We start from the raw sequence: 72,089 nt of genomic DNA on the forward strand, positions 1-72,089 counted from the left end.
ATATTACCAAAATGTTCTCTGTTTGAAATCTTCAACTGTTCCTTAAGAAATTGTAATTTTTTGAAGAGAATGAAAGCTTTGTTACCTTTCTTTGTTGGAGCATTATTCCACCATTTTGCAATCAAGTCTACAAAGCCTTCTCTTTTCAACCACATAGCCTCAAATTTGAAAGGGCACCTATTCAGAGTTTTTTCATCTTGAATTCTCAAGAAAATAGGGAAGTGATCTGAACCTTGAAAAGGAAGAATTTTAGCAGAGCATGACCAATTTGCCTCTACCCAATTGCTTGCCACAAGAAATCTATCTAGCTTTTTAGCTATATGCACAAAATCGTCTCTTCTATTAGTCCATGTGAAATCCCCTTTTTTGAAATGGATTTCCACTAATCCACTACCATTAACAAAATTAGTAAAATCTTTTTGACTTTCTGAACTCTAGCCTTTCCCACCCTTTTTGTCTTCCAGGTCCAGAATTGCATTAAATCCCCACCTAAAATTGCCACTTCATTATCTAAATCTTGCACTTTTGCAGATATGGTTTGCCATAAGATCCTTTTTTGAGCATTACTATTTGGATCATATACATTTATCACTGAGAAAGAGTAGTGTAATTGTTTTACATATACTTTGTTCCACTGCTAGTTTATGTCTAGATGGGTTTCAGTTATTTCTAAAGTATCTGATCTCCATAAAATAGCCATACCTCTTGAGGCACCCTGAGCCCTATCAAAAAACATTCCCATCTTCTGAATTTACTTTTGAAATTGGTAAAATCCTCCTCCTTAATCTTTGTTTCCTGTAGAAGCACCAAGTCAGGATTCGATTGATCAAGACATCTTTTGATCAATAGTATCTTGTCAGGGGCATTGTAGCCCCTGACATTCCATGATAGTGTTTTCATGGCTCCCAAGAAAAGGCTAAACCTTTTCCTGATCTCAAAATTTTTGATTGGCTTGCTGCATTGCTTGCCAATTCTAGTTTTATTTTGATAGATTTGAGGCCCCTTTTCTTCTTGCTCCCTACATTTGGTTTCTACTTTTTTGAGCTTGTTTGCTCTATAGATCTTTCATCCTGAATTCCTGGACATTTTAATAAACCTAAGTCATTTAGGTTATCTTCCCTTTATGGAGCCTCCTGAAATGATTCTCCTCCTTCCTTCATGCTGCTACTATCCATTGTTTCCTCAAAGGATTCACACAGGTTCTGGCTTGGGGATACTTCTATATCCTTAAAGACTTGGTTTTCCTCTCCTGACATAGTCATCACTCTTTGATCTTGCGTTTCCAAGGGTGTTTCCAAAATACTTACTGAAAATCCTTTGGGATCTAGATTTTCAGGCATGATATTATCTTTTTGATTATCAGAAATCAAGATTTGAGAGGGAGTATCATTTACCTTTTCATGCATCATTGATATCTTCTCTAGATCGTTCTTTTGCATATCCTCTCCCCTATTTACTTGCCATTGTTCCATAGGGGTTTTTGTCACCATTTGGGTTGAGATCACTTTATCTTCTCGCTCCCTTAAATCTTTTTCCAAAAAAACTTTCTCCACCATTGTTGACTTTATAGAAGTTGAAATTGCAATCACCTAAAAATGGTCATCTAGACTATTAGTCCCCTTTTCAACATTTTGGCTAAATTAATTTAATCATTTACCTAGACCAAATTGCTAATAATCAATTTATTTGATTATAACCTATAATTTGACTATGTTATCCTAAGTTCATTATTTTATTAAAAGAACATGTCCCCTTTTAATTAAATAAAAGACCCCATTCTTCTAACCCACTTAAAGTGCACACATAAAGTCCTTTTTCTATTTTGCGATTAAAAGAAAAGGCTTGTGACTTTTGTCTTATATGACAAGTCAACTTATATTCTATTGGTTGACTTGTGTGTGCACATGGATCACTCCTCTTTTTGAATTCCACCGTTGATCATCCACCATCTTCATCTTGATCTCTACCATCCATACATCTTTAAAAGGGAGAGAGCTTTCCCCCTCAATCCATCTTTTGAATATTGTTATGCTGCAAGTTTTCTAACAGGTTTCTTGGGAGCTTTGTGGAGAACTTCTCACTCCTTGTCTAAATTTTCTCATTCCATCATATTAACATAAGATCATATGGCATTCTTAGCATAGTTGCATGTTAGTTTAGTTTTCATTCTTGCAATAATCTCACATAGCTTAATATTTGGTTTTGTAATACTCTCATTCATGCTTAGCATAGCTACATTTTGCATTATCATCTTAGTTTAATTTCCATACTTGCATTGCATTCTTAAGGGATTCCTTGAAGATATTGGCATTCTTGCTCTTGTCTCAAAGAACCTCCCGTTGCATGGTTTACTAGCAAGAAGTACATTTCTAAGGCTTGGCTGAGAGCCTTCATGCTTGAATACTAACTTCTTGCACTCTATGGATAGGGAGCTCTAAGCCGACATCCAAGCATTCCAAACTCATGGAATCATTTGGATAGAATGGTTTAGAGTGTGACACATTTCTAGTGTACAGAAATCTCCTAAATCTCATAGAGATATTTTAAGTGGATATGATCATTTAAACTTTTTTCTTTCTCAAACTAGCATTCCCTCAATTCCAATTCCTCTAAAAGTTTGTCAACATCTAGTCCTTTCCCTTTCAAAAATTTGCTACTCTACAAGGCCTCTTCCAAGATTGGATTTTCTTCCCCTTCCCATATCTCAATAGGTTGTTTCCATACTCCATTTTCTATGCTTAGAGTGATGAAGTCTAGGCAATGATACCTTCCTTCATATTTATTGGAATCCTTGGGTGAGAGGAAGAATCTTTAATGTTTAGAACTTCCTCTACTTTGACAAAGGTTCCAATCGTGTCCCCAATCTATGCTAAAATCTCCTCCCCTCAATATTCTGCTGGTAAGTTGTAGAGATTAATCCATATAGGAAATGTCTGCAACTTTTCTTTGCCTGGGTCAAAATTTGGCTCCCAATCCTTCATAAATATTCCTTGACCTTCTAAAAGGTAAGGGCCATTGTTTAGGATGTCCCATTTGTTTGTTTTGCTAGGTGCAATCCCCATGTAAAAGCCATTTGTTAAGGTTTTCAACCTACATTCCTTTCCCCATAATGCTTTACAACCCAACCTTATTGTTCTTACAGAAGGCCATGGACCTAGCCATTTGAAAAAGAAAGCTTTTTCCCTTAACTCACCTATAGTTTCTTGCCATTTTGCATTATCTATGTGAACAATAGACATTACCTCATAGGTGATATGCTCATCTAGTTTTTGGGGAGGATCTTTGACTACCTCTTTCTCCTTTACCATAGCTTGTTGCTGCTGTTTTGGTCTATAGAACTTGTGTGCAATTTTTGTAAAGTCGAATCTATTGAACTTCCTATAGATCGACTCTTGTCCATGGATCTGGTTTCCCCATTTCCTCTCATTCCCCCTATTTTGTCACCTTTGTGGTGGATTGAAATGATCATGATTCTGGGGGTAGGGTATTGGTCTTTGATATCTTTTTTTATTATATCTATTTAGAGGCCATCTATTGCTGATATGCTGCCCATAAGACCAACCCACATGTTGTCGGAAGCTAGATCGAGCATCTGCTTTCCATCTCGATTTTCCCCTGCCATTTGCAAGTAGCCGTTGCTTCCTTCGCTCAAAACGCTCCTACTCCTACTCCATCTTCTTATTTTGTCTTTGGGTCTACCATTCGTTATAAGGTTTGAAATATTTCCATATTTATTAAAGTAGAAAAAGGTCATTTATCTAAGACCTTATTGGCTCCTCTAATAGAAAAGAAGAAATTTAATTTTGAAATGCAAAATTCTAAAAATTAAGACAATAAATTTCATTTTATTCTAATAAAGATGACATTCAATAAATATGTTGAGTATGTATTCAAACAAATATTAAAAAATAAATTTGTCTTTTCTATAAATATTTGAATGTCTTTAATATTTGAAAAAACTATAAGCTAACTTTTAATAGACAACTCAAAATTATATAAGTGAAATTATATTTGAGAACATAAAAAAATCAAAATAAAATATCAATTTTCAAACTAATTTTTAAAATATTTTTTGGATTGTACTTGCCAAAAAATTAATTAAAAAACTCTAACATAAATCTTTATCTTAATGCTCAAGGCTAATAACACTACTATTCCACAAATCTATTGATTAAAAAATAAATGAAATTTAAATGTGTATATCTTTTCTTATTTTTCATGATTTTTTCAATTAATGATTATTGATTCAATTTCAAAGTTATAAACAATTATAGAAATATGTTTCATTAGAATTTTATTTGAAAAATACAAAATAAATTTCTCTATTCATAATAGTTTTTTAAAATTTCTATAATGAAATTAATTTAATAAGTATGATGGTTTTTATAACATTTATTTTGATAATATTTTTTCATTTTCAATTGTTAAATATATTTTATATTACAATAATAGATAAGACGTCTATTATTAGTTAATGGTTATCTATTGTAAATGGTTATCTTCCATGAACGAACCAAGCATGTGGATGTTCGTTGTCATTACATACGACAACTGGTTGAAGACGAGACTATAGATCTATAGTATGTTCCTACACAGATCAGACTGCAGACATTCTCACCAAGCCTCTTGGTCCTGATAAGTTTGTCAAATTCAAAGGACAGCTTGGTGTGTTAGATAGATTAACCATTAAGGGAGGGTATTACAATAATAGATAATACGTCTATTATTAGTTAATGGTTATCTATTGTAAATATTTAGTTAGCTTTCATTTTTTAGTTTTATTTGTTAGAATAGAATATTTCTATTCTTTCCGCTTTATTCTTTTGTATAAATTAACCTCTCGGTCTCTTTAATAACAAGCAAGTATTTACCAATTAAAAAAATGAAAGCTAACTAAACTAACTAAATATTTACAATAGATAACCATTAACTAATAATACACGTCTTATCTATTATTGTAATATTTTAATGATAAAATTGAATAATTTAGTTATTTAATTTATGTACTTTAGTTTTATTTAAATATTTGTTAAATGAAATAAATATTAATAATTTTAAAATTCTCTATAATAACATATCACTCTATCTTTGTTACCTCTATTTTAATACATCATCTCCTTCATTTTCTATTTCCTTTCCTTTCCAATTATTGAGAGGAACTTTGACGCATGGGTCTTGTTTATTTTAAAATTCCTTTATTTTTTCAAGGATGAGCTAAGAATTATACAAATTTGATGAAATGCTAGGGGAGAGGCACCAATAGTTGAGCGGGGTCCAATAGTTGTTATAGAAATTGTTAATATTAATACTATAAATAGAATCAATTAATATTAAATATTGATTACATAGATTTCATCTATTAACAGAAATATTACCCGACATGTGATACATGGAACCAATAATTGTACACATGAGTCCGTGAATTGACATGAATCTTCTCGTCTCTAAATCAACATTGTTTTGCCCTGGAAGTGGTGGAAGCCATAAGTCAAGAAATTAGAGGCGGCTGACTCTCCTCCAATGCCTCGACGAACTCAAAAAGCCCTCACTTATCTCCACATCACCGAGCCTCGATTCACCCATGACAACCTCAAAGAAGAAGAAGATGCAGACGATGAGAGCGAGAAGATGAGGAAGATCTCCAATGATGCCCAACAATGATCTGTCTGCGTTTTGATTTCCAACCATGGCTACCATAGGTTTGCAAACTATAATCTCCAAAGTTTCATCATGTCAAACGCATAAGAGATTATGTGTCTCAACCATACAAATGCAAAGAGATTATGTGTCTCAACTATACAAATGCAAACCCTACCGTGAATGTCGCAGAGCTTAAGGAAAGTTCTGGAAAGAGAATGGAGAGAGTTCTCGTGTGAGTATGTTTAATCAACACGTTTTTTGGAAAGAGAATGGAGAGAGTTCTCGTGTAAGTATGTTTAATCAACATGTGTCCATTATCATAATTAATCTTATATTGTTCATTTTTGGGTGATACTTGGGTAGAATTGAGAGAAAAAATTATCATCGTAAATCATAAAGCGTACAACTATAGGGTTGTTGATTATTCTTTTAGGTTAGATGGTGGGTAAATTTTAGAGGGTAACATGTATAAAATTTGACTTTGTGTGATTACTTAGGGAAACATAGTTAGTTAGATGTAAGTGGAAGTGAAATAAATAGATTAGAATTTAAATAGGTTTAAAAAGAATAGTGTATTTATAAAGTTAATTTTAAACTATAATATATTTCCATGTGAACATAAGTTGTGTTAAATATGATCAATTATTGGTTTCTTGTTGTTTTATATAAGATATTAAAATAACTTAAAAAAATGATATCAAATTTTTTTATGATTCTTTAAGTATTTAATAGGTTACATTCATAAGAAGTATTTGAATATATTTTCATAAAAAATGATGTTTAAACAATCATTTGTTGATATTTATATTAGTAAGTTTCGGTCAAGACCTCCAAAATTGCATTTTTCAGACACTTTCAATTAAATTGATTATTTCGACAATTTGCTGAGTGAGTGGTAGCCTCAAACCTTAGTTGAAGTTAGTTAAGTGGTCATTTCACATTTCTAAAAAAAACGAAAGTCCTGGACATTCGGTTCTAAAAGCGACATTCGGTTCTGCGACATTCGATTCTACAATTATGTGTTGACAAAGTTAGCCATCATGACTACTGGTGCCTCTCCCCTAGTGATGGGTAATAGGATGAATAAATTTCCTGAGTTTGAATTAGGCAATGTAAAACGAAACTACAACCCCACCTCGCCAGACCGGAGGATCGAGTCTCTACATGACACAGTCCTTACATATTTTTTAAGGTTTTAAAATGGAAACTGAAATCCCACCTTGTTTAATGCCAAAAAAACCTGAAGAAACGGAAGAATTCTAGGGCCCACCTCAGAAGTGAAAACAAGCTGCAAACAGTATTCTTTGGCTCTTCTTGTTATTGTCAACAGTACGCTTCGGTTCATCGGATGCATTCGAACTATTTCGTTGGTTAACAGTTGTGCTCTCTGGGCGTATCTCCAATAGGGTCGGCAGCTTTCACTTAAAGCGGCAACGCGAAGCAGGACACTTTACTCGCGTTAACTCACACACGCTGCGAGTCAAGCAAGCTCTGTAATTGAGCACCTGAAAATCAAAGGCGGAGATGTTTAGGATTGGACAGGTTGTGCGCATTGCAGCGGTAAACTGACATATAGGCCATGATTATTAGATTTCACTAGAAAATGTTCAATAGCCCATTTTCATGGATTTGCAATTTTGAAGACCATTTTCACTGGATTTGCAGTTGGCCATGGGTGTCAGGAGGGTCAGTCCGGCGTCGCCCTATTTTTCAGTGGCCTTGAATTATGTATGGAACGCTCAAACCATTCTTTTAAGCTTTTTATTTGTAAATTAAAAATTTGAGTGGTTTCAATTCATTGTTTGGAATGATTATAATCATTCGTATGATGCGAACGCCATTAGAGCATTTGGATTCTCAGCTTAAAAACCCCAACGTTCCATGGGATTTTACCGATCTTATTAACAAGCAGCAGGCAACCTTTTATTTGGTGCCCCAATGCATTAGACCAGCAGCACTTTTATATGGATGTATATTCAATGTAGATCTTATTTCTTTGGCATTTCAATTTTAAAATCTCTTTATCCGTTTTAAGTTGGCCTGCTGGGGAAAATATTTGTATTCCATATAGAGGTCATATAATCGAATCCATTAGAGGTTCGTTTTATAGGTGGAACAAAATAATCGCCGTCGAAAAGTGGGCCTCACTGGTTTCGCGGTTACTAGTGATCACTTGAATTACCTTTGCCTTTCACCCATTTACAAACAGTTGGTGGGAGTTCAAAGACTATGTTGTATTCTGATGAGCATCCAAATGATAGCCCCAAAATGTTGTGATACAATTACATGGCATGATGACGCTGTAGTTGAGAAGAATGAATGAATGGTTTTTAATGATGTTCACGAGGCCATAAGCCTAAGGGACTCACAAAAACTCCTAGTCAGTCTGATGTGATTTCTCCAGCCTATCTCTTTTGTTGTGAATCTGCATAAGTAAAATGGCCCCTTTGAGGAGTCTTGGTCCTTCGAAAAGGTCTTTTATGTTGTTCAATTTTAACGTTTCTTTGTGTTGGCTGCAAATGTCTTCGTATGTTGTACAGTCCTTTAGATAGTGCCACTCTGTTTCCACCATACCCTCGTTGCAAAATCTACAAATTCTGTCCTCCTACTCTTCCTTAGGGACCTTCCATCTATCAGTTTCACATCTCAAACAGTAGGAACCAGATCTCAATTGAGCGATTAGGATTTTTGCCTCTCCTTTGATCTCGGCTCCTAAATATTCTTTGTGGTCATGTTTGCATGTGGGATTAAATTCTTTGACATAATAGGCTTTTTTTCTACCTAACTGGTTTGCCCACATGACAGATCTGATTTTTCCTGCCACCCATTTTATTATTTTAGAATTGTTTTCTGGGCACTCTTGGTAGACAATGTTTCACTTGTTGAACTATTTATCATTTTGTTTCTTCCATGTCTTCTTCCGACGAGCTAGTTCTCCGTCAACCACCCTACTAGGCCAGCATTGTGCATCCATTTTACTCACTTTTTTTTAGATAGCTCAACAATCTAACAATTGCTGAGGCTTCCACTGGGAACATGCCCGCCTCTGCTAAACTAATCTCGTATGGAACTATGGATTTGATTTTGAGATTAGTTGTGATGAAGTGTTTCTGAATTCTTTCAATTTGTCGCCATTTATGGTTTGATACGTTGCTCCCCCATACCTTGCTGCCGTATAAAATAACTGGTATCACCAGCAACCCAAAGAGGGTTTTCTTAGTCTTCCAATCCCATAACTCTGTTGTCCTGCACCTGTTTTGAAGAAGATAAGAAGCCTTCCATCCCCCTTGTATCCTTTTTGATCTGCATGTTTCCCAACTGAGCCGATAATGGAAATCTATCCCCAGATACTTGTATTCTTCTACAATTTCTAACGCTTTGTCATTAAATATGAAAGTGCATTGTTGTTTTCTCTTCCTCAATGAAAAGACCATAACCTTGGTCTTAGAAGTGTTGACCTCCATCCTTACTTCCATGCAAAAGGTTTCTAAGTTCTTCAAATGTTCCCTCAGCCCTTGTGCTGTTTTAGCAATGAGAATGAGGTCATTAATATACAAAAGCAATCTGATCACATATTCAGCCAGCTGAATTCCCTCTCCATTGGCTTTGTTTATCCTTTCCTTTAACTTGTCAATATACAGGCCAAACAAGGTAGGAGATAGCGGGCACCCTTGTTTGACCCCTATGTCATTGCCAAAACATTCCGACATGCCCACTTTGGTTCTAATTTTCGCTTTAACCTGTTCGTAAAGTTTATAAACAACAACTCTATATTCTGTTGGGACCTCCAATTCTTCCATCCTATTCCATAACTTATCCCTAAGGACGTTGTCGAAAGCTTTCTTAAAGTCAACAAAGCAGCAAAAAGCCTCTTCCCCCTATTTATCCCACTCTTTTTCAATGAGGAACCTTAGGGTAATGCAGCGATCAATGGTGGAATGTTTTGATTTGAAACCCGCTTATCCCATAGCTCTTCTCCCGTCTTTTTCTGCCCATCCGCCGATTCTCTGCTCTACCATACTACCGAAGAGTTTGCTTAATTGGGGGTTCACCATGATGGTGCGGTAGTCGGAAGGGTTGTTGACATTCCCACTCTTATGGAGAGGAATGACAACGCTGGTGGTCCATTCCATGGGAAAGCAGCCTTGCGTGACCATATTAAAAATGTTCCTAATGTGTGGAGTCAACAAATCTGTCCCCCACTTCAGAAATTCAGTCTGCAGCCTATCTATATCCTGAGCTTTTCCACTTGCTAATCTCCTTATCCCTAGAGTAATGTCTTCATCAGAGAATAGTTCATCTGCATTGTTGGTTGTGGGGAGTGAAGCTTCATCCTCCGGTCTCTCATAAAGAGATTTTGCATACTCTAACCGTTGAGAATCCGTGATTTTATTTTCACTAAAAAAAATGTGGACACATCAAAAATATAACCTGTAATGTATTAAGTATATTATTCAGAGTTGTGTGAGGTTGCAAAAGAGTCCTTGGAGTACCAAGAACATGTCACGGAGGAGTAGAGGCAAGGATTGATTCAACAAAGATTATCCCACCCACAAATAGCCAAAGCCTTCTGATGTGATTGAATAAAAACTATTGGAGGTACTGTATGTTATTTGTGGAAGTTCATGATGTCATTATCTTCATTTATATGCCATTACTCCAGGGGTATGTCATTATACAGAAGCCTCCTGTCCAACAATTTATCAAAGAATCTTAACTCCCTCGGCAATATGACTGTCATGGGGCAAGCCCATGCGATAAATTTGAACTTAGGTGACTGTTGATGATAGAATAAATTTCATTCAATGGGCAGCCACTACAAGGAAGATAACTGATGATGGAAAGCTGCTTCTAACAACTGATATAAAGTAGAGAGCCTGACAAAGAGAATGCCAGTCACAGGGCTGTGCCTTGGGGAGCTGCCACAAAGGTCTGCAGCCACACATGAGAAAAAGACAGACATGAGTTTTTTGAATAGGAGTATTCAAGTATATGGAACAGAATAAAATCTACATCTGTGTTACTCTCTCTGTGCTGTGTTAATCATACAAAAAACACTCGTCAGTTCCACAACCTGATTATATGTCAACAGTAACCAATGGTGAATCTCCTTTTACATAAAAACTACAACTTTACATAATAGCCATTATCACATAATTGAGTAACACTTGGTAAATTATACTTTTGCTTCTAGCATACCGTTGGTACTCAAGGAACCTTTACCTCTTATCGGTATTGAAGATTTATCCCCAAATTTCACTGGACTAGCATTCCATTCTGTAAAATGTAGAAAACTTGCTTTTATCACTTGTTATGTGGTTTGAACAACCACTTTCGATAATCTAAAGATTCTCTTTCATAGCATGCAGTGTTGTAACAACAAGAGATTTGTTCTCTTTCTTTCTCCAATTTTTGGTGTATTTCTTCTTTGATAACTTGTTTCTTTAATCAACAAAACTCAACTAACAATTTCTTGTAGTTTTTTGAACATTTTGACATTTAAAAAAAATCAAGTTGAAATTCTCTCAACTAACAATTTCTTGTAGTATGTTGAACATTTTGACATTTAAAACAAATCAAGTTGAAATTCTGTAAGGCATTAAAGTTTTAAACAAATTTGGACTCCCAAAATTAAACCTGTTTTTTGGTATAACCCTACAATTTATTGCTTTATGACCAAAATAGTTGTAAAAGTTGCAATAACCATAGAATGAGTAAAATCTTTTAAGAAACCACTTCTTAGCATCAACAAAATTCGTTTTACCTTTTGCACTATTTGAACTTTCTACCTTTTCAAACCCTAATCCTGTTTTGATGCTAGTGTCTTGCTGTTGAGCCAAAACATCACTTAAATTTCTGAACTTTTTGTGAATTTCATTTGCTTATCAAGGATCATAGTTAGTTTCTTAATTTTATTTCTTAAACTGACTATTTCACTTTCCAACTTAGAGCAATTTTCAGTTTTAAGAACAAGTTCATAATTTTTGACTTCTAACTTTCTTTTAGTTTCTTCAAACATAACTTTGAGATTTGTAATACTTTCATCTTTAGTTTCAGCATCTTTTGAGAGATCTATATTACCTTTTCAGACTGATGCCAACTCGTTCAATCAACTTATTTCTCCCAATGCACATACCAACACTGCTTCAAATTCAACTTCATCCTATGAATCACTATTTGATTCATCATTGCTCTGATCTGTAGAACAAGGTCCTAAAGCCATAAACAAAGTTTCATAATCATCAAAATGGGAATTATCAGTACTATCATCCTTGACACAAACTTTACTTCTTTGCAAACTTTTTTTTTTACTTGTCAGCAAATTGTTCATCACTGTTAGTGTAGGGACACTTTGCCACAAAATGACCACTCTTTCCACAATTAAAACATTTCACAGGTGATTTTGCTTTATGTTTACCAAACTTCTTAAACCTTTTTACTAGGTTTGCTAATTGTTCTACTAGATCTTATGATTCCGAACTTTTGTTCTTTTCCTTCTTAGTTGTTGTGAAAGCAATTTCCTTTTTTGTTTCTGCATCACTTGACATTCTCATCTGATAAGCTGTTAGAATACAATGTAAATCATCTATTGTTAATTAATAATTTAGTAAGATCCCTGACTTCTTCTATAGCAGAAATTTTAGCATTATATCTGGAAGGTAAAGAAAGTAAAATCTTTTGTACAACAGTTGGTTCTTTAACTTTTTCACCCAAGCCTTTGATTGCATTAACAAAGTCAACTCTTAAAAGATAATCAACAATGCATTCTTCCTCTTTTGTTTTTAATTCCTCAAATTTGGCATTAAATGTTTGTAGTTTAGCCTGTTTAACCTTATAATCTCCTTGACAGACACACTTTTACTTATCCCAGATTTCGTTATCTGTTTTACAATGCATAACCTTAGTAAATTCATTATTAGTTAAACCGCACAATAATGCATTTTTAGGTTCAGCATAATTCTCATGATCTTTCTTATCTGCAAGATATGTTAGAGGAGCTTTGGGTAAAATGTAGCCATTTTCAACAGACATCCAAGCCTCATAACTTATTGAAGCAATATAACTTTTCCATTCTAATACTCCATAATGCATAATTCGTTCCATCAAACAAAGGTGCCTTATTTGAAAATGCCCCTTCTAGATTGGCCATGTGTTCTAATCACAAAATCTGCTTAGACTGATTAGGACTTTTGACATGCACTTGGTTCTGATACTGGTGAATAAATATTAGAACCAAACTTCAATCTAATCCAAACCTCTTCAAATCAATCAGTTTGCACTTAGAGCATCAAATCAGAATATTAGAAAGCACCATGAAATCAATAAACAAGACACAAAACACTACACAAAAATATATGACGTGGAAACCCAGTGCTGACGAAAACCATGGTGAGAATCACTGCTAGGATCAACTGTCCTAATCCAGACTCATAAATAAATCCAATTACAAATTTTAGGGCTTTAACACAGGAATCTCCAAATCCCTTTAAGAACAACAACTTTTTCAAAATATGAGCACCCACTCTACAATATTCCGGGCTCCAACCCACTCAACTTCACAATTTGTTAACATTTTGATTCAGGGAAATGATTGTCGAAATCAACACAAGCTTTTCTGTATATCAGGTAATGACAAGAATTGAACTGCCTGAACAGATCTATGGGCACCTTTATATAATGGAAAACAGATCTGTAGAACCATGTACTGATACACAAATTAAAAAACACTCTGAATGTCTGCAGAGATATGTACTAAAGCAAAACTGACTCTCCTTAAGAATCTGTAAACAGATGTTGAAATTGCTAATTAGAAATAATATCTCTATGCATCTCAGAACATATATGGACTATGACAGTCTGGATTTACTTTTCACTGGTTGCTTATACACTGTGTTCCCCTTCAGTCAAACAATAAGAGTCATAATACTTCTGTAGTTTCAGAAGGCTAAAAGCATTGCTGTAGATATGAATTTAAAACTAAAGTACCAAATTAAATTTAGATACCTGAAATAATAGCAGATCAATGATCTTGTCTCAGTATAACCTGCAGAAGGTGATCAAACCAGATTCTCATCACTTTATTCAACATGGCAATTTTCAGTCAACTGCCTCAGTTTCTTCCCACGTCTTCTTTTAATTTTCTTGTTGGCACTGACTTTTTCTTTGTTTAATTCACATAATTCCCAGACTGTCATTATTCTTATTGCAAGGTATATCTGTCTCACACTCGTACACATTCTGACTTCTCAAATCTTCAATGTAATGGATGATTTGTAAGTATACGTTTCGGATTAACTAAATCGCAGTTGCAGCTACCCTTAGAAGTTCGAATTCTGTTTGTTATTAGAATTAAATAGGAAATAACTGATGTTGCTCATTAAAATTGTCTCTTGTAGCATCTCGACATTCCAGTTTTAAAACCAAACTGCTTATGACATGGCTGTCCTTCCAAAGTGTTTCTGGATAAGACAATAAAAAATTGTCTTTGTTGGGCTGAAAAATATCTGTTTGGAATACGACTTGTGTAAAAACCTTGTAAACCACAGCAACTTAACATTTCATTCGGTGATTAAAATAAGGAATTCATTGACACCTGTTTCAGTTGTTTAAGCCCAACAGATCCGATTTTCAATATTCTATTCTTTATAGGTAACTTGTTCAAATAGAGGATTATTTAATTTCAGACGATCACTAACGAGATCAATTTCCTAATAATATTGGCGCCTGAGGACTCTGTCTTATCTGTGTTCATACGTTGATTGCAAACAGTTCAGTCTATTGACTTTTAGACTTGTGTAGACCTCCATGGTGCAGAAACAATCACTTCACAGTTCACAGTATTCTTCCGCTGAGCAACAGACACTGTTTGATATGTGATCCAAACAGAGACAAATATTCCTCCGGAGGCTCTGAAATCCATGAAGTAATACAGAGATAAAATGGCATTGCTGTTTGTCTTTATTATCTCCCAAAATGTCATTACTATGGGTACAGTGTTAAAGGAATGTTACCATGATAAATAAATCTACTGTATTTCTGTATATGTGAATCTCAATATATAATGTTAATCAATATTGAAAAACTGTAAGTTTGACATTTGCAGAATGAAACATGAACATTTTGTAGGCTCTGTTTATCAACAATGTCAAGTGTTTTCATTTGTTGCATTGTATTTTGACATCAATGACACTTTGATCCAACACACCATTCTTCCAAGTTGACACGAACATGAAGATGATCAATATCTCAGCTCAAAATAATTCATTTTTACTTCAAGATTCAGAGGGGGTAAAAATTATCAGAGTTATTACACTTATTTTCTAAACCTATTATTAGTATTTATTTTTTTAATTTAGGGTGTTTTATCTTAAAATTTAAAAGCGATTATAAATAAATATTAAATACCCTATATATGTATTCATTAATTAAGATGTAATCACAAATGCTTGTGTTTAAACTTTATAACGTGTGTTCTAATTATAATTCTATCAATGACTTTGTTGCAGAGGGTGGGGATAAATTATCATTATTTGAGTCACAGGGCATTCAGTCTGTCATCTGGAAAAGTTATTAGCAAGGAGGAGAAAGGAGGCCAGGATGCCTTCATGAGGTCACTCAATGAGGTTTGTCCTTCCCATTTCTGAATAATTGTTGATGTTTATGGTCATTCCGTTTATAACTTTATATGGAAAATTCTTTTTATTTCTGAATGTTGACATGTCCATTTTTATTCTGGTTACACCAAGGAAGAATTAAAGAACTTAAAAAAAAAAAATTCATTTTCCCTGTAAACTTTTTCGGCTCAAATTTTTGAATCCAACAGTACACATTCAAGAGTTCCAGGCAAGTAGATTCAGAATTTGAACTATGATTTTTTGTATGTCAATGCCCTTTATCAACCTCTAGACCACAGGCAAATGCTTTAGACTTGTATATTGGATTACCATCTTTTGTAAAAGTTTGTTATTTTTCCTAGCCTAAAAACTTAAAAGCTGGATTGAAACAAAAAACTACAAACTTATTTGAATAATCTGTAAGTTGTAACAATGCACTCAGTTTTGGGAAAAGAAACAAGTGAAACAGTGGAGATGTATAGTGGATTGTGGAGGAGACCCAAAAGTATGCATCTCATTGCCTCAATTTTCAATACCGTGCATTGGAATATTTCTTAAAAATTTCTAATCACAATTTGTTTGACCTTCCCATTACTCATCCCTCTTTTGAGGGTACATGCTTCTACAATTGTGTTCCCCTTCACACAAAGAATTGTGTTCGTGTGTTGCAGAAAAGATGTCCAATGCAGCTCACTGATATACTCTTGTCCTTGCATATACTGTCATTTGAGTGCATTATCTTCCTTACAGTAAATACTATAGATTTGGGACTTGAATTCTTTCTCAAAATCATGCCACTTAACTGTACATTTTGATTTCTTCAAAGCTAAAGAATGTGCATAAGTTGTCCACTAAGGACATGATTAGAAAGATTTAAATGTGGAAAATAATCTGTTCTTCATTAACATTATTGTCGAACTATATCCATTGTCGAGCTATTCTGAATAAAATTCTCCTTTGTAGGCTGGATGTTCTTGTTCATCTTAGCTTCCACTTTATTAGGGGGCAGGCTAGAACTGCTTGAGGGCTGCTTCATTTATTGGCTGTCAAGGTCTTTAGTTTTGACCATTTGCACTTTGGGTGTGTCCATCCACACTGGCAGCCCAAGCTGGCTGATGATTGCCTACATGATCTGATTTTGTCCATTTCATTGAGCTCTCTATTCATTGGCTGGTTGGCTCAATTCCTTGGCTTATGTTGGCTTATATCATAAATTATCCTACACTATAATATTCATTGCCTCAAGAATATAATGTTAATATTGTATCAGGGTCGGTAAGGAAAAAACTTGCTTAGGTGTTTGTGACAGACACTACTGTGAAGAGGAAGCATTGCATGCCATTGAGTGTGGCACACCTTTGTGGGGATCTGTCAGAAAATTTGGCACTTAGAAGTATGGCAGATTCTTTCATAAGCTTTCTCAGCAGTATGACTTTGATGCTGCATTTCATTTGGAATTGATAATAATTGGTGGGATGAGAACATTGTGAATCGCAGAGAGGCAGTAGCTTTTATGCAGGAGGGGCTGTGACAATTGTATTCCAGTTTTTAACATACCATTTGTTAAATCTGTCTCAAGGTTGTACAGCAAGGTGTTGTAATACCAGACAAAAGCAAGACAAGGAAGTTGAAGTGTTGTGGAGGCAATGGCAACTAGCAAAGGCATCAGACTGGTTGAAATGCACTGTACAAATATGGGGACAGCAAAATAGAGGCACAGCCATAGCCTCAAACAGAGCTGAATCAAAGGTTCTGTATATGTTTCCCATACAGGACATCTTCTTAGATGTGAAACCAGAAGGTGGATGATACCTAAAGAAGAGTGGGCAGATAGAAGATGTTTTTGCACTCAAGAAGTGGTGGAGACATAATGACATTACGTGATAGAGTGCTCAGCCTACAAGAATATTCAGATCAACTGCATTTATACGCGAAACGTGAACAACTTGAGTAAGTTGTTTGAAGAAGAATAGATTAAAAGAGTTGTAGCTTTCCTAACCAAGATACAGAGCAGAAGATCAAAGTTGCAAAAGGAAAAAGAAATTGAGATGGCTGGTGCTCTCTATTTTGGGTTTCGTTTGCTAGCTATCCCTGGGAACCATAGGCTGTTTGGTCTCGTGGATGTTATTATAAGATTTGATTCATTCATATAGTTTTTAAGTTTAAAAAATCCAGGCATGAGTATAATTTGTGATAATATTTAGTTTATTTGATATTTCCGAGTTTGCAAACTATTAACTTTGTGGAGAAATAAATAGTTACCTTAAAAGGAGTGCCTGAAAAAGTGTTTATTCTGCAGGCTATCTTTGCTTGAAATTTGGCCACAATAGTAATCCTGTTAAGAACCCGGCCAATTTGTTTTGCTCCAATATTAGTGCATCTCTAGCTTTGATTGATAAGGTAATTTACTTGAAAAGATAATGTTAATTTGATATCTTTTAAAGTATGAATTTTTAATTCTAACACTTTACTACGTAGTGTCTAATGCATTCCAAAACATCTTCATAAAATGATTTTGTTTGAGCTCTAACAGGTCTGTTGGAAATGTTGTCATTGATGTCAAAGATTGATGACTGTTAACATATTGATGTCAAAGGGTGCTGGGTGTTGTTGTCATTTATGAAGTTGGTGGGAATATGGTTATTTGTCAAAGATTGGTTTTTTTGGCAAAAGTTAAGATCATCTGGAAGAGTGAATCAGGCTTCAATCTTCAATAGTTCAGTGTTCAAATTTTTTTTGGCAGAAGGTATTGTTGGGCAAAGGTTTTCATTAATGTTAAAGGTGCAGGTCAGCTTTATTATTGATGTCATGGTATTCAATAGGGTGCAGTTACTATCATTTCTATGTCTGAGCATATGGGTTTTGAAAGGGTTGTGACAAGCTATGGTTGATAGCTGTCTTAATGTTATCGTCATGTTCTGGTATTAGTAGTTCCTGTATTTCTATCACGTGTTGCTGTATGGAAGCATCTGCAGTATGTTTTTGAGGTTTGTTGATCAGATACAGTATGTGCACATAGTTACACTATCATGATATTTGTTTTTGCATTTGCTGCATTGGAGAGCTATGGCTAGCAGTTTGGAAGTAGAGTAAAGATACATTTGATGTATCATATTCTCGAGTTTCAAAGGCTATTCTTCAACAACAGGAAAGTTAGGAGTGATAGAGCGTCTATTGTGCCAATTGATTGATTGTGTTAATGTTCGTTAGGGCCAGTAGATAAGATAAGATAAATTTATTAATGTCCAGCAGATGTCCACAAAGAAGGTCAAATGGATTGTAGAACACAGAACAAGTGGCCAACCAACAGCAGGGACACCCAAAAATGGTACTAGAAAAAGCAAACACACACAACAAAAACATCAGCAATACCAAGAGGAGGGGAGTACCCATCAAGGGAACTCCAAAACCCTCACTAAACATTCTGATCAGCAGCGACGACCTCTGGAACGGAAGGGTAAGCCATAGGAAGATCGGGGGTCTTGGACCATTTCTGAATATTCCAAGGGGAAGATAACTGCGGTATAAGGGCCTATGGGGCCTCCCAGACTTGGAATGACTAGAGGGATCAAGCTGGCACTTGGTAATATGCATGGATGAAAGCACAAAGGAGGTAATAAGTTGATAGGACTACGGAGTCATGTGACGTAGAAGATAGTGGCCTTAGAGTCTTAACGGCTTCTTGCAAATAGAGAACAAGGCACCTCTAATCGAAGAACTTGAAAAAGGTGGAGAGAGACTGGGCCTCCTTAGATTAGCAGTAGAATTTCCCTCTACTCTTGTTGTAGATAGGGCAATGGAAATTAAAATTCTCAATCTCAGCCTCCCTAAGGCTGCATAATTGGTAAATCCTGTTCACTTTGTTTGACTAATGATTGTCTCAACTTGGAGTTGGTGGGAGCCTACTATAAAAGAACCAAGGGAGAACATGAGGGAATGTGACTAGCGGCAAGGTAACTTAGAAGGGTAGACAGTGAGCCTGCCCTTCACAACTCGATAAAGTGCTCCGCATAGAAACCCATCTTAAGGGGAAGACCATTGTAGGGATTAAATTAAGTGGTATGAATGAATTGGCTTGTAGATATCCATTCTAATACGCTTGTTCAGCTCATGTTTGGAAGGAGATGGTGAGGGGCACCAAGAGGGTAGTAAAGAGTGGGGAGATGATCCAACTTGATCTTGATCAATCCAAGAAGTGCCAAGGTCTCAACGAATCAGTCAAGTGTGCAACCAAAGGAAATGGAAACAACAATAGGCAGAAAGGAGTAGAAAGCAAGGTAAGATTATTTGTAGCGGTTATTTGTAGCGCCCTCTCTTGAATCAATGAGACCCTGAAGATAGACAATAAGTAGATAAGAATGAAGATTGCCTCAAGTTTGAAGAGGCGAGCCCCAAGCACCACATGAATAATAGTGTAAAATAGATGATTGCTTGCACCCGATGATACACCGAAGGAGAAGGATTTGAACATGCTCAGTAGAAGCCCAATAAAACTCTAATAAAGGCCCCTAGACCATAGAACCATAGAGTACTATAGTTTTGATAAGGGTGTCCATGAGGGTCATCTTGATCGTGGTGTTGTAAGGCAAAAATCCCATGCTCCTTGTTTGTGAGGTTGAAGGGTAGGTCTCAAGTTAAAATAGGGATCAGAGAACTTGACCACCCAAATATATGTGGTAAGTGTTAATCTTAACCTCTTCACTCCCAAAGAGAAAGTGAAGGTGAGGTAAGACTGTTGAAGAGCATCACTTTTATTTTATCTAAATTAAGTTAACTATCACAAAAGGAAGCAAGGAAATCAAGTTGTCTTTGCAAGTTCTCTGGGGAAGAAGCCAAAAGAATAACATCATTGACGAAGAGCAAGATAGAAATCAGAATCCGGTGGAGAAGGTGCCCATCTCCCTCCCAAGAAAGCTCATGGAGAAATACTTCTAACTTATTAAAATGTAGATCCCAAACAAAGTATGGGACAAAGGGCATCTCTATTTAACACTAATGTTACTTTTGATGAAGTTAGAGAATCCACACGTACTTTTGAGACGACGATGAACTCTCTCATAAAGTTGTATAATAGTAGTCAAGGGAATCTCATAAATACCAATCTTGCAACGTCTTTGAAAGAGTGCCACTCTTAGGATAGAATCAAAGGCTTTGCGAAAATCGATAAAAGAGCAATAAACCTTTGAGGAACAATCACAAATTTTCTAAATATTGGCTTGAAGAGTCAGAATATGGTCCAGGGTCTGATTTTCCAGCTCAAAACCAGCCTACCATCTAGCATGAATGCAATGCTAGGCCAACTCTCTGGACAGGAATATGTGGAGAGCGGTGACATAGAGCTTGGAGAAAATGTGTCTAACAATGATTTGTAGTTGTTGGGATTTGAGGCGGCACCTAACTTATGAATTAGATGTATGATGGGGTATATGACCAAGAGGAGGGGAACCTTGTGCATGTAACATGATTGAAGAGGTTAGAGAAATAAGCACCCATAACGTTAATGCCTTGTTTGAATAACTCAGCTTGGAACCTCTCTTTCAAGATTCTAACTACTTCTCTGATGTTTGTGTAGGTAAAAAGATGACAAGGAGGTGGGATGACCAGCGATAGGAGGGGAACCTTGTGCATGCAACATGATTGAAGAGGTTAGAGAAATAAGCACCCATGATGTTAAAGCCTTGTTTGAATAACTCAGCTTGGAACCTCTCTTTCAAGATTCTAACTACTTCTCTGATGTTTGTGTAGGTGAAAAGATGACAAGAAGGAGGTGGGATGACCAGCGATATCATAAAACACAGAAGTGTGGGACCCAATGAGCTGAAATCCAACTCAAGAGGAAGGGGGAAAATAGTGCACTATAAAGCCTCAAGGGAACAAATGAGGGAGGCATGGAGGACTCTTCTATCCTAGGAAATGAAGAGACGTTGCTTGCAATGGAGGAGGTGGTGGTAGGAAGTTTTTAGTTAGATGTACGGAGGGTGGTGATTGGTGAAAGCAAAGTGCAAGAGGTGACGGTGGGCCTCATAGGCCCCATCAAATGTAACGTTCTCGTCCTCCTATACACCAAACAATGTTAAAATAATGGTGCGCGTATTCTGCTGAAGAGAGTGTACAGATCTGTACGGTCTCAGAATCAAGGAATGTTGGTGCAGGAAGTCCGTACGGGAGGCCTGGTTAGGCCGTATGGTTGAAACTGAATGTGCTGTATGGTGGAATTTGCTTGGCCGTATGGTTGAAAAGGTGTAGGCCATACAGTTGAAGGGGAACAGCCGTACGGTGAAAGGGAATGCCGTATGGTGGGAAATGAAGGAGGAAGGTGGAGGATGGAGGAGGGTTATGGGAATAGAGGGAGGATGCTTGGCCATACGGTATAACAGGAGGGCCATACAGATTCCAGACCGTACAAACTAAGACAGGACGATGAGTGGTATGTGTCCTGTGTGTTATGAGTCACAGATGGGGTATGAGTAGATTTGATTGAGATCTATGCTGGACAAGTAAACACAAGTAATCACGAATATACCAAATAAAGCCAACAAACGATGGTGCCTGACAATGACCGTATGGAAGATATTGTCTTATGATTGTATTTGCCAAGATACCTAGCAACACCAGTACAAGTATGGAAGAACATTCACAAATGGATAAGTATTTGCAAATAATGATGGCACTCCAATTTTGCCAAATGCAGACCAAGTGAACACCGACAGAATAGGATGAGGGTTGAATCCCACCAAAACTGCACGAGCCAAATAGGGATGATCTTTCACTTCCGAAATGGCGAGTTACAGGGAACTCCAACAGGTATTCGTAGTACAGAGAAAAATAATCCAAAGCATGCCTAAAGACTTCCTACGAGCTATGCTTAAATACTCGTCAGGAAACTATTCCGAGGGTGTACAAAGATAGCTGATGGCGACACAAACTTCGAACACAAAAATAAAAAATGGGTCCGAGATACATTAAATCAATCGACCCGTTGCAAAGTTTAATTTATTATCTATTTTATTATGGGAATATTACAGTTCTCTCGTCCCAAAGTTTGCTTGTCCTCAAGCAAATGCAAAACTGGGTGTTGGAGAATGTGCTCGCCTTCCCATGTTGCATCATCCAATGGTAGGTGTCGCCAGCGTACCAAGTATTCCTTCACAGTGCAGTTTCGTAGGGTCTTTTCACGTACTTTGAGGATCTTGACAGGTTCCAAAATGAGCTTTCCTTCTTCGTTGAGTGGTGGAAGGTCAGTAGCAACTGTGACGTTTTGCCCAATGGCTTTCTTCAGACAGGAAACATGGAAGACATTATGAATGCGGCTTCCCTCCGGGAGTACCAGTTCATACGCTACCTCACCAATGCTACGAACCACGCGATAGGGGCCATAAAATTTTGGCTTCAATTTTTCCTTTCTTGTTCCCTTTAATGAAGATTGTCGATATGGCTGGAGCCGAAGATAGATCAGATCCCCCACTTCGAAACTCCTCTCTATTCGGTGCTCGTCGACGTACATCTTTAGTTGATTTTGTGCGCGCTGTAGGTTTTCTTTCAAGCTCCTCGGTATGTCCTATCCTTCTTGAAGGTAGTCCCTTGCTCGTGGTGCGTGTCACCTAGAACTGTGTCGATGAAGGAGAGGGGTTCATACCCGTACAGAGCTTTGAATGGTGTTATCCCGATAGACATGTGATACGTGGTATTGTAGCAATATTCCCTCAGATGGATCCATTTTACCCACGCTCTTTGTTGTGCCGAGACGTAGTTTCAAAGGTAGCCTTCGAGTCATTTGTTTACAATCTTGGTTTGACCGTCCGTTTGCGGGTGGTAACTCGTGCTTGGCAATAATTTTGTCCCTGCCAACCAAAACAATTCTGTCCAGAATATACTGACAAATTGTCCATCCCGATCACTAACCATGTTTTGGGGTAATCCATGCAGACAAAAGACTTCTCTAAAAAACAGATCGGCAACTTGTGCAGCTTGAAGGTCTAAGGGGATGGCGAAGAAATGTGCATATTTTGTAAATCTGTCAACCACCACGAAGATACAATCCTTTCCGTTCACCTTGGGAAGACCTGTTATGAAGTCCATTGATATACTTTCCCGCTTATGTTCGGGAATTGGCAAAGGTTGTAGCAGCTCGGCAGGAAGAGTGTGTTCGGACTTGTTTTGTTGGTAGATTGTACATTCTCTTACATATTGCAACATGTCCCCTTTAAGTCCTTTCCATGAAAACCTCTCCTGCAGACTTCTGTAAGTTTTGAGGAAACTTGGGTGTCCAGCTAGAGGTGAGTCGTGTATTTCCTTCAAGATCTTCTGCTTCAATTCGAATTTTGGTACCAAGTATATCCGATCTTTATAGTAGATGATGTCATCCATCACTCTGTATCGATCTTCGTGGTTGTGGCCATCCATTATTTCACAGGCAAATGTATTTTTGGAATATTCCACTAACAGATGTGCCTTCCAGTCAGCGGAAATCTGGTCTAGTGAGCAGATGGTGGGTTTCCAGGACAAGGCATCTGCAACCACATTGTTTTTCCCTTTCACATATTCAATGTCAAAATCAAAAGCTTGAACTTTGCTTACCCTTTTTTGTTGCCGTTCGTTCAGGTCCCGTTGCTCTAGAAAATATCTCAGACTGTTGTAATCCGTACAGACGACAAACTTGGCACCTACCAGATACTGCTGGAACTTAGTTAGTGCATGTACGATGGCCAACATTTCTTTGTGATAGATGGAATATAGGCATTCTGTTGGTGTAAGCTTCCTGCTCTCATAAGCTATGGGATGTCTATCTTGCATCAGTACCGCTCCAATGCCTTTCCCGAATGTGTCGCACTCCAAAATGAACGGTCGAGTGAAGTCAGGTAGTGCCAGCACAGGACAAGTGCTCATGGCCTCTTTCAGCTTATCAAAGGTGAGTTGTGCCTTTTCGTTCCACTGGAATGACCCCTTCTTCGTCAGATCTGTTAAAGGTGCGGCGAGTTGAGAGAATCCTTCAACGAACCTCTTGTAGTAACTGCACACTCTGAAGAGTCCTCGCAAATCCGTGAGTGATTTTGGGGGAGGCCAATCGAGGATAGCTTGAATCTTCTCCTAATGCACTTGAACTCCGTATTTACTGACGACATGCCCCAAGTAACAATATTTCTGTCATACCAAATTCACATTTGGACTGCTTGGCGAACAAAGACTATTCCTCCATGATACTTAGAACTTCGTTTAGATGCTTCAAGTGCTCCTCCCATGACCTGCTATAAATAAGATCATCAAAAAATACCAATAAATACTTACTCAATTGCTTGTTGAAGATGCGGTTCATGCATGATTGAAATGTAGTAGGGGCATTGGTCAATCCAAATGGCATGACCAGAAACTCATAATGTTCGTAGTGACATTGGAAAGCCGTTTTTTCCACATCTTCCCTCACGCGAATCTAATGGTATCCGGAATGGAGATCTATTTTTGAAAAATAGACCACGCCATGCAGTTCATCTAGCAGCTCATCTATCCTTAGAATTGGATATCTGTTCTTTATTGTTTTTTTGTTCAACGCGCGGTAGTCCACAAACATGCGCATTGTCCTGTCCTTCTTTTTGACCAAGACCACAGATGACGCAAATGGGCTAGAACTAGGACGGATCCATCCTTTCTCTAGCAATTCCTGAATCGTCCTTTCAATCTCATCTTTGAATTTCTTGGGATGGTGGTACGGTGTGGTTATGACCGACTTTGTCCTTGATTCCAACTCGATAGTGTGTTCAAACCCTCGGTGAGATAGTATGCCAGGAGGAATATCTATGAAAACCTTTTCATGTCTACTTAAAATATCTTGGAGCTCATCATCCTATGGAGGTGTTCTTTGCCCTTTTATAGGTTCCGCCGAGATAAAACAATGCGCAGCCCACACAATGTCATTGTTTCGAAAGATTGCCTCCATCCGATGCACATAAACTTCCTTCGGACCTTCATTTACCATTCCTTGGAGGACAATCTTCTTTCCGTCAACCACAAAAGTGAAGTCCATCTGTTTGAAACTCTGGGTGTATTCATCAAGGTTCTCCATCCACTATATGCCAAGAATAACTTCCATGTTAGCTAGGTCCACTATGAAGAAGTCCTCAGTCACCGTGTGATTCGCCATTGTGATGCTCAGTTGAGGAACAAGGTGCGTGCAGGGCAGGAAAGTCCCTCTGGCTACCTTGACCTGAAAGCCTACGTGCGCCTCCGTAGGGAGACTTCTTTGTCTTACCAAGGATGAGTTGATGAAATTTAGAGTAGCGCTGCTATCCAAGATCATCGTAACCCTTTGTCCTTGAAGGGTACCCCGTACACGAAAAACTGTGCACCTCGGGCTGCCAGCCAATGCAGTGGCTCCTCTACGCTGTACCAAAGCAACAATTCTCTCTGTACGGTTCAGACTGATGTTGGTGTCATGGTGGGGTTGGTTATCTTCGGCCGACATTTCTTCCTGTTCGTCCTCATCATCGGACACGACCTCAATATAATGGATCTTCCCCTTTTCGAGGCATCAGTGGCCAGGCTCCCAGGGTCCCTTGCAATTGAAACACAATTTCTTCCTTTGGAGTTCCTGTCTGGTAGCTTCATCCAATGATGGCTTCTAAGGGCAGAGGTTTGTCCCTCTGAAATGTCGGCAGTTTAGGATGTGAGTAACTTTGAGAGGATGATGCTGATGACGATGCCATACTCTGTGCTTTATTAATTGCTTCCGACAGGGTGGCAGGATTGAACCCCTTTACCCAACCCTTTAGAGGTTTTGCCCCTCTGAAATGTCGGCAGTTTAGGATGTGAGTAACTTTGAGAGGATGATGCTGATGACGATGCCATACTCTGTGCTTTATTGATTGCTTCCGACAGGGTGGCAAGATTGAACCCCTTTACCCAACCCTTTAGAGGTTTTGTCAGTCCGTCCATGAAGAGCACTACCTGTCTTCTTTTGGAAATGTCTGTGACCAAAACAGTGTCTCTGAAATTCTGCAATGAACTGATCAACCGATCCAGTTTGTCTCAGTTGCGCCAAATCTTTGAAATTGAGCTCCGGATCTTTACCATCAAATCGTCCTATCAATCTCTCCGTGAATTCTACACAAGTATTTATTTGATCATGCCCTAATGTGATGGTGCCGTGGTGTTACCATTCACGCGCAACTCCCTCCAAGTGCAGCGCGACAAATTTGATTGCTTCTTCTTCTGGCATGGGATTCAACTAGAAGTAGGTATCGGCTTTCATTACCCACGCTTGTGCAGATATGGACCTAGATCCATCAAATGGAGACAGATATACCTTACTCAACTTCCTTCTAAGGTCATCATTAAAGTATCCTTTGTTTCTGCCTCCTGAATATCTCATTTTTAGATTTGCGTAGTCTTTGTAGGATATATCTTCTTCAAGGTTTGCATTCTTCCAGTCTTCTCTCATCTCTTCGAGGTTGGTTGTCTCCCTTCGCATTGTGCCTCTGTCCGTGGTGGAAAAGTTGACATGGAAGGTTGAGAGCGTGTTGGCTGAGGATTTGATTTACCCAACACTGAGTCTGCGCTGTGACCATTTTGTTCTCCGGATATCTTGTTCTCCGCCAACTTCTTGAGAGTTTCTTCCATAAGTCGCTACATATTAGTGATCTGTGCCTGATTACTGGCAAGTTCCCTCAGAAGAGCCACAAGTTCGGCAGCTGTCGGTTCTCGTTTGTCAGCCATTCGATCAATGAAATGTGTCCTCTTTCGGCTATAAACTCTCATTCACTGTCCACAGGCTGGTAGGATCAAAGCGCTTTGATACCACTGTAATGTTCCTGTCCTCCTATACACCAAACAATGTTAAAATAGTGGCGTGCATATTCTGCTGAAGAGGGTGTAGAGATCCGTACGGTCTCAAGATCAAGGAATGTTGGTGCAGGAAGTCTGTATGGGAGGCCTAGTTAGGCCGTACGGCTGAAATTGAATGTGTCGTACGGTGGAATTTGCTTGGTCGCATGGTTGAAAGGGTGTAGGCCGTACGGTTGAAAGGGAACAGCCGTACGGTGAAACAAAATGCTGTACGGTGAGGAAATGAAGGAGGAGGAAGGTGGAGGATGGAGGAGGGGTATGGGTTTAGAGGGAGGATGCTTGGCCGTACGGTATAACAGGAGGGCCGTATGGATTCAAGACCATACAAACTAAGACAGGAGGATGAGTGGTATGTGTCTTGTGTGTTATGAGTTGTAGATGGGGTATGAGTAGATTTGATTGAGATCTATGTCGGACAAGTAAACACAAGTAATCACGAATATACCAGATAAAGCCAACAAACGATGGTGCCTGACAATGGCCGTATGAAAGATATTGTCTTATGATTGTATTTGCCAAGATACCTAGCAACGCTAGTACAAGTATGGAAGAACATTCACAAATGGATAAGTATTTGCAAATAATGATGGCACTCCAATTTTGCTAGATACAGACCAAGTGAACATCGGCGGAATAAGGTGAGGGTTGAATCCCACTGAAACCGCATGAGCCAAATAGGGAAGATCTTTCACTTCCGAAATGGCAAGTTACAGGGAACAACAGGAATTTGTAGTACAGAGAAATATAATCCAAAGCATGCCTAAAGACTTCCTACGAGCCGTGCTTTAATACCCATCGGAAAACCATTCTGTAATGGGCACCCCTGGATGTCCCAAAAAAACTAAACCAAATTGCTGAAAGGAATTATGTCAAACAGTTTACATTCAACTTCTTAAAACCCCTTATAACTCCGGAAATCAAACGTTTATTTGTTTGTTGTGTTTCGTGCATGGAATTGGTATCATACAACATAAACAAGAAAGACACTACAATAATATGCAAAGTGGAAATGAACTGCTGCTAATAAAATGTTATTTTCAGAATTCATAAAACCAAATACATGGCAGATTTATCAACTCACTAATTACTTCAGCAATATTGTCATAATACTCCAGTCCATGCTTACGAACTTGCTGCTACAATACTTTGTCCTCCAATTAGTCCACTACCTTCATAATACCATTCCCTCCAAGCGGCATAAGCGTCGGACAAGTAGTGAAGAAGATATGATCAAAATATCAAATCTGCCTGTAGCCGGAAATGCAACTAAACTGCCTGATAATGAAGCCAATAAGAAAGAATTCCAAAGGCCAAACCCCAAGGGAATGACGTCTAGAATGTTACAAGAGAGGATAGACGTCCTCAAATGCCAAGAACGGAGCTACAACTCACACACCAATTTCTTCTCATATTCAACTTGCCTAATGAAGCCACAAATGCTTCCTTTTATTCTATTTCCAAGGGTCCGCTCAACTCATATGGGCAATGTGGGATAAAAGATGTGTAATATATAAAACATATATTAAAATACCCCTTATGTCTCCCTTGGGTACACACTACCATAAAATAAATATTAAAGTAACACTTTAATATTTTACAATTAAACTAGACGTTACTTTAATAAAACTTCAGGCATTAAAATGTATTAGCAATCGGACTCCAAATAATGCGAGTGATAGCTCATTGGAAAGCTCTCACCGAGGAGTATCGAATTCCAATCACCAAAATTGACCTGCACTGTGTCCTGCCGACTTACTAAAAATAGTAAGTATGCCTGAAACTGAGTAAATCAACTTCGTTTTGACCCAAACTGGAAATGACTAGGCCAAAACACTCCAGGATCCCATTAAACCCTTTGTTAGCCCTCGGGACCATGTAGAACAAGGCTAACGCACACACACTTGGTCAACTGCTAAAAGATGGGATCATTACAAATCCGCCCTCCTTGAAATTGCTTGTCCTCAAGCAATTAAGTAACATAATGAACTCCAACCTCCACCTGGATCCCAATTGAAGTAATGTGTGATATCCATATAGACATTAAACAAATTGCAAATGAACATCATTAGGACCAACCACATGTCCTGCAAGTTAGCTCCCAAAACTTGTGTTGATGAAGTATAAGTCTGGATGTCACTAGAAGGCGGCTCCATAGAAGATCTATGAAACCTCTTCCTCCCAACTGCTGCAACACAAAACTGAATCTTTGTAGATAGTGAAAACTGAGCCCAACTCAACTCAGGTGAATGATCAACATCAACCTCAAACATCAGATTGTCATAAGACAATGTTGCATCCATGTTGAACATAGTACTATCCCAAGAGTGAACATTAACACTTTGTTGATCGATAGTATAATATGACTTTGTCACTATATTGCTCACCTCATTAGCAATAACAAGTGTACTATCATCAGAGCACACATCTACAACCGCATGCTTATTACCAAACTCCTCATTGGATGGTTCAACTGACATAGAAGTGGTTGTTGATATGACATTTCCCTTGCATTCTCCTAATTCCACTATTGCTACATCATCATCCCCTGACAAGGCTTCATATGTGGTCTCCTGACTTTGCACGCATGTCTCTACAGACTCTGTCGAAATGCCCACATCACCAACATCATAACTGGCTGGCTCTATACGTGTCTCGATCCCACCTGAGGAATCAACTACCTTCTACTCTGGAGCAGCATACAAATCATCAATGTTGATGCCCATCTGTCTAGCCATAAGCTGCAACATCATATCCATTTGCCTATTCTGCTCCTGTTGCATACGTTGCCCCTTCTCTAATGTACCCAATAACTGTCTGAACAGTACCTCCCCCTGATCTGGACCAGCGTTCCCGCCTCCGCCTAATCCTGTATTCTTGTCATCTCGATCACCCATATTGTTGTCCTGATCAAAGAATATCTCCTCCGTGTCTGTATGGTTGGATTCAATGTCCACCTGCACGGATGTACTAGACTGTTTGCTTTGCAAGTCTGAAATCCTATTTTGTCTTGCTCTGGTATCACGGAAATTATAAGACCCTTGTCGCATGCTCAAACATAAATGCTTAGCCTATGTGTTTTACTTATTTCTGATTTTAGTGTTTTGACATTTCGTCAAACACTTTTTCCCTCTATCCGGCTGTTCCAAATTCCCTATAAGACCTCCACAGGATGGCAGGACTTATAGCTCTGATACCACTGTAATGGGCACCCCTGGATGTCCCAAAAAAACTAAACCAAATTGCTGAAAGGAATTATGTCAAACAGTTTACATTCAACTTCTTAAAACCCCTTATAACTCCGGAAATCAAACGTTTATTTGTTTGTTGTGTTTCGTGCATGGAATTGGTATCATACAACATAAACAAGAAAGAAACTACAATAATATGCAAAGTGGAAATGAACTGCTGCTAATAAAATGTTATTTTCAGAATTCATAAAACCAAATACATGGCAGATTTATCAACTCACTAATTACTTCAGCAATATTGTCATAATACTCCAGCCCATGCTTACGAACTTGCTGCTACAATACTTTGTCCTCCAATCAGTCCACTACCTTCATAATACCATTCCCTCCAAGCGGCATAAGCGTCGGACAAGTAGTGAAGAAGATATGAGCAAAATATCAAATCTGCCTGTAGCCGGAAATGCAACTAAACTGCCTGATAATGAAGCCAATAAGAAAGAATTCCAAAGGCCAAACCCCAAGGGAATGACATCTAGAATGTTACAAGAGAGGATAGACGTCCTCAAATGCCAAGAACGGAGCTGCAACTCACACACCAATTTCTTCTCATATTCAACCTGCCTAATGAAGCCATAAATGCTTCCTTTTATTCTATTTCCAAGGGTCCGCTCAACTCATATGGGCAATGTGGGATAAAAGATGTGTAATATATAAAACATATATTAAAATACCCCTTATGTCTCCCTTGGGTACACACTACCATAAAATAAATATTAAAGTAACACTTTAATATTTTACAATTAAACTAGACGTTACTTTAATAAAACTTCAGGCATTAAAATGTATTAGCAATTGGATTCCAAATAATGCGAGTGATAGCTCATCGGAAAGCTCTCACCGAGGAGTATCGAATTCCAATCACCAAAATTGACCTGCACTGTGTCCTGCCGACTTACTAAAAATAGTAAGTATGCCTGAAACTGAGTAAATCAACTTCGTTTTGGCCCAAACTGGAAATGACTAGGCCAAAACACTCCAGGATCCCATTAAACCCTTTGTTAGCCCTCGGGACCATGTAGAACAAGGCTAACGCACACACACTTGGTCAACTGCTAAAAGATGGGATCATTACACATTCCGAGGGTGTACAAAGATAGCCGGTGGCGACACAAACTTCTAACACAAAAATAAAAATGGGTCCGAGATACATTAAATCAATCGGCTCGTTACAAAGTTTAATTTATTATCTATTTTATTACGGGAACATTACACCGAACTAGTCTGTGTATATTATGTAACATAGTGTGTATGTTGAACATGCCGAATAACTGAGAGAGGAGGGAATTAGTTATTCCCACACAACCAAATAAAACTTTTCAATTGTCGGCAAACACTTAACATACATCCACTGCTGCTTAAGATGTTTTGGTTAAAGCACAACAATACACCATCAAAAGATAAGCATTAAAAGAACAAGTACACCGACACAATGAACACCATATGTGGAAAACCCAATTTTTGAAAAACCACAAAGTAGCTGATTCTCATGAAATGCATAATAACACCGGTTAAGGTGACATAGAATAGGTAATTTTGTACAACAAGGCTAATTGTCTGAGCAAAGGGTACTGTCGGTAGGCTAACTGCTTGAATAGCCATGCCTCAAATATACAAAGGTTCACTGCCAACATAATGGAAAGTGAAACTAAACAGAGTATAGTGTCTAGCCTTTGTAAATTTGAGTTAAGAATTGCCTGCACCTCCTTGATCAACTTGTCTGAGTAGTTCACACTTTCATTACAAATATGAACGCACTTACTTGCTTACATGCTTGCGTGCATACTTTGCATTCATGCATGTACACCATACATCTTGAAATGAATCAATACATATACCAAATTGTTGCCATAAACTTGTTGGCCAAAACAGATATAAGATGAGACATCACCTCGAGCAATACAACAATCCTTGAGCACATCAACACGCTACCACGATCTTTGGTCTCAATGGATATTGAAATCATCCACATGCTTCACAAAGGATCAACCAAAAATACCAAGACAATCCAATCAACAATCAAAGCATGAAATTTTAGAACAATTAACACTCAACCATCATGAAAAATATACTAAGCACAGGTTATTAGTGAGAAAGATAATTAAGGCATAGCCAACTGATACACTTTATCTGTTGGAAACTAATCAATTACATGCAGTAATGCAGTAATGAACCACTAGAGATTGTGATAAGGATGTTGACACTAATGACAACTATGTTGACATCAATAACAACCAAATGATAACCATCAATCTCACAATCCAACAATCTCCCCCTTTGTTATTGATGACAATATTCATCAATGACAAAACCAAGAAAGCAAATTGCTGGAATATTGCATCTGAAATTTCTGCAAAAACTCTTCAAAGAAAAGCTCTACAAAACTCTCCCCCTTAACTGTGGAAACAAAAACTGCTCCTTATTGCTATACACAGCTCCCCTTGCGAGGAAGCTCCTCAACATCGATCTAGAAGGATTTGAAGTGAAAAACACTAGATTAATGCACACATTGATGCTCATCAATAAGTGCCAAAGGGGTAGAATACCTAACTAACTCCAATGATACTCAAATGTATTTTTGCACAAAGGTTTAGTAAATATGTCTGCTATTTGCTCCTTTGTGGGTGCATACTACAATCATGCTTCATCTGCCTCAACCTTCTCTCTGATAAAGTAAATCCTGATGTCAATATGCTTTATTTTGCAATGCATTATAAGTTCCCCTGACATACTGATAGCACTTGTATTCTCGCACATTATCGGAACCGGTTCAAGAGAATTGATCCCAATATTCTTTAAGGTCTCCTTCATCCACAATACCCATGTACAATATGAGGATGCTGCAATATATTCTTATTCAGCTGTAGAAAGTGTTACATTCCAACTTCTTGCTAGCCCAAGCAACTAATTGAGAACCAAGAAAGAATGCTCCTTAGGTACTCTTCCGGATATCCAAAGATCCTACCCAATCAACATCCTGTGTATGTTGTCAGTGTAAAATCCAAACCTTTTGGGTCCCATAAACCATAATCCTTTGTTCCTTATAGATACTTGAAGATTCTTTTCACAACCATAACATGTGATTCTTTCGGTTCTTGTTGAAATCTTACTGCCAAACAAACTGCATCTATGATATCAGGTCTAGATGGTGTCAAATACAATAGGCTTCCAATCATTGATCTATACTTGCTTGCATCAACCTTCTGCAAATTATCTTCTTTTGTCAACTTACAACCAGTAACAAAAGTTGTACTAACTGGTTTTGAGTTCCCCAACCCAAATTTTATCAAAAGCTCCTTCACATACTTGGATTGAGAGATAAATATACCTTTGTTGTTCTGGTTCACTTGGAATCTAAGAAATAAGTTTAACTCACCAAACATGGAAATCTCAAATTGTCATCTTCTTGCACATGTCATCTTTGCCTCTAAAGCTAATATTATCAACATACACAACCACTATAAAAATTCTGTCGGTATCAACTTTGAAGTACATCTTGCTGTCAGTCGAACCTTTCTTGAATCCTTGATTGATCAAATATTTGTCTAACTTTCCATACACTAGGCCCCAGGTGCGTGCCTCAATCCATAAAGTGCCTTCTTTAATCTGCAAATTGCATCTAGATTTGTCTCTAATTTGAAACCTTGAGGTTGTTCAATGTAAACCTCTTCCTTTAGGGACTGTTTGGTTCATGGGTTTGAATAGGAATTGGCATTTGTAATTCTTAAAAAAGTTTAATCCGTTGTTTGGGTGCGTAAAATCGGAATTGGAATTAGGAAAGAACAGAATTTGGTATCCCTATTTACCCTCAAATCTAGGATTTGGTATTCCATCTAAATAGGTGGAATTGCTCCAATTCCCATTTTAATTCCAATGTCAAAAACTTGGGTTACATATGAATTGAAATAAAAAAATTTTGAGATCCACTTTTTCTTCAATCTAAATGTTCTTGGTGAAAAATTCCCAGGAATGCTTACGATCATGAAATTGTAGATCGTTTTAGAAACAATTTTATTTTAAAGGATATAGAGAATAGTGGTTCTCCTAACATTATACAGGCCGAGCACTAAAATGTGAGCTTCCTTGTCTCCAAAGAGCAAGGAAAACAGCCTGGAAAAAAGCAATCCCATCCTTTTAAATCCTCAAATGCATCGACAACTCCTCTCAATTGGACAATTAATAAACTCTCTATAGAACAAAAATCCTTCAATTGCACATTTTGAGCCTGTAAATACACTGTAGCTTAAGTCGTGTAATGTAACAACAATTTTTCGTTTTAATTTTAAATTGAATCTTTGATTGAGTGACAATCCATGAAAACGATTTTACAGAAGGATCTCTGAGGATGACCTCAACATACAATGGTGGATAGGAAATCAAGGAGAGTGATAATAAATATTCAAGAGTTGCAGAGGATTGCATTACAAAGTGGGTATTACAAGAGCGTAGAGTTGGTTTTTGTATGCCAGATTGTTGGATTTGAACCAAACATGTCTAAAATAAAGAAATTCAGAATATAAAATATTTCTGGGTTCAAAGTTCAAACCAAACACTCCCAAATTAAATTCTAAAAACTGTAATCTGGATTTCAAGTTCCAGAATCTCAAATTCAGGATTTTGAATGCCAATTCTCAAATCATATTCCAACAACCAAACGGGTCCTTAGCTCACCATTCATAAATGCTGATTTGGCATCCATTTGATACTCTTTGAAGTTTCTAAAAGTGACAAATGCCAAAAACATTCTAATGGTCTCCATCTGTAACATTTTAGGGGTAACATACCTTTGTATTTTAGGTGAAACATATTTTTATTTTTTGGTACCTTTCCTCAATCTTATTACAAAACTAGCTTTAAGTTCTTCATCTTCATCATGATCAGGTTCTTCTTCAACCTTTGTTGCTTGGAAAGCTGTCTCAAGTTTGCTTTTGTTGGTGCCAAGCTTTCTCAGCTCAAAATCCAATAAAGCACCAAACAACTGTTCTTTTGTAAGAGTTTCCGCATCATACACTTCTTTAATAGTCAAAACCTTATCACTGTAACTGTCAAGTAATGTCATCAAGATCTTCTCCATAAAGCCTTTATTTGTTATATTGCCACATGGATCCTTGATATCATTAACTGCACTCTCAACTCTTTGGAAGTAACTCTTGATATCTTTACCATCTTCCGTTCTAAGATTCTTATAATGTCTTTTAGCTGTCAACTTCTTAGATAAATTTACTTTTGCATTTCCTTCATAGATCTCTTTCAACTTTTCTCAGACTTCATAAGCAGTCTTCAAAGAAATAACTTTAGCAAGTTCTGTCATGTCCCCAATTTTCGGTGGCAGTCTGATTAATTAATTTGATTAACTTGGTTGTCCAAAATAATGAATATTTTATGAGGACGACTAATTAATCATTTTAATTAAATAAATAAATGATATTAAGTTAATTACTTATAAAGTTATCAAATAAATAAATATTAAAAGATAACTTTATATTTAATTAATTTAATAAAGTGACTTGGATTATAAAATATTTAATAAAGTCACTTAAGAGATAAGATCAAAAATGTTCTAGAAGTCTCTGGAGAAGATGGAGAGAAAAGAATAAATAGGCACCCCGAGGCTCCATTCGAATCAGGCAGTTGTTTTATCTCTCTTTGTTTTCAGATTGTAATTCAGTCACAGGTGTATTGTAGAACCTAGGATTTCTGCAATTGTCACAACTGGCCATTGAGAACAATAACTCTCAATCGGTACGCAATTTTGAGGGTGTGAAATATCATCTGAATTATTGCAGATTGGAGGTGACATTCAGTCATTTCATCAGGGCGATTATTTGTGGCCTAAGGTCAATTTGTGGTTCTTGCATCACTATCCTTTGAAGGATTCGCTTCAGATTATCAGGTTAAGGGTAGAATTGAGGAGTTTAGTATTAGGGCAAGTTTCAGAAGGAGTTCGATTGCGGATTAAGAAGAGTTAGGGACATTTTTCAGCGTCCTATATGGAAGCTCGCAGCGAGAATCGATCAAGGGTAAGAACGGGTTTCCAAGCCGTCCTTCCAGCCAGCATTTCCGGACATTGTTAAGGATGAAGTCTGAACCGAGGACGATTATAGAGATCAGGTTATAAAGTGACATCATTGAAGTCGGAACTGGACGTGGGACCAACTCGAATCGATTTAGGCGCAGTCGAAATAGTTTGCACAAAGCCTAGCGGAATTTGGCAAATCTGTGAGCCAGGCGCCTTTCTCTTCACGCATTCCATCACTATCCATCACAAGAAATTGGGAACTTGCATCATTTGATTTGTCCGACGGCTAGTTAATTACACCCATCGAATTATTGAGAAGACTGGAGAAATCGGGTCAGGATTTAGATGGTCTGCCACACAAGATTGAGTAACACATCTGAACCGACAGATACTTTGCGACCCAGTCCGGAAACCCTCTGTCTTCGGCAGCAATTTAAGGACAGATAGTGTGTGGGACGCACTAATTATCAAGTGCCCCCAGACAAGCATTCTTTCGCATAAAAGGCGTGTTGCAACTGCATAGCTCGGCTACCGCTCCAACGTTGGAAAAATTCGACAGCAGTAACACACACTGCCACAAGTAACAATAATCTTCCCGTCAGTTTGAACATTCGATAAGAGGGCCTCACTTAAGATGGGACAGAATAGAATTTAACACCTGAGTATACAAGGAACTCATTTGAATCAATATCAGTACTGAGGACTGCGAATCGGCCTCCGTTCAGAAGATGACAAATTAATGGGTATGGGTGTCAGTTGAGTAACAGTAGTCATTCGGACACCATTGAGATAGCAGCATATATAAATTCAGACACTGTTGCATAAAGTGCTTAATAGGAACGACGGTTGTCAGGCGTCTTTTCCTGAAGTTGTAAGTCGAAATTATTAGTTATTCAGATTATTATTTGCTATACCATAATACTCGCAATAAATTATTTTTTTGTTACTTATCCACTGCATTTAGTTACAACTATGACTGGGTGAAATAGACATATCATGAATTAATCATGTTTCAAGCCAAGTGTACGACGAATTGCCATACTCCGGTATTGATATTTTAATAACTCTTGGTGAGGGTCATCATAGTGTTATCAAAGCTTGCCAGCGAAGTGTTTGACGAGTTATCTAACCCTTGAAGTTTTAAGATTTTTGGTGCTTAAAGAGTCGATAATCCATTGGGGTTATTTCAGTGGTATCAGAGCCTGTTTGCAAATTATTTGACGAATTGCCACAGTACAATATTGGGATTTAGTGACCTTTATAGTAAGGGTCATTTCAACTTCTTAGATAAATTTACTTTTGCATTTCCTTCATAGATCTCTTTCAACTTTTCTCAGACTTCATAAGCAGTCTTCAAAGAAATAACTTTAGCAAGTTCTGTTCAGATAAAGCACTAGTAATAGCATACATTGCCTAATCATTTTCCTAATATGCTTCAATCTCATTTTCTGTCTGCAAGCCATTTGTATGGAACACATATTTTGCTCAACATGCATCCTAGTTTTGTAACTTCCAGCCGATACCAGGCATCCTTTCATCTGATCTTTCCATGAAATTTAATCTGATCCATCAAACATAGGCATATTCAATTTGTGCACCATTGGATCTGCCTCAAGTGGTTAAGCTCCAAACTGAGGAAACAAGCTCTGATACCAATTGTTGAACAAGCTGAAAAATAGAGAGGGGGTGAATCATTTATTTCTGCACAACTAATTAAATTTTTTAAATTATTGGTAAACAGTTAACATACATCCACTGCTACTTAAGCTCTTTCATATAAAAGCACAACAATACACCATCAAAAGATAAGCATTAAAAGCACAGGTACCTTGACACAATGAACACCAAATTTATACATGGAAAGCCCAATTTGGGGAAATTGCGGAGAAGCTAATTCTTATGAAATGTATAACAACACAAGTTAAGGTGACACCAAATAGGTGATTTAGTAAAAGGCTAACTGCCTGAACAAAGGGTACTGCAAGTAGGCTAACTACTTGAATAGCTACACCCCAAATATAGAAAGGCTCTTTGCCAATACAAAGGCTTACTGCCAACAAAAGGAAAATTGAAACCAAAACAACGTATAGTGTCAGGCCTTTGCAAACTCTAGTTAAGAATTATTTGCATCTCTTTGGTCAACTTGTCTAAGTAGTTCGCACTTATTATAGATATGAATGCACTTGCTTGCTTTCATGCTTGCTTGCATACTTGCATTCATGCATGCTAATGTTGAGTGCACAACCAAAAGTGTGCTTTATGGGCCTCTTTTTGGTTTAGTCACCAACAATCAACTCTTGACTCTTACCTTCTCCAATCACTTCTTTCTAAAGCATATTACCCCTCCAAATGCTCTACACACCCTACACAACTTTTTTGACTCCCTAGGGCTTTGATCAAGTTAGAGCAATTTTGGACAATTTCTCTCAACTAGGTCAAGTTAGGGAAATCTACCCTACACCTTTCTCTTGTTCAATCTAATGGTTTGAACATCATTCTTAGGGCATATGCATGAGGATTCAACCATTTGTTGGGTTCTAAGATACCCACCATACACCTATTCCTTATTGGGCTAGTAGGCTGACTTGGAAGCAATTAGGTTACCCTTAAAGGAAATTTGACCTTAACTCACGAATCTCCCAAATGACTTGGCAAACAAGTTGTAGTTTGGAGTACCCTTTTGGGTCTTCTTCAAGATTCCAAAGTGGCAAGATCTGACTCTACTCTAGCACCCCTTAACTCCTACTACGGTCATAGACCTAATGGGCCTAATTAGGCTTGGTTAGCAAAGCAAGTGCTAAGAAATGGGTACATATAACCAATTCAACTCTTCAAATATGTTCTTCTAGCTCTATATGTTCCAAATCCACTCTTTACCAAGTCACTTTGTTGCTAAACACATGGTCTAATTTAGCCTAGGACTTATGGGAAAATTAGCAAACACGCACTTCCTGTCCTAAGCCTTAGGAATCATAAAGTACATATCCCTAGCTTCCATTTCCCAAGTGGCCATGGAATTTCACTAGCAAAATGTCAAGTTAGGGCTCCATCTTTGCAAAACCCTGATTTTATGAGGGATTCAAACTAGTCTTTGCAAAAACAAATGGATCTTCCTTCAATCTCGACCAAATGAACTCAAGTGCATATGAATGAGAACTCCATCTACTATATTCCCATGCAATTTTATCTAAGACACCAATCCGTACATGGCCATACAATCATAGAAAACGGAGCAAATAGACAAGATATCAATGTTGTTTCATTCAATAACCATCAATTATGTACAATCTCCAACCCATGACCCCCTGGATGGGTCCCATATGCCTAAATAGACTTGCCCCAACCAAAACTGATTTTTGAAAAGTTATGACTATTTGGGATCAAGTTGCAACTCCCCTAGAAACTTTTTGAAAAGTTGCTTGACAACAATTTTGCAACTTTTTGAAAATGTTGCATCTTTTTGCAATTTTGTTCCTATAAACCCTTTATTGATTGAAACATGTTCTAGGACCTTTTCTAAGGCCTTTATTAGGCAAAACATCATAAAAACTCCTATGACACCCTATTTTAGACTCCTACCATGGTCCTATTGGTCTAATGAGACCCAAGGTTTACAAAGCACCTTTGGGACCCTTAGCATTACAAAGTGGACCCAATGACTTCATAGGTTGATCCGGAGGATCCAAACCTCTTATTACATACTATTAGCCTCCTAGACGCCCAATTTGCATGAGGTGCCCTACACCATACTCTTCTACTCAAAAAGAATTCAACTCTCTTGAGTTCAGATCTCTGCCAATTTTGCTCTAGTCTTTTCAACAACTTCCTTTGCCATTCATGTGGCATCTTCCAAGGGTTTGTTCTTCCATTTGATTAGGTACTCATAATAGGCTCCCCTCCTTGTTTTCTTGCCTATCCTCTTGTCCAAAATGCACTCAATCTCAGGCTTGAGTTGCTATTGGAGATCTTTCACCAACATTGTTTGATCACCTGCATCACAAACATTATGTTGGTTAACAGTTTTTCCCTCTTGCTAACTTGGCTTTACCTTGACTCTAGATGACCAGAATGTGAGGAACAAAAGGATGTCGCCAACAAATGGGTCAGTGTATGTGTTGTATCACTGCCTTCTGAATTATAAGGTATAGCTCCCTTATATGCAGTATATGCAATGAATTGTGTTTTTAATAGATCATTGGGATGGGGGTATGCTATTAACTTTAGAGCACAAGAGGATAAACCAGGATGCTCATAACTATAAACACCCCAGGCAAAAATTGATTTGGGCAACCTATAACACCCCATGGAATGGATATCACAAGTTGCCTTAAAGCCCTTCTAATACTACTCCTACTTTAATCTAAATGCAGATTAGTCCTACTGAAATGTAATCTAGGGAGAGAGCAGAGATGCACATGAAAGATGAAATGGAATCTGCCTTAACTGATAGCCCTTTACCAAAGTGGAATTTGACAAGGAATTAACAACTCCAAATGCATCTATCTTACAATCCCATAGAAACTATTCTAAGATGCAAGGTTAGCTCAGCTGAAGGAGACAATGAAAGGAACCTAGGCATGCTAGTCCTAAATGGAATCAAAACATCACATTACCTAATTGTAAACATGATACAAATCCTTCATTCCATCTAACTTTTCGATTCTCACTCAACATCTAGAAATGCAAGGGGAAAAGTTGGACATAATTGTCTATCCTTTCTATTAACTGAGAAAATTACATATATAGGCCCCCTCTTAGGGTTCTTGGCCAGCTACAAATTCATCAGTTCTATTAACAGAGCGCAGGAATCGCTCAGAAATCCAATAGTCATCGATTACAATTCAATACATCAAATAAAGAAAGCATAAATGATTAGAAATCCTCAAAATGGTTCATATTCTTCTTTGATTTGTTGGTGCCAAATTCATATAATTTGAATCTCAACAATCACAACAGGTTTAAATCTCCACCGCCTATCTCCTATCAACGATCACTATCAAACCCTAATAATCCTCTTTATTTCTCCCTTGTCGCTTCTTCGCAACTTGCTTTCATTCATTATCTTTACTTGATGCGATGATGCAATCCAACAATTATTATTACATTTCGCAATTTTGCAGCCTAAAATGTTTTGAATTCTTTTTATCCTGCAACCTTGCGATTCCTCTTATTCGCCACTTCGCAGCTTGACATGTCTCCATTTTACTAACTGTAGCAAGTTAGCAACAACTACACACTAACATGATCGCGCCTTCGCAACTTGAAACAACTTCAATGTATTCTAATCCGTAAGCTTGTGATGACTGTTTGAGGTTGACTGTTATCACTTTCGTCAAGTCGCAACCTAAAAACCTTTAACTGTCTGATTACCTGCGGCAATGCTGTTTGTTAACACTTTCTCTAAGTTACAACTTAAAATGTCTTGAGTGCTCCTTAGTTGACGACCTTGCGAAAATTGTTTACCTTAACCGCTGTCGTCTTTCACACTGTTGCAGCCTTAACTTCACGTTGCCCTTAACTGCTAGCGACCATGCGACCTTTAGCCTTCGCTGAATCGCAGCCTTAACCATAGGTTACTCTTAACCCTTTGCGACGATGCAATCATTCTGTTTTCACTCTGCCATTGCCTTAACTCTGGGTTTCTTCTAATCGCTTGCGACCATGCGATCATTGGTTTTCGCTTGTTCACCACGTTAACCCAAGATTGACTTAAACTGCCTGCAACTCTGCGAACACAAGCTTTTCGCTCTATCGCGACACTAACCTTAGATCATCTTTAACCCCCGACAACCCTGCAAACAATGGTTTTCGCTGCTTTGCCATGTCAACTCTAGGTTACCTTAAATCGCTGAAGAACATGCGACTATCGTACGACTAGGAAGATACATCTCTAAGGACCATTATAATTCAATCTTAAAATGCCATCCGTTGATTTGGTCTTCATCTGACGATCTTATATTTAATCTCTAAGCCATTTGACTTGTCAACTTTGCAACGTAAACGCGCGGATTAAATATAAGCCATTGATTGGATTTCAAAGAAAGTCATACCACCTTTGACTAGGTTCTTTCATCATTTCTGAGGATTTATCTACTTCTCTTGCAATCGATTCAACTTCTTTGATTTTCATGACGTTCTTGTGATTTGCACCTTGGACTTGAGCTTCAATCCAAATGTTTTTAGTCGTCATCTGTTCTGAATGCAATGTGATCTTTTAGATGTATCATGCCTTCAATGAAATACTTGATCATAGAATTAGGGTTTTTGAACAACTTTCTTCTCATCTAGGAAATGCATAAACTTACCCTCCCTTTCTTAATCACCTAATATGGAATAATGCATTAGATTGCTTTTGAATGCCCACCTAGGTGTACAAAAAGGAATAGATGAGAAGAGAAGTTCCTTAAAGACAATCTAGACACAAACATGAGATCACGTTGACTCAATCCTAATCCTAGAAGTTTGAAAAATATAGGGAACTGAAATCATGGCAACACATCACTAATAAGACCTTTATATGCATAAATATCAGAAACATTGAATATTGGAGATAAGCCAATATCAACGGGTAAATTTATTTTGTATGCATTGTTCCCACACTTCTTAAGGACCTTACAAGGACATATCTTCTTCATCATCAACTTGGTGTACTTCTCCTTAGGCAATTTCTCCTCTTTGAGATGAATCATCACCATATCTCCCACTTGGTACTGCGAGTCTCTTCTTTTCTTTTCTGCCATTCATGTGGCATCTTCCAAGGGTTTGTTCTTCCATTTGATTAGGAACTCATAATAGGCTCCCCTCCTTGTCTTCTTGCCTATCCTCTTGTCCAAAATACACTCAATCTTAGGCTTGAGTTGTTATGGGAGATCTTTCACCAACACTGTTTGATCACTTGCATCACAAACATCACTAATAGGACCTTTATATGCATAAATATTAGAAACATTGAATATTGGAGATAAGCCAATATCAGCGGGTAAATCTATTTTGTATGCATTGTTCACACACTTCTTAAGGACCTTACGAGGACCTATCTTCTTCATCGTCAACTTGGTGTGCTTCTCATTAGGCAATCTCTCCTTTTTGAGACGAATCATCACCATATCTCCCACCTGGTACTACAAGTCTCTTCTTTTCTTGTCAGCAACTTGTTTATATTTGTCATTACTATGCTCCAACTTATCCTTTACTTGTTGATGGATATCTTTGATCACTTCTGCAAAATCCTCTACCTGTGCACTTCTTTTATCCATGTCGCTTACATCCCTTAGCTCCAAGACGCCTCTTAGGTGTGTGGCATAAACAATTTGGAATGGACTTAGACTAGTGCTCCTGCTCACCGAGTTGTTATATGAGAACTTTGCTTGTGGCAAGATAGCATCCCAAGTGGCTCCATGTTCTTTTGTTAGGCATAGAATAGGTTGCCCAGAGACCTATTGTGTAACATGCTATTTTCCCATAGCCAATCTAAAACTATAATTCAAGATACATCTATTTTCATAATAGAATGACAAAGTGATAGTTATAAGTTTATAACAACTACTTCATATGAAAAAGGAATTTAACGAACTTATTCAGATATTGCCATTCACTTCAAAGAGAACAATAATGAACTAATCTGAACTCACAAGAAATACAATTATAACTACCATATCTATTTCTTTTCCATTCCTAATACAAACTTTCAAATGATAGCATACGCAAAATAACAGAACTAAGTATCATGATTACATAATATTATGCCAAATATAAATGATAATAAAAAGAATCAAGTACCAGATATGAAGTAGATAATGGTGATTGTGTTGAGCAAGCCTTGACATTTGGTGGAGAGGAGAAGCATTGCCATGGACTTAAACTCCCAACCATGGACCTTTATTTATCCCCACAAAATCTCATTCGAGAAAGACCCTCCCTACCCCGGGGTTAGGCTTGGGGCACCACGGTCTTGCCACCTGAGTGGATATCCTCCATCAACCTATCCTCTGCCAGCTAGTACTTTGACCTCTAGTGATCACGGTGACAAGCATGCAACTAACCTACCTTGGCCAAGGATTTCAGTGGGTTATTAATTATGCCCGATCACACACCGCTTGACTTGACAACAAGAGTTATATATTGGACAATCATGAGCTGACTTAGTTATTTAATGTTGTGATCTATATATATATTTATTACTGATTCATCTTGTTTTTACTTTTATAGGGATGTTCTCTCCTCCCACCCTTTATAATGACCATTTTGGTCCTTATGGGTGCTTCCTAGGAGATCTATCTATCTATCTATATATTACTGATTCATCTTGTTTTTGCTATTATAAGGATGTTCTCTCCTCCCACCCTTTATCTTGACCATTTTGGTCCTTATGGGTGCATCCTAGTAGATCTCGTGTAAAGTTTCAGTTCTGGTATCAATTTGCATTTCTGATATCATATTCATGTACAATTTTTTTACCATGGCAACAAATACTGTACTTATCTCAGAGGCATATTGCCAACACCTCTATGTAAGCCAACTTATTTAAACAATATGTGCAGTAAAGTGCTTCGATGCTTCAAAACATCATATCTTACACAGAATTTGTAAGGAACATATGCATGGCGGATTACTTGCAGTAATACATTGACAACATATGAAGTTCACATCTATGATATCAGCATTCAATTTTTCTGCTGTAGCATAAAAAGAATAATGAAACACATAACCTTACTGTACTGCTAGAAAGAGGTGCGCTGCCTTGTACGGGTATAAATTGATATCCTCGTCTGGTAGACGAAATGAAATCTGAAGAAGTTGGATGCTAAAAAAATTTGGCATGTCTGAAAACCACAAATGCTTAGCTCATGAAAGATATAAGAGCTCGCAGTGTGACATAATTATTGCAGGAAGAATGAATAGAATTCACAGAGCTAAATCTGGAAGGATGCTTGCAAAGTTATGACGAGAAGATATATAAAACAGTCAGCAAATGGATGCTCGGTCACAAGAAAGGCCGAGGTGGTGGACATATAGCCAGGCACTGGTTCCATAAAGAATTACATTTCCATCAGCTCAAAAATAAATAAACTCCATCGGTTGAAATATTTGAAAATAACATTTGAGAAATATAAGGCTGATGAAAAAGATAGGCAATCGTGCAAAATCAACTGGGAACAATAATAATGATAAAGATTTTGATGGAGCCCTAATTTTTAATAATTACTAGGGCCTCCATTTGGGAACTAATGATTTGAGACTTTATATATATACACACACACACGCACACACACATATTTATTTATTGATGTCAAAGATCAATAGAAAATGATGTAAAGAATGACAGAAGTGTAAAGTCATAGAGTTGGACATTGGAGGCAATGATGTGGACACATTACTGGTCATTCTCCTCTGAACTTGATGCTTTACAGAAGATGATTTTGAATGAATGCAATAAACTGAGGAGTTTTCCAAGACCCTTTTAGCTCCAATGTTTGAAGATGATGGATCTAAGCTACTGTTCAATTTTGTGATTTTGGGTGGTACCTTTCCTATTGTAGAAACTTAAAGAATACAGAATGTTATAAGAGTTCCTGAATAAAAAATGAATTGATAACAAAAACATGAAAACTTCTCGAGAATACCTCCGGTTCCCCAACAAATCATTGGGTGCTAAGTAACAAGAAGGTGCGGTTTTGAATGCTCCTCAACAATGTTTCAATGATTATCCCATATTCAATTTTGGACCATGACTATAATAATCTCCCACTTCTGAATATACACAAACAGATTTACCATTCCAAGGTTCACGATCCTAGAGTCTCATATTCTCAAATGATGACAAAATTTGGTTTGAAAAATTCGCTTGATGTGGGAATACACTGCAAATCTCACGCTCCATATTGACACTATCCACACAAACTCTTCATTCCATTCGAATATATCAAGCAGCGTTAATCATATCCGGTTGTTCAGACAAATTCCATCTCCATGCTTCATATGCGGTATGTCTTTAACTTGCAAACCTGGTTTCCCTTTGCCACGATATCCATTTGCTTATATTAATCAATCCATTAAAAAATTTGCATAGTACCTCTGAATACATGACAATGCTTGCAAAGATCCTTTTGTGAATTTTCAAACTGTATTTGAAGTGTAATGAGAATCGGAATCGGATTGGAATCAGCAAGGCCAAATTGAATTGCGAATCAGCCATGAATTGGAATTGAATCGGCCATGAATCGGCAAATTTTAAAAAACCCTTGAAATTTAGTGAGTAACTTATTTCATAAACCCATTATCGCTGATTCAATTCACATATTCACAAAAAATCATTTGGTTTGAATCGAATCGCCGAATCGTGTGAATCGCCGCTATTCTCGTTACTATGATTCAAACTCACCAGTTAAACGTTTCATGGTTTGCTCATGTCAGGTTGCTATTGGAGACTCAACCTCAAAATCTTAAATGATATCAATGTCAAGTTATCACCGATAGTCTATTCTGATCTCTGTTTGAGGCTGGAATCATGGAAAATCTAATACAGACTCACCACTCCAAGTGATCTCCACAGCCGCCTATTTCCAGATTTTCCAATTATCAACATATAGGACCTTTTACCACAAGTTATCTGACAAAGAGGGGCACGTGATTCTTTCACTATCATAGATACAGAATATGTTCGACACTTTATGATGATATCTACTTATTTTTTTCAGATATATATTTCCACTAAGTATGACATATATACTGCAATTATTGTTTTTGAAATCTCTGTCTTCTCTGGATATGAAAAATAAGTGTCTAGATGGATTCCAGCTTGAGTGGTCGCATAGAGTTTTAAGACTGGTATTGAATAAAGTCTGCGATGCTTTAATGATTGTTGATGTCATCATGCATGTAACAGCCCATTCTCTTCGACACTTTTTAGCATCAACTCCCAGTTCTTGTATGACTAACAAAAGTGTAGTATGCAATCTGATTTTAGAAGCTCTTTCTTAAAAGCATTCACCAAACTATAGTCACAGAGTTCCATCTTTATCACTGCCTTACAGATTGTTTATATTTTCAATTTTTCAGTGAGGTTCAACCTGTGTATATCTTTTACTGATTACTGTGAATACTGTATACTGGTGTTTATTTCCATTCTTAACAGGAACATCAATATTGTGTGTCCTGAATCTTCTGATATATAGATTGATCTTGTAGTAGACTATTGGGAAATGGTTCTAAGTATCGCTTGATACCATCAAATAACTGGTAAATATTTTCATAGTCTGAACTGTTCATTCTGATATATGCAGATGTCACTTCACACCAAACTCCTGATTGAATTTCGCTACCAGTTCTTTTGCATAGCATTCAAATTAATGTCAATCTCAATGTGTGTAAAATCAGATTCCTGAAAAGAAAAATTCATATTGTGCTCTCTTCCTTCATTCTGTTTCTCAATATTATCATTTGTAGGATAAGATTTCAGTCAGAATAATAGTGACTTTAGGATTAAAATAATCTGGCATGGACCATCTGACTTAGGAATATATATTGGATCTAATCTTTAATGATAAAAATATGAGATAAGCTTATAAGGTAAAAAGATTAGAAAAGGCGCTCAAATGGAAGTCCAGATTTTTTTTGAAATTATGGGCTCCATCACATAATCTCCACGTACCTTCTTCCTTTGGGGCCAAGACTGCAGGAACTGCATAAGGGCTTATGAAGCCTTAGCGGAAAAGGAATTTCAACATCTGTAATCTATTAATTGTATCTTTATACATTCTTCCCTTTGAGAGAAAATTCTGAGGTGAAAGTCCTTGTTTCCACCCTCTAGGATGAGCCATGGTGGATCCACCCTTTGATATGTTTCATGGTGGATGTCATGTGTGTGAGAATATGACTTCATTTGTTCAATGATTAATGGGCCTCTGTGAACACCATTAAGAGATGACAGTTCCTCAATGATGAACACTTATATATCTTACCATCATTATGCGGTGACATCTCACAATAAAGGTGGATATCACATAAGGCGGTATCTATGAAAATCCATAATGGTGGGTATCACGTGAAGTGATATTTATGGAAAGCCATAAGTGGTGGATATCACATGAAGTGATATCTATGAAAATATATTATGATGGATATCATGAGATTTGATATCTGTGGACATGTCATGATAGTTGATAACTTTGTATCTCTTAAGAGATATTAACTGAGTGGTGGATATCATGAGAATTAATAATTATGGATAGCCACAATGAGTATATAACTAAGATATTTCATGGTGGATCTTATGTGACGTAATATCCATGGATATACCATGAACATATATCCTTATGATAGGCATCATGTGACTTGATGCCTGTGCACATACCATAATGGCTTTTGTGAATATCATGTGACTTGATATTCATGGACATGCCTGTACTCCTGATATCACCATGAGGTGGTATCATTTATCGTGGATATCATGAGACTTGATGTACGTAAATATGCCATAACTCCTAATATCACATTGAGGTGATATCTCTCTTACACAATATCCATTGTGTTTACTTTAGGATAGTAATCATGCTTCCTAGCTAAGAGGGAGTGTTAATGAGTTCTCGCTTTGGTCGGATTATTTCTATCCATGAAATCTAAGTAACGAGAATCGGAATCGGATCGGAATCAACAAGGCCGAATCGAATCATGAATCGGCTATGAATCGGCAAATTAGAAAAAACCCTTTAAATTTAGAGATTTTAACAATTTAAAACTTATTTCATGCACCCTTTATTGAATATAACTTAAACACACTGTAACATCATCAAAAAGAAGTTAACATACATAAACATGGAACATAAATGATAAATCCATCACATACATAACTATGTTACACGTAAAATGTAAATTGTACGCTCTAGCTGAAGTAAATAGAAATCATATGATCATAATGATTCAAATCATAGAATGTATGTAAGATGAAGATCCATAAGACATCAAATCATAAATGTAATGTAAGAATCTAAGATGAAGATCCATGAAACGTATGTCTATCAATATCTATAAACAAAATGAAAAAACAAGGCTCCAGCTCAAGCCACGTCGTCATCTTTATCATCATCCTCAAGTTTGGTCGCAGCCTCAGCTCCAGCCTCTCAGTATCTAGCCAGCCTCCTAGAAAGGCGTCTAAGGTAGGTCCTAGAGGACTGTCGAGCCATTGGCCCCACATGTAAGATGGGCTCACAAACAACATCACTATGACCTATGTCTGTGCGTGCGCGTTTGCGTCTACCAGTGCCTGAACGTGCTCTAGCTGCCTCCTCTGCCATGGCCACAGCCTTAGCCTCAGCCTCTCTATCCACTTGGTCAACCCACTCATGGTCTTCCTCAGTGAAGACTGGATCCATAGCCTCAGTGAGCCATTTTGATTCTGGATCAATCTCCTCCAGAATGATCGGAGAGGAATCAGTGCCCAAAATCTGTCTAATCCTAAGACGAAGGTTGTATTGAACAAAGACAAGATTATTCAACCTCTGCACATTCAACCTATTTCTCCTCTTCGAGTGGATGTGCTCGAACATGGACCAATTGCGCTCACATCTAGAAGAGCTGCTTGGTTGACTCAAAATACAAATGACTATTTTTTGAAGTTTTGGGGTTGTGGGCCCAAACATTTGCCACCATCCATCTGAAATAAGGGAAAACATAAACAATTAGTCTCATATTCAATTTTAAAATTACATAATCAACAATTAAAATGCATAAGTCATAAACTTTAGATTCATGAATATATTATTAAATTTTTGCCTGGCTGTATTGTTGTCCGAGCATCTATGGCCATCTTGCCAAAGAAAAGTGGCCCTTCTTTATTATTGAACTTGTCGAGCTCAATGGTTGCAGCTGTGCTATCCTCATCACTACTCAACCTTTGGATCATTGTATATAAGCCAATGAGAACCTCCTCATCTGCCTTGAAGTCAGGACAAAAACGAAATGTCGAATTCAAAAAGTAAGTTGCTGCATGGATGGGTCAATGGAGCTAATTCTACCATCTCCTATCAATGATATCCCAAATAGGGGCATACTTCTCTTGCACTCCTGTATATTGGGCTCTAATGGTCTACTTGGCCCTATCCATCCCCTCATATATGTAGCCCATAGAGGGCTTCTCCCCATCAACAGTTTGTAGGAGAGATACAAGGGGCTCAGTGACCTGCATATAATGTAAAAAAAAACATTTGAGTCAAAACTTAAATATAAAATAATATAACTAAAAGTAAAACTAAATCATTAAATAATTAAATATTAAATAGTAAATAGTAAATAGTAAAATACTAAATGTTAAATTGCAATAAATTTACCTTATGGATTTCTTTAGCAGGTTTTCAAAAACCATCATCATCAAAGATGCAATTCACCACATCTACCCCTGCAGTGGTCGTAGCATAGGAAGAAGTAATCCACTCCTGTCCAACAAACAAGCTCCTCAAATTGTCTCTTGATGTCAACAAGGACTACAATGTGATGAAATTCGAGGCAAACCTTGTGATGCTTGGATGAGCTAACTCCTTGCCTTCTATGTAGTCCCTCATTGTGCTAAGGACGAATGAATGATTATAGATAAACTTGCATATATTTTTTGCCCTTTCGACACATGATTTGACCCACTCAAGCTTGCCAATTTCCTCCAACATGAGGTCAAGGCAGTGTGCCGCACAAGGGGACCAAAATATGGTGGGGTGCCTTTCCATCAAAAGTTTACCTACAACAATTTAAGTTAATTAGAAATTCAAACATGTTAGAAGTTAGGAAACTTAGAATTAGAAAAAGTTACAAAAATTCAAATAAATTTATTTTCAAAACTTGAAAAGTTAAAAGTTTACCTGCAACAACATAACTTGCTGCATTATCCGTCACCACTTGCACCACGTGTTGTTCCCCCACCTCTGCTACGATTTCCTCAATAAACTCACATAAGTATGTGGTGTTTTTTATGAGCGGAAGCATCAATGGATTTGAGGAACATGGAATATCCTACAAAACAATGAATTATCATCGATTGTCAACAAATTAGCAATATACAAATCAAAATTTGAAATATTCAATCACAATTCACAATTCACTACGTATGTAGGAAAGTAGAATGATCAATCACCTCCACAGGAAACAAGAAAATTGAGGAGTGTTCTATTCCTCCTATCTATCCAATCATCAATCATGATGGTGCAACCCTTTTTGATCCACTCCTTTCAGTGGTCCTCAAGCTCAACCTTCATATCCTCTACCATTTCATCCAAGAGGTATCCACTCAACTCAGCCTCAGTTGGGGCTTTAAACCCCGGACCACAAATAGCAACTACATCTATCATGTTTTGCCAATAAGGAGCTCTATCACAAATAGATTATGATTAGAAATTTAGATGTCAAATCATTATGTAAGCTTGTAAAGTGAATCTATGATTAATCAATGAATCATAAAACAAGTAGATATAATTAAAGTTTTACTTTAACCTTAAAAAAAACAAAGAAAAAAGAATCAATTACCTAGCTGCAACAAATAGAATGTTGTGAAAGTACCAAAATTTGCAAATCTCTTTTCTTGTAGCATCATGAATCTCCTTGTTCAAACCCATGCCCTCAAGCGTGGCTTGTGAGCCAGGAGTAGTGCGGGGGCACAAAGTAACTATCCACTCTGTTTTTTTGCTCTCTAGGCCGCAATAGGTTGGAGTTGGACTCAATCTCAGTATAAGACCGACTAGCAATAACACTAGCACTAGCATGAGCATGAGCACTAGAACTAGGACGAAAATGAGGCCTAGAAGAACCCTCTCCAACACAACTTATGGATGCGAAAGCTGATGCAGATGTAGATGCGGCTATGGGAGCATGGGAGCCAATAGCCCTTAACCCTTCAAGTTGGCTTTTCTTATTCAATTTCTCTTGTTCATATTTTCCTAATGCCACTAAACAAGTGTGTTTTGCCTCAGCAGTTTGTTGAGTGCAAATTGTAATATCATGTCCAGGTATAGTTGCAATGTGGTATTTGAATCTATAAATACCACCATAATTCATTTATTTACAAAACATACATTTTGTTTGAAATTTGTTTCTTCTAGGAAACTCTTTGGTATATTTCCAACATTCATCTTTTTTACCCATTACGGAAAATGAAAGCAAAGGGCTGCTGCAACAAGAAAATTCAAGTAAAATCTCAAAGTTTGAAACTAATAAACAAAAGCTAGAAAACAACAAACGCTAGTTTGCAATTTAGTAAAACTAAAAAATATTCAAAATTTGCAAATGAAAACTAAAAAAATTAACAAAAAATGCATAATACATGAACATGCAAAAAACAAATCAACACTTACCTCTTGCAAATGAGTTGAGGAGTGTTGCTATTGACTCCTTAATGCTCCCAATGCAATCTTATGGCCTCCCTAAATGGACTTTTGATCTCTTTGGTGCTCTTCCTTCTTGCTGGTTGGAAACTTGTGGTTTTCCTTTTCTTCTTCTCTCACACTTTTCCTCTCCTTTACTCATGCTTAACAATTAGAAGGCCCTTTAGGGTTAAGACAAAGAGGAAATGCCAAAATGAAAATTAAAAAAAAGTGTTTTAATTAAAAAAAAAGTCCACTTTATGCTTTGTTGCGCAGCCGATTTAGGCGATTTTTTCCGTGAATCACATGAATCGGCAATTCGTGAGAAAAAATTGGCTGACCTGATTTATGACTCATAAAAAATACCCAGGTTGAATTGAATCGCCAAACCGATGATTCAGGTGATTTCATGGCAATTCTCAGAACTATGGATGGAATTAAATGCATAAGTGGCCTATCAGCCTTTGAACATTTGATTACTATCCTTCTATATACTGTTATGATTATGGTTATCACAATACATGATTAATAATTAACAAATTAGCAATCATGTATATATATGTGTGTGTGTGTGTGTGTCTATATATATCAGTGTTCCACGGGGACAGGTCCCCTATGATTTTGGGGCCCTACCTGTCCGAGAAACGAAACAAGGACATGGGGACGGATTTTTGCCGTCCCCAAAGTTGTCCCTTTTTTGTCAAACTCAAAAATGTCCCTGAAATGGGCCTTTTTTTTTTTTTGCAAGAAACTTGGGGATGACCAACAGTACCGGGGACTGCTTTCCTATCCTCAATCTGCCCCCAAAACTGCTGTTGTCTCCTTTTTTCCAGCCAATCAGGGAAAGGCAAAACATAACAAAAATATGCAAATTATAATTCGTCCATTAAAAATTTAAAGTTTAAACCACTAAAACACTAACTCTTCTACTTTTTTAAAAATTTGGCATACTTGCTAAGAGGAAAGATTGCATTGAGTATTTACTACTTACTATTTAAGGTGGACTTCTCTTTATTTCATTCTGATTTCATGCATGATACTTAGACATTTTGATCTTTGCTATATATGTATGTGATATTGCTAAAATGGAAGTACTTAGTATTTGTCATTTGATAATTTTCCATGTATCGATCTTCTAAAATGTCTATGGTGAATGGTTTTTCAATGTTATGACATGCATATTTGAATTTCGTCCCTATATATAAAAATAAATCTCTTTTGTTTTTAATCGCCGTACCCTGAGAGTTCATCCCCTAAATCTTTGCTTCGACCCGTACCCGTATCAGGAAAATGTCTCCGTCCTAAAAACTCCATGGAGCATATCTATATATATTTATATTATTAAATATGCATATATACATGATTGAGTTTGATATAACAATTATTAACCATGCTATTGATATTAAATCATATTGTTCATACTACGGATATTAATAATGTTGTTAATATAAATCATAATGTTGATATTAGTTGTAACTTGAATCAATAATGAGTATCGATTAAACAACATACATATCAATTAGTATATCGATTAGTTAGTGATCGGTCATGGGACATGTCACTACGTGAACTATGTTCGTGTAGTGACATGTCCATACCGGAGACAATGCTCCACCAAGGTTGCATGAGTACTCGTACCCCTGGTACATGTACCCAAGTACCAGGTACATGTATCCTAAGTACTTAGTACTTGGTGGAGAGCATCATAGCTAAGGACCTTGATTAAGATTTCTGATTTATCTTTCAGTTTTTTGTTTGCGTATATTAGCTTGTTGTCTATCAAGCTTAATTCAATACCTAATCAGTTTCTGTTCAAGTCAGAAGTTTATCATTTGCAATATGTCATTGTCATATGATTTATGATCTTCTTGTTCACGTATAAAGTTTTCCTTCTCTATTATGCATCTAAACATTTTTTATATCTTATTATTACAAACATATAGCAAATCTGAAACTGAAAACAATGCATTACACCTGCAAACTTTATCACTGTTCTTGTTTGTAAAAACCATTGTCATGACTCATAATATCAGATATTCTATAAATATTAAAGTATAAATAAAAACAAAGTTTGACATACCCAAGTACCCCCGTCCCCTATTTTGGAAAATAGCTGTAGCTGTAGCTGTACCAGTACCCTAAGTACCTCAAGTACCCCCGTCCCCATGCAACCTTGGTATCCGCACTATTATACATATAATGATCAATTTAAGTATCTTGCAATGTACAAAAATCATTTAGTGCAAAGCAAGATAGAGGAGCAACATATCACATAGAATCGGCATATACTTTTTAAGAACAGTTATTAAAATTCAAATTCCTATAACCCATAAATCTGATTAAAATCAACACAATTTTGCATTCAAATCAATCAAATTCAGTAGAAAACATTTTTTGTGTGCATTGGATACATTTTATCAGTGAATTTTGCAAAAGAAAAGTTAAAACATGTTTCCATAGAAATCTAAGCAATTTTTTAAGTTGCTGAGTTTTTTCTCAGTTACAAATTTTGGGTCTGCCAAGTTTTTGGCGAGTCAGATTCTGCCAACTATGGTTGACCCATTTATCATCTTAAGATAATCTGGTTTAACTTTTTCCACTTTAAAGTAACTCACTTTAATAGAATTGATGGATGACAGTATTCAAATGTTTAATAATAGTAGGAGTATATACCCGTGCTGGATCATTTAGTTGATTTAGTGGCTTATATTCTTAGCAAATTGTATAAAAGATTTAGTATTTGTTGTAATGCACCATACAGACTGCAATTTAGTTGTAATAATGTTTACAGATTATTAGAAAATTGGAGATTTTGTTGCGAATTGTCTTTATGATTATCAGGCAGATGTGTTTTTTCACTTTTTTTAATGTTTGATTGGCTGAAATGCTGAAATATGTACTGCTAGTTTGTTTTGATCTGGGTAGAATGCCTTATGCTCTGGTGGTGTATTGTAAGAAATCTAAAATCAATAAAGGTTTCAATATTGTTTCTTCTCTCTATTGCAGCTATTTTTTAAGACATTTGGAGTCGCGACTTATTATTTATGTGATCCCACATTAAATACTATTCTGGTGTATTCCATATTGTCTGAGTGGGATCTTGAAGAGTTTCTGTGCTTATGTTGGATTTCTCCATGCTTTTTTCTGTTTTGGCTGTGAATAAATGATTTGTATTCTTCTTCTGCATCAATGACCAATATCTATTATATGGCAGATTGATAGGCATATTTTTTTTTTACATCCAAGGATATTTCTGGTCTTTTATGCTTTGGAGTGTGTGCATGGAAATAAGCAATGCAGTTTATGCAAATTGATTTCTTTAGAACCACTATGTTCCCAGAGTGATGGTTTGTGCATTCTTCAATCTGGGATTGGAGCTTCAGAACTACCAAGATTTTTAATTCAAAATGTTGCTTGGTCTGACTTGTGTTTGTTCTTGGTGTATGATACTACTTCTAGGTGTGATATTGTAGGTCCCAATGGTGGTTTGCCTCTCTGTTCTATGGCATGTTTATGTAGAGTAACAATGTCAAGAGTTGCATATTGATGATTTATGGTTGTAATGGTAAACTATTAGCTGACAAAATATATCTTTATCCTTGCAGACAATGAATCAAGTGAGCCTGGGGAAACTTGCGCACAAGGTATAGTTATTGTTTACATAATTTTTGAAAGATTTGAGATGAGATCTTGTTATGTTATTGTTGGTCTTTAGCACCTAATATTTTGTTATGAAACATTCAAACATGTAAAGTTGGAAATTATTAAGCAGTGAATTGGAAAATGACAATAATTGATTGTCCTAGGGTATGAGATTACAGTGTTTTATGAAATCAATTATTTTCTATTTTAAATTTTCCTAAATCATATTTCTAGTTATTTATTAACCAGATGAATGATTGGAAATATATATTTTAGGATGTATAGCATTCTGCTACCAGTTAAGCAAACTGCGGCATCAGGTGTACAGCTAACTGCCAGGTCTGAGGAGTCTGTACTTTTCAGATTTGGTTGGAAAAAGATCTTAGCTTCATCCCTTCTTATTCGTGTCGGAACAAGACTTGATCCTATGTGGATTCTTTGTGAGCCATTCAAATGCACCAATGGGCTAAGGGCTACCAAACAAATCAGACAGCTTTGACTGTTATACGTGTCTAAGAAGTTCAGGATACATTTCTTTGACATCTATAGGTAGGTGGGAGGGAGCTATGTGAAAGCTAATCGATATTTGGAAAGCGATTTTGTTTTTTTATTGTTGAAAGTTTTTGACAATATGTTTATCAATATTTATCAATTTAACTAGTAGGATTTTTTTTCCATGGGTAATGAGCTGAGGCTAATTATCAGTCCCTGCCTTATAAGGCAGCAAACTAATGTTCCAATTTCCTAGTATCAAATTTCATGCCCAAAAAAAATTGTTCCAAGCTAAGGTTTGTAGACCCAGTATTTTTAAATTCATTTTCTATGATCTAAATTCTTATTTCCTATTGGCCTGTGGCCAATTTCCTCGAGAAAAATCATTTTTTTGGAATTAAAAAAAACCGAAAAAGCTGTAGATGAGAATGTGAATAATGCTTGTCAGGAAATGGCCCACCGCAAACATTCCATATTTTACCACTTTGCACGGTTGGCAGAAGTTTAAATACTTGTAAAACAAACTCAATTCTGGATCTTTCTGAAAAGATTAAGAAAACCTGTTTAGAATATGAAAGTTCATAGTGACATTTTTTAATTTTATTTTTTATATCTTTACATTTTTCTGTTTCAAAGTTTTAATTGATTGAATTTTAAATGTAAAAATATATTTCCAATCTACATGTAAATTTAAAAAAATATAGAAGTTAATTTTAAATTTTAAATTTTTTTAATATTTAAATTTTAAAATATTGATATAATTTTAAAACAATACATATATAGCAATTCATATTTTAACTAATATAAAATATTCGTATGTAATTTTAACATAAAACTTAATATACTAATAATTATATTTAGAAATATTTAACCATTCTAAGCAATGAAGTGAATGACATGTTTTAGCTATAGAATAAATCTATCCTCCAATTTTCACTAAGGCATGGACTCTAGCTCTAAAGGAGCTCTTGTTATTATTTGTTAAGCTCGAGTAGACTCGAATGAATTGGGTTGTATTTTTTTAAATTTATACTTAAAATAAATTAATTGAACTAGTGGTACATTCATGTGTAATAGCATTAGAATAGAGCCTATAAACTGTACTACTATCCAGAGAATCAAGAGAAATAACAAGGTAGAAAGCTGCAATTTCCTAGATTGCAGTCTATTAATAATTGTCACATTAAAGAATTGAACTTACAATTTGTGGAATCCTCATTTGTCAGAAATGGTAGTGGCGTGTGTTTTTGCATTGTAATCTTTTAGTCAAAGCGTCATTTGTCAGAAATGGTAGTGGCGTGTGTTTTTGCATTGTAATTCTTTTAGTCAAAGCGTTATTTTCTATTGATCATGCATCTTACTTGTACCATTTATAATCCTTGGCGTGTGTTTTTGCATTGTACTCCTTTTAGTCAAAGTGTTATTTTCTATTGATCATGCATCTCACTTGTACCATTTACAATCCTTGTTAACAGGATAAGGAATTTCGGTCAGTTGGCAAAGAATCATCCGACCCACTATCCACCAAACGTAATGGAGCTGTTTCTGGCAATGATACCACATTGCTGTCCAGGTCCAAGCAAAAGATGGTTCACAACAAGAAGGTGTACAAGTTGATCGAGCAGTATGATCAGTTGTTAGTATGCTCGGCAGACAATGTGGGACCCCATCAGTTACAGTCCATCCGTCAGCAGCTGAGGCCTAACTCAGTTGTTTTCTTGGGCAAAAATGCAATGATGAAGACAGCCATACAGGCCTTTGCAGAAAAGTCTGGGATTACTGTTTATCAGAACATAAAACCTCTGCTTGTGGGAAATGTTGCTCTTATTTTCACAAAAGGTGGCTTAATTGATGCTGTTGTACCCCCTGGAAACACTGTTCTAGAGCTTATGAAGAAGGGAGAGAAAGCCAGTTCTTCTGAAGCAGATTTGCTGGCCAAGCTTGGTATTCTTGCGTTGTCACATGGACTAGTCGTGAAGGCTATGTATGGAAATGGGTCAGTATTTGATCCTGCTATTCTTGACATTGTAGAGGAAGAATTAAAGGAAAAATTTTCCGCTGTTTTTTCTTTGTGGCAACCATTTCTATCCCTCTCAACAATCCTACATTAGCGGTTGGCCCTTGTTAATTCATCAATGCTTAAAGAGTTGTTCTAGCTTTTGCCCTTGCAATGGACTATTCTTTCCAATGTGGAGGGAGGAGTATTTGAAGGATCCATAAAGTGTGCAGCGACTGCTGTTTCCACAGCCGATCGACGTGAAGTGGAAAGGAAACCTCAACTAAAAGAGGAGCCTGATGAAGACATGGGTTATGGTCCAGTTTATTAAGAGTGCATTGGGGCCCATACATTATGGCTTGTCAGTAAAAAGATAACTTTTAGTTCCAAGGAACTCCTATATTCTTCCTTGCGAGATTATGAATTGGTTTAACAGGGTGCCATCGCTAGCTTTGCCTCAGATACATTGCTTTCAATTTAGTTTTGTATGTTCCCCAAACAAATTTTGAACACGACTATGAAAGTGAATACATCTTTTCAAATGGAATGGGATGACTTGGGGCGTGCTCAATATTTCTATTTTATTTTCAAAATAAGATGAGTAGGCATTTTAATTTGTGGGATTGAACCCATACAGGGGTGAAGTCATCATCTCAACATAGAGATATTATGTTCTCTTCACCCTCTCTTCCCATAACTAAGCTTTCGGAGTGTATAATCTTATAATTCACCATTACTATTCAATTCTAACCAAGTCGAGAGATCAAGAATGTTAAGATTTTGTCTAACATATTAAGGCTCTCGCATGCATTTTGTAGTGCAATTTATTTTTTATGAAGTCCCAAAGATTAGGAATATGGTGTAGAAGGCAGCATGATGCGATAGTTTACGAACTACGTGTTCTTTCTTCACGTTGACTATTGCAATTTGTGTGCTGAGTTTAGCATTTCAACCATTAATTACTTGTAAAAATGTCTGCTGCTAAATTTCTATCCCATTCAATTTAGAATTTTTACATACGTTGTAAAGGAGATGGAAACATGCAATTGCATTATTCTGATTTCAAATCGACACACGAGTGCTCATGTTTAAGATTATAGTAAATTATATGCCCAATCGTTTCTGTCGAATAAAGCTGATTTTGGAATCAGAAGACAGGGTTTGATCCCCGGAGATAAGGCAGTCAAAAGTTTCATATCATGACGTGTGTTTCTCACAAAGTTGTATAATTTAAGTATCAAGTAATTAAATATATTTTTGAAGGACCCTATGCTTCCATGTTAAGGATGTGCTGGAAAATATTTTTGAAATGTGATCAATAAAAACATCCTTTGATCCATAACAACCGTGCTGATGTTAAAATGCCATTGCATCAATAATACTATTTAACATCATTGGAATTAAAATAGTTTAATAAATATTTCAATAAAAAATATTTTCTCGATACATAAGAGAAGATTATATTCATAATAAAAAGCGAAATTACAAATTAGTAACTTAATGGGCATTGCCACCGGAGGCTCATGGCTGCCACAGAGACCTCTTTAAATTGAACTGTGAAGCATCCCAGCCAGACTCTAATGAAGCTTGCACTGATCGTTCGCCTTTGGTGACAAACATTAGGGCTGGTTACCAGGTTATACTATTTAAAATCATTGGAATTAAAATAGTTCAATAAATATTTCAATAAAAAATATTTTCTTGATACATAAGAGAAGATTATATTCATAATAAAAAGTGAAATTACAAATTAGTAACTTAAAGGGCATTGCCACCAGAGGCTCATGGCTGCCACAGAGACCTCTTTAAATTGAACTGTGAAGCATCCCATCCAGACTAATGAAGCTTGCACTAATCGTTCGCCTTTGGTGACAAACATTAGGGCTGGTTAGCAGGCATGTTCCTCGGGTATTTACTGTTCAACAAATCACGTTTACCAGTCAAGAGGCAGTTTGTTTTATCAGTGTAGAGAACAGAAGTGCCACGATTGAAAGTAGAACACTAGTTGCGACAAACCAAAACATTTTATGTAAAGTTTTTTTTGCGAGGCCCAAAAATGATTCACCCTGTGCATTTGACAAGAACTCCTTATTTTACGGAAATTGTTATTTTACAGAAATTATTATAGAATTAGTAGGATGGTTGTCTTTCATATTGATAAGTAGGAGATCAAATTATGATTTTGCTATCAGGATTTAACTCTGTAGTTTCTTTGAGTCAAATTCATTGACCTATGTTTCATGATATTGCTATATGGATCATCTTACATATTTTTAAGATTGCTGTAAATGACTTTAGAAAGTCTTGTATATTTAGCATAGGTAGAAGTTAGAACCATCACATAATATACCACGCATTAAGAAAATTATAATTAAGAATTCCCTACTGCATAGTTATTCCCCTTGAAAGGTTTCCCAAACGAAAGTGGAATAGATGGTCCAATCAATCTGCATATGATAGAACATTTTGCATTTAAATTCAAATATATGGAACACTAAAAGTGAATATAAAAATTCAAACAACGACAAGCAATATGAATAAGCATAGTTGTTTTCTAGAATGAGATATTTTATACTTTTGTGGAGTACATCATTTCTATTCATTGGAAGTAAGTTTATTTGATTGGATATTGAATTTAGGCCATGACTTAGTTTCTTGGAATATCTTGTTCTTAAGTTTTGACATGCAGGGCTTGTCTTACTTGATTCCAAGACACTCATATGTTGTATTTCCAACTTAGAAATACAATAATAAAAATATAATATAATTGTAATAGATTAGAAATATAGAATAATAAAATAAGAAAGTTGAAAAAGAATGTTGGACAAATCTAGAGGAAGGGTGGGACCAAAATCAACTTTGATGGAGCTTCAAAAGGGAATCCAGGACCAATTGAGATAAGGAGTGTGATGAGATAACATAGGTAACATATTGAGGATGAAAGCTAAATAAAAAAATGAAAAAGGATGAACATTGTCGTGGAAGAATTAGCTGTTTTACAAGCCCTAAGAATTGGATGAAAAATGGGAGTAAGATAAGATAAGATAATAATAGTAATGTCCATGGAAAACCAACAAGGTTTATGGGACTGAGCATACAAACAAAAGAGCTCGTCAAAGCAGAAGCACCAAACGGTGGCAAAATAGAAACCAAAGCAATACACAAAGCAAGAAAGAAACCAAGGTAAGGACTAATGGTCCTTCCTTAATAGAGGGGTAAACTCGTGAGCTATCTATAGTCTTAGAATGTCGTGTAGAGCAACTATAAGATTGACGTTGCCTGAAGAAAATGATACAATGTCTGACCGATCTGGAATGAGAAGTATTGGAAGACCTTTTCAAACCCTGTGGGGGAGACAGGGGAGAGAAAAAGGTAGTAATGAGCTAGCCCAAAGTACGCCTCTGAGGTATAAAAGACTGCAGGGTAGTCTCCCGCAGATGGGTGGCCTCTTGATGATAAAGTGCAAGACACCGTTGAACAATATAACTAAAGAACATCAAAAGAGAAGAACACTCTCTGAAAAGGTAGTAGAATCTCCCTCTGATCTCATAGTAAAGAGGACATCAAAATATGAAGTGGATCTCAGTCTCAACCTTAACCAAAGTACATAACTAACAAACCCTATCAGCCTGATCCATATGGTGATCAGTCTGAGCCCTGAGGCAGTGAGAACCCACTCTGAATGAGCCTAAAGAAAATCACAAATCATGGTTCCAACGCCAATAGAGATGAGCAAGATGAATAGTAATACCATCCTGAATCACAAGAAAATGCTCAACATAAAAGGCCATCCGAGGTCGCAAACCTCCGGGGGGATTACTCTAGGTAGTGGTAATGTACTATTTGTAAATATCCTATTTGACATGCTCATTCAACTCTTGACGTGAGAGGAGAAGATGAGTAGGAGCATCAAGTGAAAACTTGTATGGAGGAAGATGATCAATATCAATACCAATTGAACTCAACAAAGAGCTACCTTGGGCGTACCAACAACAAGGCCTAGTAGAGGTGTCAGATCTCAAAATCTCAACAGAAGAACAATATGCTAAATGAGAGTATCTCGTGCCAGTCAACACACAACTCCATAAAACCACGAAGTCGATGAAGGAACCAAATCAAGTAAAAAATGGCAGCAAGTTTGAGAGGATGAACTCCAAACTCAACTAAAACAATGCTGTGAGGGGTGAGTTTGTGACATCTTATGATACGTCGTAACATCAACATTTGAACCCTCTCTATAGAAGCCAATCTTAAGCAATAAGAGAAGGCCCCCAAGCCACCAAGCCATAGAGAACAGTTAGACGAACCAAGGAATCAAAAAGGGACAACTCGGACAAAATATCCTAGAAATGATGCCTGAAGCACCGTCTTTCCTGTAGAGCTAGAAAACCCATGCCCTTATTAACTCTGGACTAAATAGCTGGTCTCAAGCTAAAGCACAACCCTGGAAACTTCACACCAAGATACATATAAGAGGAAGTCATCTCAACTTCATGACCCTGAAAGAAGTCATCTCAACTTCATGACCCTGAAAGAAGAAATGAAGATGAGAGGTCTTTAAACAATTAAAGACCATAACCCAGGTCTTAGATAAATTGACCACAAGCTGTCACTGATCGCAAAAAGAAGCTAGACCATCTAGAAGTCTCTGAAAGCTGTCGGGAGAAGAGGCTAAGAGAACCACATCATCAACAAAAAGGAGAATAGAGATCAAAACCTGATGTAAATAGCATCCATCCCCCGGTTGGGAGGAGTTCACAAGGAAATCCTCCAACTCATCAATATACAAGTCAAATAGAGTAGGAGAAAGAGGAAAACCCTGCTTCACCCCAATGGTGCTCTGAATTGGAACAAAAAAGCCCTCTGGAGTCCTGAGCCTACCGGTTACCCTCTCGTAAAGCGTCATAATAGCAGTTTGCAACATATTTGAGATCCCAATCTCATAAAGTCTCTGAAATAAGGCCAACCTAGGAACAAAATCAAAAGCCTTACAGAAGTCCACAAAACAACAATAGACCTTCTGAAAGTGGTGCCTAGCAACTTCAATGATAGCTCACAGTGTGAAAACATAATCCATAGTCTGATAATTTTCCCGAAAACCAACCTACCCTTTAGCTCTATAGACTCTTTTATCTAGCTCACTAGATAACATGGTATTCAAAGCAGTGGCATAAAGTTTGGCACAAGTATGTCCGATCATAATAGTTCTATAGTTACCCGGATGAGAAGCAGGCCTAGACTTGTGAATAGGGTAAACCACATGCCTAGACAAGGACTCAAGAAACCCAGTACAAACAACTCTATTAAAGAGTGTAGGAAGGTATGATCCAAGAACCAAAGCACCAAGTTTGAAAAGTTCTACCTGAAAGCCTTCTTCATCAACTGCTTTGCTGCATCTCAAAGATCTGATGGCCTCCATAACATTGGAGTAGGAGAATAAATGGCAGTGGGGAGGTGGAGTGGAGTGAAGAAGTGGCTGCCCAGGAATGTCATATAGCGTAATGATATAGGAGGTCAAAGAGTGGTAGTCGAGAGTGGAGGACGAGGGGAGCAACGAGGGAAAAAGGTACGCCAAAAGATCTGGGGATTCTGAATAAGCATGGAGCAAAGGGTACTGCACTGAAAAGAGGCAAACAAACGCTTCTTGCGACGAAGAAAATAGAGGTACGCGAGGCACATATGGGTGAAGGTAGGAGACTGAGTCTCAAAGGCAACGTGAACAGAGTGATGGAAAGCTTTGCAATCGGTATCAAACCATTTATTCATAGGGAAAGTATTTTGATGCCTAGCTTTGAGAGAGCTAGGTGAACGGTGAAGAATAGAAAGAAGAGCAGCATCCCAGATGGCAGAGGCCAGTGAATCAAACATGTTAGAGGTAGCAAGCGACTCACTAAACCTAGCAGGTGTCAAAAGTCTCCTAAGGTGGTAGATAAAAAGCTCACCATCGCTCTCGGGGTAATGGAATCGAGTAGGAAAGGAGATGGTATCAGCTGGGTAGTGAGAAGGCTAGAAGGAGTGTGACGAGTGAGATGAAATGCGAATACTAAGAAGAGTATGATCGGCCAAGGGGAGACGCAAAATGGTGAAGCTGTAAATGGAAGGAATGAAGGAATGAGAGGAAATGACATAGTCAAGAACACTAGCACCACCACCGTGTGGCCAGCGGGTAAAGAGGTCTGATCTAGGAAGGAAGGATAAGTCGTTCAGAATCAACAACCCAAAAGACTCACAAAGTTGGAGGAGGTGACGGCCATAACTTGAGAGTAGTCCAAGGACATCCTCCGAGGTGCGTTGAATTCCCATACTAGTTGGGTCTAACTCAAAAATGTAGTGTGAATTAGAACCATGATCATACAACAGAGTTTGAAGATCCTTGGTTCGAGCATTGAAGTCACCAAGAATAATAATGTCACCCAAAGCCTCAAACTGTGAAATGCTCTCCTGAAGGTCACCGAAAGGATCTCCATTCTCCAAGTCATGAATGGCATATGGAGAGGAGGTCGGAGGAAAATAACAAACAACAATGAAAATATCTCTCTGTTGGTATTTCCGCCAACCAATCTAAACCCACATAAATTTAGCAATGACATTAGAGTGAACAACTGAAGTGAAACTGAAAATATCATCCCAAACCAAGCAAGCCACATCCCCGGACCCATAGACTACACTAGAAGTCCTGACCTCATCTCTACAAACTGATAGCCATTGATAGGCCGGATAACCTGGAAGAGGGCACGTGGGGCTCTTGTGAGTTTCAATAATGACCAAAATATCTAAGGACCCCACCACATCCTAAAAAAGACCCGATAATGACCATAAAGAACCATTACCATTCTAGCAGTTGATAAGAAGAGAAAGGGGCTTCCTCTTGTTAGACTGTTGTCAAGATCGTCATGCTGATTTGGAGCTTGTCCTCTCTAGCCAGCTAGTAGGAGAGTCACGAACCACTGCTCTAAAATTCCTAATAACAACCAATTTCCCCACATGCCTAGCATCTGCCACAATTCTCTGAGCACGTTTAAGTTCTGTAACCTGTGCCTTTGTAAGATCTTCACCCAGATAAATTTTAGAGGGGAGAGAGAACAACTTTCTCTTTGCTCTAAGGGCAGGAAGCCTATTTGAAAAAGAGAAGAACCTGATGAAAAGGGTGTCCCCCGTAGTGAACCAACATCTATCCAAGTTAATATCTGAGATACCAAGTTTATCAGAGAGAAAGGAAAGTCTAGCAATAGGAGGATTGGAAGTGGGTGTAAGACCACAAACACACAAGTTAAGCTCACGTGCATATTGTATACGCTCATCATCAATCTTACAAAAGATGATCTTGTTTATACTCAACTTAGGTGCAGTAGTATCTGTGTTAGTGCAAATCGAAGCCCATGATTTCACTTTCTGTTTAGTTTTCGCAATCAGAGAAGAGTGTATAGTAACCATTTCGATTTGTTGTTCCTTGAGTAAAAATATTATATTTGGAAGGTGATTCTTTAGTAATTGTTGAAGCAATTATGGCAGGATCAATGCCCACTTGAAATTTACAAACTTACATCAATATTATTCTTTTTTTTTTAATGAATTCAAAACTTTCCACATTAAATGAGTAGGTAATTATGTGGCAAACACATTATGAAAATGGGCTTTAAGGTTGGCTATTGATGAGACAAAAGGGGGAGTTTTTGAAAATCTCAAACTAGTTGGTGAGAAAGATGATGAGGTAATAGAACCATGAAGTATCATGGCAAAGGAAGATTATCATCGTTAATGATCAACTACGTGAAATGTGTGATGGGACAAAGGTGTGTGTGAAGGGCTTTACAGTCAGAATGTTTGTAGAGAAGAGTTTTGCGACGCCAACTGGTGTTTTGAGAGGAGAATTGGCAAAACACATGGAAGCCAATTTTTATTTGTTCATGACACAACAAAAAGCCTTTTTGGTCAGGTAAAGAGTAGACTACTTCAATGAATATTGAAATGCAAGTGCAAGAAGATGATAAATGTTGTGTTGGAAGTGTCAGTGATGAATGCATCAAAACTAGACATTGATATCACATCAATATGAATATGGTGAGTATGGTTCTTGCATGGGAGCTAGAATTGGCAGAGGGTGAGGTTATCATTAAATGTGTGCTACAAAAATTGGAGGATGACATGTTTTGGGGGTTGGACTTAATTTGCAAATGTGAGATGCTAGGTGTAGGATTTGATGTCTCAAAGGGTATAGAGGATGCAAAGGAGGCAGAACAATTCGACATTGTGCCATTCATCTGTTGGCCAAGTTATTTGAATGAAGGCATACAAAGAGAAAATGAGGCTGGGAAAATTTGAAGTGGGTGCTACGTGCAGAGGAGTGAATTCTTGAGGAACTCAATGTGGAAGCATGAAGGCAAGAGTTTAGTAGAGGACAAGTGCGGAGGGCAAGGCGAGGATGTGGGAGGAGGAACGAGGTTGCCCAAACGTAGGGTATTCAAGTTTAACAATGGTGTTTCTATGTCTTTTTTTGGCTTTTTGGGTCAAGACACACAAACTGAAAGTCCCTGGTTAAGGGAAAATAGATGATGTAACGAGAGTTTAGTATGTAAATGTGGTTTTTGAAGTGTATAAGGGGGTATGTTGATCATGTAAATCTTGTTTCATTTTAGTAGGGGAACTGTTGATTCTGTAAAGACAAAATTTTGTAGTGCAAAGTCTAATGGTAGAACTATGAAGGGATGGATTGGAGTTTATGAGCCAGTGGTATTTTGGTAGGTAGATTTGGGTTTTTTTTAAAAGTCAATGTACTTACTTTTAAATATTAATAGAATAAAAATAAATTATCAATAAACAATGATCAATAAAATACATAACCAATAGTAATAAAATAAGAAAATACAATAATATATAATTACAATTGCAATATAATACTATGTAATAATGTACTATGTTGATTTTTCCCAATGATTCCATATAAAGGGTATGGTTTGCTAAAGCTCATTCATTTTAATATATTATATTAAAAAATGTGGTTGACAAAAATCAATTTTTATGATCTTTTGTATTTTAGGATTAGTATTGAGTTTTAAGTATTGAATATAATGTTTTTAACTTAAATTATACTAGTTGTTGCATGTTTTTGTTTGTACAATGATTAGTAAAAAAGAAGTTTGATATGAAGAGCTTAGGAGTTCTAAAAGTGATATATAACAATTCTTAGGTAGTGAGATTTTATTGTAAGTTGAATGTTTGTTTAGAACCATGTCAATTTCTTCACAACCACATCTATCATTATTAAGTAATCAAAGTATCACTACCTCCAACTATTAAGTCACTATCACCTTTGCCTCCACTAATAGAGAACTATTAAAAAATTTGACAATAACATCATTCTTACATCCATTGTAAAAATATTCTAATTGCAATTTTTGAAATAATTAATAAGACACTAAATTCTTAATAAAATCAAGTTTGATGAAATTAAAAGTTTATCAAACCTTTTTAACAAAGTATAGAATAATAAAATGTATTGTGCAATAAACCATCTTTGTGCTACACAATGTCTAAGAATTAAAGAAATTCAAATCATCTAAACCACCTTTAATTTCTGAGTTAAGTTTGTCTTTAAATATTCCTTTCACCTACTGTGTGATTATCCCAATGTACAAATAACCTAGGCTAAAAAAGTATTTTGTTTAGAAAGTAAATGATGAGGTTATCTGCTTTTTTTTGTAACAAAATGTTGTTTTCATATATGAAATATTTGATTTGATAATTGGTGATAAATATAGATTAAATAACCTAAAAAATAGTTTATATAAAAAGTAATATATGATTAACTTTTTAATCAAATTATATTATCCATCAATTTTTTTAACTAAAGAATGGTTTTAAAAATTTGTGTTGTATGGTCTTATATGTTCCTTATGTGAAAATAATGATGAAACTATCAATCATATGCTTCTTAATAGCCTCTTTGTGCAAAATTTTTGGCAATGGTTATGTTCCAAATTAGGATGGTTTACAGGGCTACCAAATGGTATTATGACACTAATTCAAGTTGGCCAAGGATATATATTAATAGCTTGTTTGAAACTTTTTGGGCCATTTCTCCTTCATTAGTGGTATGGAAAATTTGGAAGGAGAGAAATAATAAAATATTTGAAGGAAGATATTTGATTAAAAAATGTTGACAAATAAGATGGAGGTTTCCATAGTTGAAGTGGTCAGCTCAAAATTACTTTGTTATGGTAAAAATCAAGGGACTTACACTAGATGGGATGCTAATATAAAAATGAATTGGTATGGTCTTCAAATTCTTCCATTTGTAGGAAAAGGAGGGGCGAGCAATATATAGGACAAAAGCCAATACAATTAGATTCCTCTAAGGTGGACATGGTTTAAACTCAAATTTGATGATGCTTCAAGAGGAAATCTAGGAATCTTAGAAGGAAAATGTATAATTCATTCATGGAATGGTAATCTTATTGCAGAATTGGCAAAATCATTGAAAGTTTTACTCAATGGACTAGCCTTTCTATAGAGTTGGACTTAAAAAATGTTAAGATCGAGGGTGATTCAACCATTACCGCAAATGCTCTCAGAGTTGGGAATACTACAAATTAGAGACTGTAATATTTTCTTGATAAAGCCTTGAAATTGATTGATCGATTTCATAAGTTACAATAAATTATATTTATAGGGAAAGAAATGAGATAACATATGAATTAGCTAACTTAGGGGCAAATAGAAAGAGCCTCAAACAAGTCAAGTCTCATGAGTAATAGATTACTAACAAACAAAATTAATCTCCTTTGGATATTTGGATTTGGATAATAAAATTTAGGAGATCAAACAGGGTTCATGTAGGGCTAGAACTTCAAATGATAGAGGACACCTAAGGATATCACTTCCTTATTTCATATTTCTTAAATCAAATAGGGGTTTAATACAAAGAAAAGCAGGGCATTGATATATATAACATAAATAGTATTCTTTAGTAGCTTATGGAGGCTAACCCAATTTCCTCCTAACAATTAGTGGCTAGATTGTGTCTCATCCCATTTGTATTCTTGAAATTTTTTTACTGCTATCAAATTGAATTCCAGTGAAGGTGGGTAAGGAAAAAGGATGATATAGAACATTTATGATTTGATTGTCTAACAAGAAAGTTAAATAATGGGAGGGTATATAATATCATAATTCACCGTTTCGCTAAAAAAAATGTCAAACTTTTCTGAGGGAGACAAAATGAAGTGCGTACAATTTTGAATTTGAATAGTTCGAAACAGGGCATTATTTTAGTAGTAAGTGTTAATAGGTAGGTGATATATGGAGACAATTTTGCAAAGGGAATGCATTTTTAAAAAAAAGTTTGCATTCTTGTTTTGAGTTTCTATGAAGGTGGCCAAGAAAGGAAGTTGGTATTAAAGGAGAATGTCAAGTAATAGGAAGACATGAAATTTCATAATTGTTTGTTTATATGAAAAGAAATAAGGAACTCTACAAAAGGTAGTGAATAAAGTACATGCAACATTGAATTTGAATGCTATGAAGACATTATTTCAACTATAACTCTTAATGTGATAGTGATAAACAAAAGTGTTGGAGTTTGTTAATCCCTAAGTCATGTTGTCTATTAGTGTCAAATACTTAGTCATTCACTAGGCACGATTATTCGGTCATTGCTATGACCAAGTCATCCTATATAGGCCAAGCTAACTATTGAAGACTTGTAAATATTCTAATTCATGTGCTAAGCAGTAGTTACTGTTGAGCAAGCTAATGGTCATTGAGTACTTTAATGATTGTCAATTTTGTTAGGGATAGCAATTGACACCGAGTAATATAGAGGCTAAGTTATACAGTTCATGTCGAGCACAGTTAAGGTTGAAGGACAACACGATGAAACAATTTATGCCGAGTGTCAATATGATGTAAGTATTAAGAAACACAGTTTCACATATTTGTTTGGAATGACACAAAATCTTATGTTAATCATTTTTATCAAGTTGGAAGCCTGTTTTTAAGATCAATGAGGTAATCAACGAGGTGATTATGCATCCAAAGGAAGATCATTAATCCTTAGGTAAGGCAATCCACCAATTAGAAAAATGCAAGGATTAAGCGAAAAAAGGATTGATTCTAGATTGTTGATTTGGATCTAGAAGTTGGTTCACTGGAAACATCTATTAAAGGAGGATCTATGACCTAGTTCAAAAGTGAGAGTATGTATGGGCATGTGTGAATATATGCAAAATTTTGGAGGTGAATCAAAGAGTTAAGACCGAGAGGTGTAGTGAAGAGTTTTGAGTGCAAACAGAGAAGATTTATCACAGCAAGGTGATATTATATTGCATAGAGGAGATCTGTTACCAAGCATTGAAGAGATAATCGAAGGATTGGGTACTGAAGATTCTAACAGGTGTTTCAGGGTTTAAATCTCTTAATAGAGTATCTTTAACAGGCTTATGTAAATCTCCTAATAGACTACTCACTTAATTGTGATGTAAAAATCCTTTAACCAAGGTATAACCTAGCAATTCCTTTAGCCTTTAATAGGGCAAACCCCTCACATGGTAGATCACCAAAATTGATCAAATCCTTGTAGCCTTAACATGGACAACTTTACTGCTACAGTAGTGAAGATTTTGTGGGTATCATCCCCACCACAATTTTACATTCACCTTGGAGGGTTTCCACGTTACCAAATCATTGTGTTAATGTGTTATGTGTTAATGAGTTTACATTCATGCATTTAGAAGGTGGATATGATATTATGTTGATGTGAATGGTTACATAAATATGAGATGAATGTTAATTTAGAGTTTATGTGGTGATATCAAATATGTTTCATGTTTGAAGTGAAAGAAATTTTATAGATCCCAATTTACCCCCCGCCCTCTCAGTATCACACTTTTCCTAAATGATTTTCAACAATTGCTATCATAGCAGTGTACTCTTGGCAGAAGTCTAACCACTTGGGAGTTAAAGATCTTGAAGATGGAAGTCTATAAATTGGGAAAGATCATTGAGAACTAGAAGATTGATGTTTAACTTGCTTATGAACAAGTCAAGGCCACAGAAGAGACATTAAGGCAATCCTTGAAAAGAAGGAAGGAGATGGTCCAATACAACAAAATGACACACAATAGAAAGAAGAGATTGTTGAAGAACTATTTGATGAAGAAAGATCCAGTGAATCTAATGCAACAATTGTATATTTGTTGGATAGGAACATTAACCTAAATGAGGAAGTCAGAGCATTGAAAAGAGAACATGCAATTCAAGCAGTAAGGC

The 72,089-nt window shown here is 36.8% G+C and overlaps 1 protein-coding gene across 2 annotated transcripts; it reads left to right on the forward strand.

The window, feature by feature from the left end:
* The first annotated feature begins 6,768 nt into the window (after window positions 1–6,768).
* Window positions 6,769–59,599, forward strand: LOC149562992 (large ribosomal subunit protein uL10-like). Of its 2 annotated transcripts, none has more exons than XM_089826431.1 (5): window positions 6,769–7,200; window positions 7,306–7,368; window positions 15,147–15,263; window positions 56,299–56,337; window positions 58,303–59,599. In XM_089826431.1, the coding sequence occupies exons 1-5, from the start codon at window positions 7,165–7,167 to the stop codon at window positions 58,936–58,938; spliced, it is 891 nt and encodes a 296-aa protein (XP_089682557.1). In that variant the 5' UTR covers window positions 6,769–7,164; the 3' UTR covers window positions 58,939–59,599. The 2 variants fall into 2 exon arrangements, with proteins under 2 accessions (XP_089682557.1, XP_089682558.1); XM_089826432.1 differs by having other exon boundaries at window positions 6,834–7,182; window positions 58,303–59,402.
* The last annotated feature ends 12,490 nt before the right edge of the window (window positions 59,600–72,089 follow it).

Source organism: Cupressus sempervirens, chromosome 4 (genome assembly GCF_028749045.1).
Source record: "Cupressus sempervirens isolate cs-2001-9-10 chromosome 4, ASM2874904v1, whole genome shotgun sequence".
NCBI lineage: Eukaryota > Viridiplantae > Streptophyta > Pinopsida > Cupressales > Cupressaceae > Cupressus > Cupressus sempervirens.

Excerpts from the sequence above, each read along its gene's own strand:
- LOC149562992 (XM_089826431.1), top strand. The coding sequence starts at position 7,165 with ATGTTTAGGATTGGACAGGTTGTGCGCATTGCAGCG. Across the intron at positions 7,201-7,305 it reads AGGTTGTGCGCATTGCAGCG|TTGGCCATGGGTGTCAGGAG; the intron begins GTAAACTGACAT and ends CTGGATTTGCAG. Across the intron at positions 15,264-56,298 it reads TCATGAGGTCACTCAATGAG|ACAATGAATCAAGTGAGCCT; the intron begins GTTTGTCCTTCC and ends TTATCCTTGCAG.